Genomic DNA, 72,089 nt, shown 5'->3' with positions numbered 1-72,089 from the left:
CCTGGAGGAAATACTGAACTCTCACAAATTTAAACACAGGGCCTGGAGGAAATACTGAACTCTCACAAATTTAAACACAAGGCCTGGAGGAAATACTGAACTGTCACAAATTTAAACACAAGGCCTGGAGGAAATACTGAACTGTCACAAATTTAAACACAGGGTCTGGAGGAAATACTGAACTGTCACAAATTTAAACACAAGGCCTGGAGGAAATACTGAACTGTCACAAATTTAAACACAAGGCCTGGAGGAAATACTGAACTGTCACAAATTTAAACACAGGGCCTGGAGTAAATACTGAACTGTCACAAATTTAAACACAGGGCCTGGAGGAAATACTGAACTGTCACAAATTTAAACACAGGGCCTGGAGGAAATACTGTACTGTCACAAATTTAAACACAAGGCCTGGAGGAAATACTGAACTGTCACAAATTTAAACACAAGGCCTGGAGGGAATACTGAACTGTCACAAATTTAAACACAAGGCCTGGAGGAAATGCTGAACTGTCACAAATTTAAACACAAGGTCTGGAGGAAATACTGAACTGTCACAAATTTAAACACAGGGTCTGGAGGAAATACTGACTGTCACAAATTTAAACACAGGGCCTGGAGGAAATACTGAACTGTCACAAATTTAAACACAAGGTCTGGAGGAAATACTGAACTGTCACAAATTTAAACACAAGGCCTGGAGGAAATACTGAACTGTCACAAATTTAAACACAAGGCCTGGAGTAAATACTGAACTGTCACAAATTTAAACACAAGGCCTGGAGGAAATACTGAACTGTCACAAATTTAAACACAGGGCCTGGAGTATATACTGAACAGTCACAAATGTAAGCACAGGGCCTGGGGGAAATACTGAACTGTTACAAATTTAAACACAGCGCCTGGAGTATATACTGAACTCTCACAAATTTAAACACAGGGCCTGGAGGAAATACTGAACTGTCACAAATTTAAACACAGGGCCTGGAGGAAATACTGAACTGTCACAAATTTAAACACAGGGCCTGGAGGAAATACTGAACTGTCACAAATTTAAACACAGGGCCTGGAGGAAATACTGAACTGTCACAAATTTAAACACAGGGCCTGGAGGAAATACTGAACTCTCACAAATTTAAACACAGGGCCTGGAGGAAATACTGAACTGTCACAAATTTAAACACAGGGCCTGGAGGAAATACTGAACTCTCTCAAATTTAAACACAGGGCCTGGAGGAAATACTGAACTGTCACAAATTTAAACACAGGGCCTGGAGGAAATACTGTACTGTCACAAATTTAAACACAAGGCCTGGAGGAAATACTGAACTGTCACAAATTTAAACACAAGGCCTGGAGGGAATACTGAACTGTCACAAATTTAAACACAAGGCCTGGAGGAAATGCTGAACTGTCACAAATTTAAACACAAGGTCTGGAGGAAATACTGAACTGTCACAAATTTAAACACAGGGTCTGGAGGAAATACTGACTGTCACAAATTTAAACACAAGGCCTGGAGGAAATACTGAACTGTCACAAATTTAAACACAAGGCCTGGAGTAAATACTGAACTGTCACAAATTTAAACACAAGGCCTGGAGGAAATACTGAACTGTCACAAATTTAAACACAGGGCCTGGAGGAAATACTGAACTGTCACAAATTTAAACACAAGGTCTGGAGGAAATACTGAACTGTCACAAATTTAAACACAAGGCCTGGAGGAAATACTGAACTGTCACAAATTTAAACACAAGGCCTGGAGTAAATACTGAACTGTCACAAATTTAAACACAAGGCCTGGAGGAAATACTGAACTGTCACAAATTTAAACACAGGGCCTGGAGTATATACTGAACAGTCACAAATGTAAGCACAGGGCCTGGGGGAAATACTGAACTGTTACAAATTTAAACACAGCGCCTGGAGTATATACTGAACTCTCACAAATTTAAACACAGGGCCTGGAGGAAATACTGAACTGTCACAAATTTAAACACAGGGCCTGGAGGAAATACTGAACTGTCACAAATTTAAACACAGGGCCTGGAGGAAATACTGAACTGTCACAAATTTAAACACAGGGCCTGGAGGAAATACTGAACTGTCACAAATTTAAACACAGGGCCTGGAGGAAATACTGAACTCTCACAAATTTAAACACAGGGCCTGGAGGAAATACTGAACTGTCACAAATTTAAACACAGGGCCTGGAGGAAATACTGAACTCTCTCAAATTTAAACACAAGGCCTGGAGGAAATACTGAACTGTCACAAACTTAAACACAAGGCCTGGAGGGAATACTGAACTGTCACAAATTTAAACACAGGGCCTGGAGGAAATACTGAACTGTCACAAATTTAAACACAAGGCCTGGAGGAAATACTGAACTGTCACAAATTTAAACACAGGGCCTGGAGGAAATACTGAACTGTCACAAATTTAAACACAAGGCCTGGAGGAAATACTGAGCTGTCACAAATTTAAACACAGGGTCTGGAGGAAATACTGAACTGTCACAAATTTAAACACAAGGCCTGGAGGAAATACTGAACAGTCACAAATTTAAACACAAGGTCTGGAGGAAATACTGAACTGTCACAGCTTTAAACACAGGGCCTGGAGGAAATACTGAACTGTCACAAATTTAAACACAGGGCCTGGAGGAAATACTGAACTGTCACATATTTAAACACAAGGCCTGGAGGAAATACTGAACTGTCACAGCTTTAAACACAGGGTCTGGAGGAAATACTGAACTGTCACAAATTTAAACACAGGGCCCGGAGGAAATACTGAACTGTCACAAATTTAAACACAGGGCCTGGAGGAAATACTGAACTGTCACATATTTAAACACAAGGCCTGGAGGAAATACTGAACTGTCAAAGCTTTAAACACAGGGTCTGGAGGAAAGACTGAACTGTCACAAATTTAAACACAGGGCCCGGAGGAAAGACTGAACTGTCACAAATTTAAACACAAGGCCTGGAGGAAATACTGAACTGTCACAAATTTAAACACAAGGCCTGGAGGAAATACTGAACTGTCACAAATTTAAACACAAGGCCTGGAGGAAATACTGAACTGTCACAGCTTTAAACACAGAGCCTGGAGGAAATACTGAACTGTCACAAATTTAAACACAAGGTCTGGAGGAAATACTGAACTGTCACAAATTTAAACACAAGGCCTGGAGGAAATACTGAACTGTCACAGCTTTAAACACAGGGTCTGGAGGAAATACTGAACTGTCACAGCTTTAAACACAGGGCCTGGAGGAAATACTGAACTGTCACAAATTTAAACACAAGGCCTGGAGGAAATACTGAACTGTCACAAATTTAAACACAAGGCCTGGAGGAAATACTGAACTGTCACAAATTTAAACACAAGGCCTGGAGGAAATACTGAACTGTCACAAATTTAAACACAAGGCCTGGAGGAAATACTGAAATGTCACAAATTTAAACACAGGGCCTGGAGGAAATACTGAACTGTCACAGCTTTAAACACAGGGTCTGGAGGAAATACTGAACTGTCACAAATTTAAACACAAGGCCTGGAGGAAATACTGAACTGTCACAAATTTAAACACAAGGCCTGGAGGAAATACTGAACTGTCACAGCTTTAAACACAGGGTCTGGAGGAAATACTGAACTGTCACAGCTTTAAACACAGGGCCTGGAGGAAATACTGAACTGTCACAAATTTAAACACAAGGCCTGGAGGAAATACTGAACTGTCACAAATTTAAACACAAGGCCTGGAGGAAATACTGAACTGTCACAAATTTAAACACAAGGCCTGGAGGAAATACTGAACTGTCACAGCTTTAAACACAGGGTCTGGAGGAAATACTGAACTGTCACAGCTTTAAACACAGGGCCTGGAGGAAATACTGAACTGTCACAAATTTAAACACAAGGCCAGGAGGAAATACTGAACTGTCACAAATTTAAACACAAGGCCTGGAGGAAATACTGAACTGTCACAAATTTAAACTCAAGGCCTGGAGGAAATACTGAACTGTCACAAATTTAAACACAAGGCCTGGAGGAAATACTGAACTGTCACAAATTTAAACACAAGGCCTGGAGGAAATACTGAACTGTCACAAATTTAAACACAGGGTCTGGAGTAAATACTGAACTGTCACAAATTTAAACACAAGGCCTGGAGGAAATACTGAACTGTCACAAATTTAAACACAAGGCCTGGAGGAAATACTGAACTGTCACAAATTTAAACACAGGGCCTGGAGGAAATACTGAACTGTCACAAATTTAAACACAAGGCCCGGAGGAAATACTGAACTGTCACAAATTTAAACACAAGGCCTGGAGGAAATACTGAACTGTCACAAATTTAAACACAAGGTCTGGAGGAAATACTGAACTGTCACAAATTTAAACACAAGGCCTGGAGGAAATACTGAACTGTCACAAATTTAAACACAAGGCCTGGAGGAAATACTGAACTGTCACAAATTTAAACACAGGGTCTGGAGTAAATACTGAACTGTCACAAATTTAAACACAAGGCCTGGAGGAAATACTGAACTGTCACAAATTTAAACACAAGGCCTGGAGTAAATACTGAACTGTCACAAATTTAAACACAGGGTCTGGAGTAAATACTGAACTGTCACAAATTTAAACACAAGGCCTGGAGGAAATACTGAACTGTCACAAATTTAAACACAAGGCCTGGAGGAAATACTGAACTGTCACAAATTTAAACACAGGGTCTGGAGTAAATACTGAACTGTCACAAATTTAAACACAGGGCCTGGAGGAAATACTGAACTGTCACAAATTTAAACACAGGGTCTGGAGTAAATACTGAACTGTCACAAATTTAAACACAGGGCCTGGAGGAAATACTGAACTGTCACAAATTTAAACACAAGGCCTGGAGGAAATACTGAACTGTCACAAATTTAAACACAAGGCCTGGAGGAAATACTGAACTGTCACAAATTTAAACACAAGGCCTGGAGGAAATACTGAACTGTCACAAATTTAAACACAAGGCCTGGAGGAAATACTGAACTGTCACAAATTTAAACACAGGGTCTGGAGGAAATACTGAACTCTCACAAATTTAAACACAAGGCCTGGAGGAAATACTGAACTGTCACAAATTTAAACACAAGGCCTGGAGGAAATACTGAACTGTCACAAATTTAAACACAGGGCCTGGAGTAAATACTGAACTGTCACAAATTTAAACACAGGGCCTGGAGGAAATACTGAACTGTCACAAATTTAAACACAGGGCCTGGAGGAAATACTGTACTGTCACAAATTTAAACACAAGGCCTGGAGGAAATACTGAACTCTCACAAATTTAAACACAAGGCCTGGAGGAAATACTGAACTGTCACAAATTTAAACACAAGGTCTGGAGGAAATACTGAACTGTCACAAATTTAAACACAGGGTCTGGAGGAAATACTGAACTGTCACAAATTTAAACACAAGGCCTGGAGGAAATACTGAACTGTCACAAATTTAAACACAAGGCCTGGAGTAAATACTGAACTGTCACAAATTTAAACACAAGGCCTGGAGGAAATACTGAACTGTCACAAATTTAAACACAGGGCCTGGAGTATATACTGAACAGTCACAAATGTAAGCACAGGGCCTGTGGGAAATACTGAACTGTCACAAATTTAAACACAAGGCCTGGAGGAAATACTGAACTGTCACAAATTTAAACACAAGGCCTGGAGGAAATACTGAACTGTCACAAATTTAAACACAGGGTCTGGAGGAAATACTGAACTCTCACAAATTTAAACACAGGGCCTGGAGGAAATACTGAACTGTCACAAATTTAAACACAGGGCCTGGAGGAAATACTGAACTGTCACAAATTTAAACACAAGGCCTGGAGGAAATACTGAACTGTCACAAATTTAAACACAAAGCCTGGAGGAAATACTGAACTGTCACAAATTTAAACACAAGGCCTGGAGGAAATACTGAACTGTCACAAATTTAAACACAGGGCCTGGAGGAAATACTGAACTGTCACAAATTTAAACACAGGGCCTGGAGGAAATACTGAACTGTCACAAATTTAAACACAAGGCCTGGAGGAAATACTGAACTGTCACAAATTTAAACACAAGGCCTGTGGGAAATACTGAACTGTCACAAATTTAAACACAAGGCCTGGAGGAAATACTGAACTGTCACAAATTTAAACACAGGGCCTGGAGGAAATACTGAACTGTCACAAATTTAAACACAGGGCCTGGAGGAAATACTGAACTGTCACAAATTTAAACACAGGGCCTGGAGGAAATACTGAACTCTCTCAAATTTAAACACAAGGCCTGGAGGAAATACTGAACTGTCACAAACTTAAACACAAGGCCTGGAGGGAATACTGAACTGTCACAAATTTAAACACAGGGCCTGGAGGAAATACTGAACTGTCACAAATTTAAACACAAGGCCTGGAGGAAATACTGAACTGTCACAAATTTAAACACAAGGCCTGGAGGAAATACTGAACTGTCACAAATTTAAACACAAGGCCTGGAGGAAATACTGAACTGTCACAAATTTAAACACAAGGCCTGGAGGAAATACTGAACTGTCACAAATTTAAACACAGGGCCTGGAGGGAATACTGAACTGTCACAACTTTAAACACAGGGCCTGGAGGAAATACTGAACTGTCACAAATTTAAACACAAGGCCAGGAGGAAATACTGAACTGTCACAAATTTAAACACAAGGCCTGGAGGAAATACTGAACTGTCACAAATTTAAACACAGGGCCTGGAGGAAATACTGAACTGTCACAAATTTAAACACAGGGTCTGGAGGAAATACTGAGCTGTCACAAATTTAAACACAAGGCCTGGAGGAAATACTGAACTGTCACAAATTTAAACACAGGGCCTGGAGGAAATACTGAACTGTCACAAATTTAAACACAGGGCCTGGAGGAAATACTGAACTGTCACAAATTTAAACACAAGGCCTGGAGGAAATACTGAACTGTCACAAATTTAAACACAAGGCCTGTGGGAAATACTGAACTGTCACAAATTTAAACACAGGGCCTGGAGGAAATACTGAACTGTCACAAATTTAAACACAGGGCCTGGAGGAAATACTGAACTGTCACAAATTTAAACACAGGGCCTGGAGGAAATACTGAACTGTCACAAATTTAAACACAGGGCCTGGAGGAAATACTGAACTCTCTCAAATTTAAACACAAGGCCTGGAGGAAATACTGAACTGTCACAAACTTAAACACAAGGCCTGGAGGGAATACTGAACTGTCACAAATTTAAACACAGGGCCTGGAGGAAATACTGAACTGTCACAAATTTAAACACAAGGCCTGGAGGGAATACTGAACTGTCACAAATTTAAACACAAGGCCTGGAGGAAATACTGAACTGTCACAAATTTAAACACAAGGCCTGGAGTAAATACTGAACTGTCATAAATTTAAACACAAGACCTGGAGGAAATACTGAACTGTCACAAATTTAAACACAGGGCCTGGAGGGAATACTGAACTGTCACAACTTTAAACACAGGGCCTGGAGGAAATACTGAACTGTCACAAATTTAAACACAAGGCCTGGAGGAAATACTGAACTGTCACAAATTTAAACACAAGGCCTGGAGGAAATACTGAACTGTCACAAATTTAAACACAGGGCCTGGAGGAAATACTGAACTGTCACAAATTTAAACACAGGGTCTGGAGGAAATACTGAGCTGTCACAAATTTAAACACAAGGCCTGGAGGAAATACTGAACTGTCACAAATTTAAACACAAGGCCTGGAGGAAATACTGAACTGTCACAAATTTAAACACAAGGCCTGGAGGAAATACTGTACTGTCACAAATTTAAACACAAGGCCTGGAGGAAATACTGAACTGTCACAAATTTAAACACAGGGCCTGGAGGAAATGCTGAACTGTCTCAAATTTAAACACAAGGCCTGGAGGAAATACTGAACTGTCACAAATTTAAACACAAGGCCTGGAGGAAATGCTGAACTGTCACAAATTTAAACACAGGGCCTGGAGGAAATACTGAACTGTCACAAATTTAAACACAAGGCCTGGAGGAAATACTGAACTGTCACAAATTTAAACACAGCGCCTGGAGGAAATACTGAACTCTCACAAATTTAAACACAGGGCCTGGAGGAAATACTGAACTGTCACAAATTTAAACACAAGGCCTGGAGGAAATACTGAACTGTCACAAATTTAAACACAAGGCCTGGAGGAAATACTGAACTGTCACAAATTTAAACACAAGGCCTGGAGGAAATACTGAACTGTCACAAATTTAAACACAGGGCCTGGAGGAAATACTGAACTGTCACAAATTTAAACACAGGGTCTGGAGGAAATACTGAGCTGTCACAAATTTAAACACAGGGCCTGGAGGAAATACTGAACTGTCACAAATTTAAACACAGGGTCTGGAGGAAATACTGAGCTGTCACAAATTTAAACACAGGGTCTGGAGGAAATACTGAACTGTCACAAATTTAAACACAAGGCCTGGAGGAAATACTGAACAGTCACAAATTTAAACACAAGGTCTGGAGGAAATACTGAACTGTCACAGCTTTAAACACAGGGCCTGGAGGAAATACTGAACTGTCACAAATTTAAACACAGGGCCTGGAGGAAATACTGAACTGTCACATATTTAAACACAAGGCCTGGAGGAAATACTGAACTGTCACAGCTTTAAACACAGGGCCTGGAGGAAATACTGAACTGTCACAAATTTAAACACAGGGCCCGGAGGAAAGACTGAACTGTCACAAATTTAAACACAAGGCCTGGAGGAAATACTGAACTGTCACAAATTTAAACACAAGGCCTGGAGGAAATACTGAACTGTCACAAATTTAAACATAGGGCCTGGAGGAAATACTGAACTGTCACAAATTTAAACACAAGGCCTGGAGGAAATACTGAACTGTCACAGCTTTAAACACAGAGCCTGGAGGAAATACTGAACTGTCACAAATTTAAACACAGGGCCTGGAGGAAATACTGAACTGTCACAGCTTTAAACACAGGGTCTGGAGGAAATACTGAACTGTCACAAATTTAAACACAAGGTCTGGAGGAAATACTGAACTGTCACAAATTTAAACACAAGGCCTGGAGGAAATACTGAACTGTCACAAATTTAAACACAAGGCCTGGAGGAAATACTGAACTGTCACAAATTTAAACACAAGGCCTGGAGGAAATACTGAACTGTCACAGCTTTAAACACAGAGCCTGGAGGAAATACTGAACTGTCACAAATTTAAACACAGGGTCTGGAGGAAATACTGAACTGTCACAAATTTAAACACAGGGTCTGGAGGAAATACTGAACTGTCACAAATTTAAAAACAAGGCCTGGAGGAAATACTGAACTGTCACAAATTTAAACACAGGGTCTGGAGGAAATACTGAACTGTCACAAATTTAAAAACAAGGCCTGGAGGAAATACTGAACTGTCACAAATTTAAACACAGGGTCTGGAGGAAATACTGAACTGTCACAAATTTAAACACAGGGTCTGGAGGAAATTCTGAACTGTCACAAATTTAAAAACAAGGCCTGGAGGAAATACTGAACTGTCACAAATTTAAACACAGGGCCTGGAGGAAATACTGAACTGTCACAAATTTAAATACAGGGTCTGGAGGAAATACTGAACTGTCACAAATTTAAACACAAGGCCTGGAGGAAATACTGAACTGTCACAAATTTAAACACAGGGTCTGGAGGAAATACTGAACTGTCACAAATTTAAAAACAAGGCCTGGAGGAAATACTGAACTCTCACAAATTTAAACACAAGGCCTGGAGGAAATACTGAACTGTCACAAATTTAAATACAGGGTCTGGAGGAAATACTGAACTGTCACAAATTTAAACACAAGGCCTGGAGGAAATACTGAACTGTCACAAATTTAAACACAAGGCCTAGAGGAAATACTGTACTGTCACAAATTTAAACACAGGTCCTAGAGGAAATACTGAACTGTCACAAATTTAAACACAGGGCCTGGAGGAACTACTGAACTGTCACAAATTTAAACACAAGGCCTGGAGGAAATACTGAACTGTCACAAATTTAAACACAAGGCCTGGAGGAAATACTGAACTGTCACAAATTTAAACACAGGGCCTGGAGGAAATACTGAACTCTCACAAATTTAAACACAGGGCCTGGAGGAAATACTGAACTCTCACAAATTTAAACACAGGGCCTGGAGGAAATACTGAACTGTCACAAATTTAAACACAAGGCCTGGAGTTAATACTGAACTGTCACAAATTTAAACACAGGGCCTGGAGGGAAATACTGAACTGTCACAAATTTAAACACAAGGCCTGGAGGAAATACTGAACTGTCACAAATTTAAACACAGGGCCTGGAGGGAAATACTGAACTCTCACAAATTTAAACACAGGGCCTGGAGGAAATACTGAACTGTCACAAATTTAAACACAAGGCCTGGAGGAAATACTGAACTGTCACAAATTTAAACACAGGGCCTGGAGGGAAATACTGAACTCTCACAACTTTAAACACAGGGTCTGGAGGAAATACTGAACTGTCACAAATTTAAACACAAGGCCTGGAGGGAAATACTGAACTGTCACAAATTTAAACACAAGGCCTGGAGGAAATACTGAACTGTCACAAATTTAAACACAGGGCCTGGAGGGAAATACTGAACTCTCACAAATTTAAACACAGGGCCTGGAGGAAATACTGAACTGTCACAAATTTAAACACAAGGCCTGGAGGAAATACTGAACTGTCACAAATTTAAACACAGGGCCTGGAGGAAATACTGAACTGTCACAAATTTAAACACAAGGTCTGGAGGAAATACTGAACTGTCACAAATTTAAAAACAAGGCCTGGAGGAAATACTGAACTGTCACAAATTTAAACACAGGGTCTGGAGGAAATACTGAACTGTCACAAATTTAAACACAGGGTCTGGAGGAAATACTGAACTGTCACAAATTTAAAAACAAGGCCTGGAGGAAATACTGAACTGTCACAAATTTAAACACAGGGCCTGGAGGAAATACTGAACTGTCACAAATTTAAATACAGGGTCTGGAGGAAATACTGAACTGTCACAAATTTAAACACAAGGCCTGGAGGAAATACTGAACTGTCACAAATTTAAACACAGGGTCTGGAGGAAATACTGAACTGTCACAAATTTAAAAACAAGGCCTGGAGGAAATACTGAACTCTCACAAATTTAAACACAAGGCCTGGAGGAAATACTGAACTGTCACAAATTTAAATACAGGGTCTGGAGGAAATACTGAACTGTCACAAATTTAAACACAAGGCCTGGAGGAAATACTGAACTGTCACAAATTTAAACACAAGGCCGAGAGGAAATACTGTACTGTCACAAATTTAAACACAGGTCCTAGAGGAAATACTGAACTGTCACAAATTTAAACACAAGGCCTAGAGGAAATACTGTACTGTCACAAATTTAAACACAGGTCCTGGAGGAAATACTGAACTGTCACAAATTTAAACACAGGGTCTGGAGGAAATACTGAACTGTCACAAATTTAAACACAGGGTCTGGAGGAAATACTGTACTGTCACAAATTTAAACACAAGGCCTGGAGGAAATACTGAACTGTCACAAATTTAAACACAGGTCCTGGAGGAAATACTGAACTGTCACAAATTTAAACACAGGGTCTGGAGGGAATACTGAACTGTCACAAATTTAAACACAGGGTCTGGAGGAAATACTGTACTGTCACAAATTTAAACACAGGTCCTGGAGGAAATACTGAACTGTCACAAATTTAAACACAAGGCCTAGAGGAAATACTGTACTGTCACAAATTAAAACACAGGTCCTGGAGGAAATACTGAACTGTCACAAATTTAAACACAGGGCCTGGAGGAAATACTGAACTGTCACAAATTTAAACACAGGGTCTGGAGGAAATACTGAACTGTCACAAATTTAAACACAAGGCCCGGAGGAAAGACTGAACTGTCACAACTTTAAACACAAGGCCTGGAGGGAAATACTGAACTGTCACAAATTTAAACACAAGGCCTGGAGGAAATACTGAACTGTCACAAATTTAAACACAGGGCCTGGAGGAAATACTGAACTGTCACAAATTTAAACACAAGGCCTGGAGGAAATACTGAGCTGTCACAAATTTAAACACAAGGCCTGGAGGAAATACTGAACTGTCACAAATTTAAACACAGGGCCTGGAGGAAATACTGAACTGTCACAAATTTAAACACAAGGCCTGGAGTTAATACTGAACTGTCACAAATTTAAACACAGGGCCTGGAGGGAAATACTGAACTGTCACAAATTTAAACACAAGGCCTGGAGGAAATACTGAACTGTCACAAATTTAAACACAAGGCCTGGAGGAAATACTGAACTCTCACAAATTTAAACACAGGGCCTGGAGGAAATACTGAACTGTCACAAATTTAAACACAGGGCCTGCAGGAAATACTGAACTGTCACAAATTTAAACACAAGGCCTGGAGGAAATACTGAACTGTCACAAATTTAAACACAAGGCCTGGAGGAAATACTGAACTGTCACAAATTTAAACACAGGGCCTGGAGGGAAATACTGAACTCTCACAAATTTAAACACAGGGCCTGGAGGAAATACTGAACTCTCACAAATTTAAACACAGGGCCTGGAGGAAATACTGAACTGTCACAAATTTAAACACAAGGCCTGGAGTTAATACTGAACTGTCACAAATTTAAACACAGGGCCTGGAGGGAAATACTGAACTGTCACAAATTTAAACACAAGGCCTGGAGGAAATACTGAACTGTCACAAATTTAAACACAGGGCCTGGAGGGAAATACTGAACTCTCACAAATTTAAACACAGGGCCTGGAGGAAATACTGAACTGTCACAAATTTAAACACAAGGCCTGGAGGAAATACTGAACTGTCACAAATTTAAACACAGGGCCTGGAGGGAAATACTGAACTCTCACAACTTTAAACACAGGGTCTGGAGGAAATACTGAACTGTCACAAATTTAAACACAAGGCCTGGAGGGAAATACTGAACTGTCACAAATTTAAACACAGGTCCTGGAGGGAAATACTGAACTCTCACAAATTTAAACACAGGGCCTGGAGGAAATACTGAACTGTCACAAATTTAAACACAAGGCCTGGAGGAAATACTGAACTGTCACAAATTTAAACACAGGGCCTGGAGGAAATACTGAACTGTCACAAATTTAAACACAAGGTCTGGAGGAAATACTGAACTGTCACAAATTTAAACACAAGGCCTGGAGGAAATACTGAACTGTCACAAATTTAAACACAGGTCCTGGAGGGAAATACTGAACTCTCACAAATTTAAACACAGGGCCTGGAGGAAATACTGAACTGTCACAAATTTAAACACAGGTCCTGGAGGGAAATACTGAACTGTCACAAATTTAAACACAAGGTCTGGAGGAAATACTGAACTGTCACAAATTTAAACACAAGGCCTGGAGGAAATACTGAACTGTCACAAATTTAAACACAGGGCCTGGAGGAAATACTGAACTGTCACAAATTTAAACACAAGGCCTGGAGGGAAATACTGAACTCACACAAATTTAAACACAGGGCCTGGAGGAAATACTGAACTGTCACAAATTAAAACACAGGGCCTGGAGGAAATACTGAACTGTCACAAATTTAAACACAAGGCCTGGAGGAAATACTGAACTGTCACAAATTTAAACACAGGGCCTGGAGGAAATACTGAACTGTCACAAATTTAAACACAAGGCCTGGAGGAAATACTGAACTGTCACAAATTTAAACACAAGGCCTGGAGGAAATACTGAACTGTCACAAATTTAAACACAAGGCCTGGAGGAAATACTGAACTGTCACAGCTTTAAACACAGGGCCTGGAGGAAATACTGAACTGTCACAAATTTAAACACAAGGCCTGGAGGAAATACTGAACTGTCACAGCTTTAAACACAGGGCCTGGAGGAAATACTGAACTGTCACAAATTTAAACACAAGGCCTGGAGGAAATACTGAACTGTCACAAATTTAAACACAGGGTCTGGAGGAAATACTGAACTGTCACAAATTTAAACACAAGGCCTGGAGGAAATACTGAACTGTCACAAATTTAAACACAAGGCCTGGAGGAAATACTGAACTGTCACAGCTTTAAACACAGGGCCTGGAGGAAATACTGAACTGTCACAAATTTAAACACAAGGCCTGGAGGAAATACTGAACTGTCACAAATTTAAACACAGGGCCTGGAGGAAATACTGAACTGTCACAAATTTAAACACAAGGCCTGGAGTAAATACTGAACTGTCACAAATTTAAACACAAGGCCTGGAGGAAATACTGAACTGTCACAAATTTAAACAGAAGGCCTGGAGGAAATACTGAACATTCACAAATTTAAACACAAGGCCTGGATGAAATACTGAACTGTCACAAATTTAAACACAGGGTCTGGAGGAAATACTGAGCTGTCACAAATTTAAACACAGGGTCTGGAGGAAATACTGAACTGTCACAAATTTAAACACAAGGCCTGGAGGAAATACTGAACTGTCACAAATTTAAACACAGGGTCTGGAGGAAATACTGAACAGTCACAAATTTAAACACAAGGCCTGGAGGAAATACTGAACTGTCACAAATTTAAACACAGGGTCTGGAGGAAATACTGAGCTGTCACAAATTTAAACACAGAGCCTGGAGGAAATACTGAACTGTCACAAATTTAAACACAGTGCCTGGAGGAAATACTGAACTGTCACAGCTTTAAACACAGGGTCTGGAGGAAATACTGAACTGTCACAAATTTAAACACAAGGCCTGGAGGAAATACTGAACTGTCACAAATTTAAACACAAGGCCTGGAGGAAATACTGAACTGTCACAGCTTTAAACACAGGGTCTGGAGGAAATACTGAACTGTCACAAATTTAAACACAGGGCCCGGAGGAAAGACTGAACTGTCACAAATTTAAACACAAGGCCTGGAGGAAATACTGAACTGTCACAGCTTTAAACACAGGGTCTGGAGGAAATACTGAACTGTCACAAATTTAAACACAAGGCCTGGAGGAAATACTGAACTGTCACAAATTTAAACACAAGGCCTGGAGGAAATACTGAACTGTCACAGCTTTAAACACAGGGTCTGGAGGAAATACTGAACTGTCACAAATTTAAACACAGGGTCCGGAGGAAATACTGAACTGTCACAAATTTAAACACAAGGCCTAGAGGAAATACTGTACTGTCACAAATTTAAACACAAGGCCCGGAGGAAAGACTGAACTGTCACAACTTTAAACACAAGGCCTGGAGGGAAATACTGAACTGTCACAAATTTAAACACAAGGCCTGGAGGAAATACTGAACTGTCACAAATTTAAACACAGGGCCTGGAGGAAATACTGAACTGTCACAAATTTAAACACAAGGCCTGGAGGGAAATACTGAACTGTCACAAATTTAAACACAGGGCCTGGAGGGAAATACTGAACTGTCACAAATTTAAACACAAGGCCTGGAGGAAATACTGAACTGTCACAAATTTAAACACAAGGCCTGGAGGAAATACTGAACTGTCACAAATTTAAACACAGGGTCTGGAGGGAAATACTGAACTGTGACAAATTTAAACACAAGGCCTGGAGGAAATACTGAACTGTCACAAATTTAAACACAAGGCCTGGAGGAAATACTGAACTGTCACAAATTTAAACACAGGGCCTGGAGGAAATACTGAACTGTCACAAATTTAAGCACAGGGCCTGGAGGAAATACTGAACGGTCACAAATTTAAGCACAGGGCCTGGAGGAAATACTGAACTGTCACAAATTTAAGCACAGGGCCTGGAGGAAATACTGAACGGTCACAAATTTAAACACAAGGCCTGGAGGAAATACTGAACTGTCACAGCTTTAAACACAGGGTCTGGAGGAAATACTGAACTGTCACAAATTTAAACACAGGGCCTGGAGGAAAGACTGAACTGTCACAAATTTAAACACAAGTCCTGGAGGAAATACTGAACTGTCACAAATTTAAACACAGGGTCTGGAGGAAATACTGAACTGTCACAAATTTAAACACAAGGCCTGGAGTAAATACTGAACTGTCACAAATTTAAACATAGGGCCTGGAGGAAATACTGAACTGTCACAAATTTAAACACAAGGCCTGGAGTAAATACTGAACTGTCACAAATTTAAACACAAGGCCTGGAGGAAATACTGAACTGTCACAAATTTAATCATAGGGCCTGGAGGAAATACTGAACTGTCACAAATTTAAACACAAGGCCTGGAGGAAATACTGAACTGTCACAGCTTTAAACACAGGGTCTGGAGGAAATACTGAACTGTCACAAATTTAAACATAGGGCCTGGAGGAAATACTGAACTGTCACAAATTTAAACACAAGGCCTGGAGGAATTACTGAACTGTCACAAATTTAAACACAAGGACTGGAGAAAATACTGAACTGTCACAAATTTAAACACAAGGCCTGGAGGAAATACTGAACTGTCACAAATTTAAACACAAGGCCTGGAGGAAATACTGAACTGTCACAAATTTAATCATAGGGCCTGGAGGAAATACTGAACTGTCACAAATTTAAACACAAGGCCTGGAGGAAATACTGAACTGTCACAGCTTTAAACACAGGGTCTGGAGGAAATACTGAACTGTCACAAATTTAAACACAGGGCCTGGAGGAAATACTGAACTGTCACAAATTTAAACACAAGGCCTGGAGGGAAATACTGAACTGTCACAAATTTAAACACAGGGCCTGGAGGGAAATACTGAACTGTCACAAATTTAAACACAAGGCCTGGAGGAAATACTGAACTGTCACAAATTTAAACACAAGGCCTGGAGGAAATACTGAACTGTCACAAATTTAAGCTCAGGGCCTGGAGGAAATACTGAACTGTCACAAATTTAAGCACAGGGCGTGGAGGAAATACTGAACGGTCACAAATTTAAGCACAGGGCCTGGAGGAAATACTGAACTGTCACAAATTTAAGCACAGGGCCTGGAGGAAATACTGAACGGTCACAAATTTAAACACAAGGCCTGGAGGAAATACTGAACTGTCACAGCTTTAAACACAGGGTCTGGAGGAAATACTGAACTGTCACAAATTTAAACACAGGGCCTGGAGGAAAGACTGAACTGTCACAAATTTAAACACAAGTCCTGGAGGAAATACTGAACTGTCACAAATTTAAACACAGGGTCTGGAGGAAATACTGAACTGTCACAAATTTAAACACAAGGCCTGGAGTAAATACTGAACTGTCACAAATTTAAACATAGGGCCTGGAGGAAATACTGAACTGTCACAAATTTAAACACAAGGCCTGGAGTAAATACTGAACTGTCACAAATTTAAACACAAGGCCTGGAGGAAATACTGAACTGTCACAAATTTAATCATAGGGCCTGGAGGAAATACTGAACTGTCACAAATTTAAACACAAGGCCTGGAGGAAATACTGAACTGTCACAGCTTTAAACACAGGGTCTGGAGGAAATACTGAACTGTCACAAATTTAAACATAGGGCCTGGAGGAAATACTGAACTGTCACAAATTTAAACACAAGGCCTGGAGGAATTACTGAACTGTCACAAATTTAAACACAAGGACTGGAGAAAATACTGAACTGTCACAAATTTAAACACAAGGCCTGGAGGAAATACTGAACTGTCACAAATTTAAACACAAGGCCTGGAGGAAATACTGAACTGTCACAAATTTAATCATAGGGCCTGGAGGAAATACTGAACTGTCACAAATTTAAACACAAGGCCTGGAGGAAATACTGAACTGTCACAGCTTTAAACACAGGGTCTGGAGGAAATACTGAACTGTCACAAATTTAAACACAGGGCCTGGAGGAAATACTGAACTGTCACAAATTTAAACACAAGGCCTGGAGGAAATACTGAACTGTCACAAATTTAAACACAGGGCCCGGAGGAAAGACTGAACTGTCACAAATTAAAACACAAGGCCTAGAGGAAATACTGAACTGTCACAAATTTAAACACAAGGCCTGGAGGAAATACTGAACTGTCACAAATTTAAACACAAGGCCTAGAGGAAATACTGTACTGTCTCAAATTTAAACACAAGGCCCGGAGGAAAGACTGAACTGTCACAACTTTAAACACAAGGCCTGGAGGGAAATACTGAACTGTCACAAATTTAAACACAAGGCCTGGAGGAAATACTGAACTGTCACAAATTTAAACACAAGGCCTGGAGGAAATACTGAACTGTCACAAATTTAAACACAAGGCCTGGAGGGAAATACTGAACTGTCACAAATTTAAACACAGGGCCTGGAGGGAAATACTGAACTGTCACAAATTTAAACACAACGCCTGGAGGAAATACTGAACTGTCACCAATTTAAACACAAGGCCTGGAGGAAATACTGAACTGTCACAAATTTAAGCACAGGGCCTGGAGGAAATACTGAACTGTCACAAATTTAAACACAAGGCCTGGGGGAAATACTGAACTGTCACAAATTTAAACACAGGGCCTGGAGGAAATACTGAACTGTCACAAATTTAAGCACAAGGCCTGGAGGAAATACTGAACTGTCACAAATTTAAACACAAGGCCTGGAGGAAATACTGAAATGTCACAAATTTAAGCACAAGGCCTGGAGGAAATACTGAACTGTCACAAATTTAAACACAGGGCCTGGGGGAAATACTGAACTGTCACAAATTTAAATACGGGGCCTGGAGGAAATACTGAACTGTCACAAATTTAAACACAGGGTCTGGAGGAAATAGAGCAAATACTGAACTGTCACAAATTTAAACACAGGGCCTGGAGGGAATACTGAACTGTCACAAATTTAAACACAAGGCCTGGAGGAAATACTGAACTGTCACAAATTTAAACACAAGGCCTGGAGGAAATACTGAACTGTCACAAATTTAAACACAAGGCCTGGAGGAAATACTGAACTGTCACAAATTTAAACACAAGGCCTGGAGGAAATACTGAACTGTCACAAATTTAAACACAGGGCCTGGAGGAAATACTGAACTGTCACAAATTTAAACACAGGGCCTGGAGGGAATACTGAACTGTCACAAATTTAAACACATGGCCTGGAGGGAATACTGAACTGTCACAAATTTAAACTCAAGGCCTGGAGTAAATACTGAACTGTCACAAATTTAAACACAAGGCCTGGAGCAAATACTGAACTGTCACAAATTTAAACACATGGCCTGGAGTAAATACTGAACTGTCACAAATTTAAGCACAAGGCCTGGAGGAAATACTGAACTGTCACAAATTTAAACACAAGGCCTGGAGTAAATACTGAACTGTCACAAATTTAAACTCAAGGCCTGGAGGAAATACTGAACTGTCACAAATTTAAACACAAGGCCTGGAGGAAATACTGAACTGTCACAAATTTAAACACAAGGCCTGGAGGAAATACTGAACTGTCACAAATTTAAACACAAGGCCTGGAGGAAATACTGAACTCTCACAAATTTAAACACAAGGCCTGGAGGAAATACTGAACTGTCACAAATTTAAACACAAGGCCTGGAGGAAATACTGAACTGTCACAAATTTAAACACAGGGCCTGGAGGAAATACTGAACTGTCACAAATTTAAACACAAGGCCTGGAGGAAATACTGAACTGTCACAAATTTAAACACAAGGCCTGGAGGAAATACTGAACTGTCACAAATTTAAACACAAGGCCTGGAGGAAATACTGAACTGTCACAAATTTAAACACAGGGGCTGGAGGAAATACTGAACTGTCACAAATTTAAACACAAGGTCTGGAGGAAATACTGAACTGTCACAAATTTAAACACAAGGTCTGGAGTAAATACTGAACTGTCACAAATTTAAACTCAAGGCCTGGAGGAAATACTGAACTGTCACAAATTTAAACACAAGGCCTGGAGGAAATACTGAACTGTCACAAATTTAAACACAAGGCCTGGAGTAAATACTGAACTGTCACAAATTTAAACTCAAGGCCTGGAGGAAATACTGAACTGTCACAAATTTAAACACAAGGCCTGGAGGCAATACTGAACTGTCACAAATTTAAACACAGGGCCTGGAGGAATTACTGAACTGTCACAAATTTAAACACAAGGCCTGGAGGAAATACTGAACTGTCACAAATTTAAACACAGGGCCTGTAGGAAATACTGAACTGTCACAAATTTAAACACAGGGCCTGGAGTAAATACTGAACTGTCACAAATTTAAACACAAGGCCTGGAGGGAAATACTGAACTGTCACAAATTTAAACACAAGGCCTGGAGGAAATACTGAACTGTCACAAATTTAAACACAAGGCCTGAAGGAAATACTGAACTGTCACAAATTTAAACACAAGGCCTGGAGTAAATACTGAACTGTCACAAATTTAAACACAAGGCCTGGAGTAAATACTGAACTGTCACAAATTTAAACACAAGGCCTGGAGGAAATACTGAACTGTCACAAATTTAAACACAGGGCCTGGAGGAAATACTGAACTGTCACAAATTTAAACACAAGGCCTGGAGTAAATACTGAACTGTCACAAATTTAAACACAAGGCCTGGAGTAAATACTGAACTGTCACAAATTTAAACACAAGGCCTGGAGTAAATACTGAACTGTCACAAATTTAAACACAAGGCCTGGAGTAAATACTGAACTGTCACAAATTTAAACACAAGGCCTGGAGGAAATACTGAACTGTCACAAATTTAAACACAGGGCCTGGAGTATATACTGAACAGTCACAAATTTAAACACAAGGCCTGGAGGAAATACTGAACTGTCACAAATTTAAACACAAGGCCTGGAGGAAATACTGAACTGTCACAAATTTAAACACAGGGCCTGGAGGAAATGCTGAACTGTCACAAATTTAAACACAAGGCCTGGAGGAAATACTGAACTGTCACAAATTTAAACACAGGGCCTGGAGGAAATGCTGAACTGTCACAAATTTAAACACAAGGCCTGGAGGAAATACTGAACTGTCACAAATTTAAACACAAGGTCTGGAGGAAATACTGAACTGTCACAAATTTAAACACAAGGCCTGGAGGAAATACTGAACTGTCACAAATTTAAACACAAGGCCTGGAGGAAATACTGAACTGTCACAAATTTAAACACAAGGCCTGGAGGAAATACTGAACTGTCACAAATTTAAACACAGGGCCTGGAGGAAATACTGAACTGTCACAAATTTAAACACAAGGCCTGGAGGAAATACTGAACTGTCACAAATTTAAACACAAGGCCTGGAGGAAATACTGAACTGTCACAAATTTAAACACAAGGCCTGGAGGAAATACTGAACTGTCACAAATTTAAACACAAGGCCTGGAGGGAATACTGAACTGTCACAAATTTAAACACAGTGCCTGGAGGAAATACTGAACTGTCACAAATTTAAACACAAGGCCTGGAGGAAATACTGAACTGTCACAAATTTAAACACAGGTTCTGGAGGAAATACTGAACTGTCACAAATTTAAACACAAGGCCTGGAGGAAATACTGAGCTGTCACAAATTTAAACACAAGGCCTGGAGTAAATACTGAACTGTCACAAATTTAAACACAGGGTCTGGAGGAAATACTGAACTGTCACAAATTTAAACACAGGGCCTGGAGGAAATACTGTACTGTCACAAATTTAAACACAAGGCCTGGAGGAAATACTGAACTGTCACAAATTTAAACACAAGGCCTGGAGGAAATACTGAACTGTCACAAATTTAAACACAAGGTCTGGAGGAAATACTGAACTGTCACAAATTTAAACACAGGGTCTGGAGGAAATACTGAACTGTCACAAATTTAAACACAAGGCCTGGAGGAAATACTGAACTGTCACAAATTTAAACACAAGGCCTGGAGTAAATACTGAACTGTCACAAATTTAAACACAAGGCCTGGAGGAAATACTGAACTCTCACAAATTTAAACACAAGGTCTGGAGGAAATACTGAACTGTCACAAATTTAAACACAGGGTGTGGAGGAAATACTGAACTGTCACAAATTTAAACACAAGGCCTGGAGGAAATACTGAACTGTCACAAATTTAAACACAAGGCCTGGAGTAAATACTGAACTGTCACAAATTTAAACACAAGGCCTGGAGGAAATACTGAACTGTCACAAATTTAAACACAAGGCCTGGAGGAAATACTGAACTGTCACAAATTTAAACACAAGGCCTGGAGGGAATACTGAACTGTCACAAATTTAAACACAAGGCCTGGAGTATATACTGAACTGTCACAAATTTAAATACGGGGCCTGGAGGAAATACTGAACTGTCACAAATTTAAACACAGGGCCTGGAGGGAAATACTGAACTGTCACAAATTTAAACACAAGGCCTGGAGGAAATACTGAACTGTCACAAATGTAAGCACAGGGCCTGGGGGAAATACTGAACTGTTACAAATTTAAACACAGCGCCTGGAGTATATACTGAACTGTCACAAATTTAAACACAGGGCCTGGAGGAAATACTGAACTGTTACAAACTTAAACATAAGGCCTGGAGGAAATACTGAACTGTCACAAATGTAAGCACAGGGCCTGGGGGAAATACTGAACTGTTACAAATTTAAAAACAGCGCCTGGAGTATATACTGAACTGTCACAAATTTAAATACGGGGCCTGGAGGAAATACTGAACTGTCACAAATTTAAACACAGGGCCTGGAGGAAATACTGAACTGTCACAAATTTAAACACAAGGCCTGGAGGAAATACTGAACTGTCACAAATTTAAGCACAAGGCCTGGAGGAAATACTGAACTGTCACAAATTTAAACACAGTGCCTGGCGGAACTACTGAACTGTCACAAATTTAAACACAGGGCCTGGAGGAAATACTGAACTCTCACAAATTTAAACACAAGGCCTGGAGGAAATACTGAACTGTCACAAAATTTAAACACAGGGGCTGGAGGAAATACTGAACTGTCACAAATTTAAACACAAGGCCTGGAGGAAATACTGAACTGTCACAAATTTAAACACAGGGCCTGGAGGAAATACTGAACTGTCACAAATTTAAACACAAGGCCTGGAGGAAATACTGTACTGTCACAAATTTAAACACAAGGCCTGGAGGAAATACTGAACTGTCACAAATTTAAACACAGGGCCTGTAGGAAATACTGAACTGTCACAAATTTAAACACAGGGCCTGGGGGAAATACTGAACTGTCACAAATTTAAACACAAGGCCTGGAGGAAATACTGAACTGTCACAAATTTAAACACAAGGCCTGGAGGAAATACTGAACTGTCACAAATTTAAACACAAGGCCTGGAGTAAATACTGAACTGTCACAAATTTAAACACAAGGCCTGGAGTAAATACTGAACTGTCACAAATTTAAACACAAGGCCTGGAGGAAATACTGAACTGTCACAAATTTAAACACAGGGCCTGGAGGAAATACTGAACTGTCACAAATTTAAACACAAGGCCTGGAGTAAATACTGAACTGTCACAAATTTAAACACAAGGCCTGGAGTAAATACTGAACTGTCACAAATTTAAACACAAGGCCTGGAGTAAATACTGAACTGTCACAAATTTAAACACAAGGCCTGGAGGAAATACTGAACTGTCACAAATTTAAACACAAGGCCTGGAGGAAATACTGAACTGTCACAAATTTAAACACAAGGCCTGGAGGAAATACTGAACTGTCACAAATTTAAACACAAGGCCTGGAGTAAATACTGAACTGTCACAAATTTAAACACAAGGCCTGGAGGAAATACTGAACTGTCACAAATTTAAACACAAGGCCTGGAGGAAATACTGAACTGTCACAAATTTAAACACAGGGCCTGGAGTATATACTGAACAGTCACAAATTTAAACACAGGGCCTGGAGGAAATACTGAACTGTCACAAATTTAAACACAGGGCCTGGAGGAAATGCTGAACTGTCACAAATTTAAACACAGGGCCTGGAGGAAATACTGAACTGTCACAAATTTAAACACAAGGCCTGGAGGAAATACTGAACTGTCACAAATTTAAACACAAGGCCTGGAGGAAATACTGAACTGTCACAAATTTAAACACAAGGCCTGGAGGAAATACTGAACTGTCACAAATTTAAACACAAGGCCTGGAGGAAATACTGAACTGTCACAAATTTAAACACAGGGCCTGGAGGAAATACTGAACTGTCACAAATTTAAACACAAGGCCTGGAGGAAATACTGAACTGTCACAAATTTAAACACAGTGCCTGGAGGAAATACTGAACTGTCACAAATTTAAACACAAGGCCTGGAGGAAATACTGAACTGTCACAAACTTAAACACAAGGCCTGGAGGAAATACTGAACTGTCACAAATTTAAACACAAGGCCTGGAGGAAATACTGAACTGTCACAAACTTAAACACAAGGCCTGGAGGAAATACTGAACTGTCACAAATTTAAACACAGTGCCTGGAGGAAATACTGAACTGTCACAAATTTAAACACAAGGCCTGGAGGAAATACTGAACTGTCACAAATTTAAACACAGGGTCTGGAGGAAATACTGAACTGTCACAAATTTAAACACAAGGCCTGGAGGAAATACTGAACTGTCACAAATTTAAACACAAGGCCTGGAGGAAATACTGAACTGTCACAAACTTAAACACAAGGCCTGGAGGAAATACTGAACTGTCACAAATTTAAACACAGTGCCTGGAGGAAATACTGAACTGTCACAAATTTAAACACAAGGCCTGGAGGAAATACTGAACTGTCACAAATTTAAACACAGGGTCTGGAGGAAATACTGAACTGTCACAAATTTAAACACAAGGCCTGGAGGAAATACTGAACTGTCACAAATTTAAACACAAGGCCTGGAGTAAATACTGAACTGTCACAAATTTAAACACAAGGTCTGGAGGAAATACTGAACTGTCACAAATTTAAACACAGGGCCTGGAGGAAATACTGAACTGTTACAAATTTAAACACAAGGCCTGGAGGAAATACTGAACTGTCACAAATGTAAGCACAGGGCCTGGGGGAAATACTGAACTGTTACAAATTTAAACACAAGGCCTGGAGGAAATACTGAACTGTCACAAATTTAAACACAGGGCCTGGAGGAAATACTGAACTGTCACAAATTTAAACACAAGGCCTGGAGGAAATACTGAACTGTCACAAATTTAAACACAGGGCCTGGAGGAAATACTGAACTGTCACAAATTTAAACACAGGGCCTGGAGGAAATACTGTACTGTCACAAATTTAAACACAAGGCCTGGAGGAAATACTGAACTGTCACAAATTTAAACACAGGGCCTGGAGGAAATACTGAACTGTCACAAATTTAAACACAAGGCCAGGAGGAAATACGGAACTGTCACAAATTTAAACACAAGGTCTGGAGGAAATACTGAACTGTCACAAATTTAAACACAGGGTCTGGAGGAAATACTGAACTGTCACAAATTTAAGCACAGGGCCTGGAGGAAATACTGAACTGTCACAAATTTAAACACAAGGCCTGGAGGAAATACTGAACTGTCACAAATTTAAACACAAGGTCTGGAGGAAATACTGAACTGTCACAAATTTAAACACAAGGTCTGGAGGAAATACTGAACTGTCACAAATTTAAACACAAGGCCTGGATTAAATACTGAGCTGTCACAAATTTAAACACAGGGTCTGGAGGAAATACTGAACTGTCACAAATTTAAACACTAGGCCTGGAGGAAATACTGAACTGTCACAAATTTAAACACAAGGCCTGGAGGAAATACTGAACTGTCACAAATTTAAACACAGGGCCTGGAGGAAATACTGAACTGTCACAAATTTAAACACAAGGCCTGGAGGAAATACTGAACTGTCACAAATTTAAACACAAGGCCTGGAGGGAATACTGAACTGTCACAAATTTAAACACAAGGCCTGGAGGGAATACTGAACTGTCACAAATTTAAACACTAGGCCTGGAGGAAATACTGAACTGTCACAAATTTAAACACAAGGCCTGGAGGAAATACTGAACTGTCACAAATTTAAACACAAGGCCTGGAGGGAATACTGAACTGTCACAAATTTAAACACTAGGCCTGGAGGAAATACTGAACTGTCACAAATTTAAACACAAGGCCTGGAGGAAATACTGAACTGTCACAAATTTAAACACAGGGCCTGGAGGAAATACTGAACTGTCACAAATTTAAACACAGGGCCTGGAGTAAATACTGAACTGTCACAAATTTAAACACAAGGCCTGGAGGAAATACTGAACTGTCACAAATTTAAACACAAGGCCTGGAGTATATACTGAACTGTCACAAATTTAAATACGGGGCCTGGAGGAAATACTGAACTGTCACAAATTTAAACACAGGGCCTGGAGGAAATACTGAACTGTCACAAATTTAAACACAGGGTCTGGAGGAAATACTGAACTCTCACAAATTTAAACACAAGGTCTGGAGGAAATACTGTACTCTCACAAATTTAAACACAGGTCCTGGAGTTAATACTGAACTGTCACAAATTTAAACACAAGGCCTGGAGGAAATACTGAACTGTCACAAATTTAAACACAGGGTCTGGAGGAAATACTGAACTGTCACAAATTTAAACACAGGGTCTGGAGGAAATACTGAACTGTCACAAATTTAAACACAGGGTCTGGAGGAAATACTGAACTGTCACAAATTTAAACACAGGGTCTGGAGGAAATACTGAACTGTCACAAATTTAAACACAGGGTCTGGAGGAAATACTGAACTGTCACAAATTTAAACACAGGGTCTGGAGGAAATACTGAACTGTTACAAATTTAAACACAAGGCCTGGAGGAAATACTGAACTGTCACAAATGTAAGCACAGGACCTGGGGGAAATACTGAACTGTTACAAATTTAAACACAGCGCCTGGAGTATATACTGAACTGTCACAAATTTAAATACGGGGCCTGGAGGAAATACTGAACTGTCACAAATTTAAACACAGGGCCTGGAGGAAATACTGAACTCTCACAAATTTAAACACAAGGCCTGGAGGAAATACTGAACTCTCACAAATTTAAACACAAGGCCTGGAGGAAATACTGAACTGTCACAAATTTAAACACAGGGCCTGGAGGAAATACTGTACTGTCACAAATTTAAACACAAGGCCTGGAGGAAATACTGAACTGTCACAAATTTAAACACAAGGTCTGGAGGAAATACTGAACTGTCACAAATTTAAAAACAAGGCCTGGAGTAAATACTGAACTGTCACAAATTTAAACACAAGGCCTGGAGGAAATACTGAACTGTCACAAATTTAAACACAAGGCCTGGAGTATATACTGAACTGTCACAAATTTAAATACGGGGCGTGGAGGAAATACTGAACTGTCACAAATTTAAACACAAGGCCTGGAGTAAATACTGAACTGTCACAAATTTAAACACAAGGCCTGGAGGAAATACTGAACTGTCACAAATTTAAACACAAGGCCTGGAGTATATACTGAACTTTCACAAATTTAAATACGGGGCCTGGAGGAAATACTGAACTGTCACAAATTTAAACACAGGGCCTGGAGGAAATACTGAACTGTCACAAATTTAAACACAAGGCCTGGAGGAAATACTGAACTGTCACAAATTTAAACACAAGGCCTGGAGTAAATACTGAACTGTCACAAATTTAAACACAAGGCCTGGAGGAAATACTGAACTGTCACAAATTTAAACACAAGGCCTGGAGTATATACTGAACTGTCACAAATTTAAATACGGGGCCTGGAGGAAATACTGAACTGTCACAAATTTAAACACAGGGCCTGGAGGAAATACTGAACTGTCACAAATTTAAACACAGGGCCTGGAGGAAATACTGAACTGTTACAAATTTAAACACAAGGCCTGGAGGAAATACTGAACTGTCACAAATGTAAGCACAGGGCCTGGGGGAAATACTGAACTGTTACAAATTTAAACACAGCGCCTGGAGTATATACTGAACTGTCACAAATTTAAATACGGGGCCTGGAGGAAATACTGAACTGTCACAAATTTAAACACAGGGCCTGGAGGAAATACTGAACTGTCACAAATTTAAACACAGGGCCTGGAGGAAATACTGAACTCTCACAAATTTAAACACAAGGCCTGGAGGAAATACTGAACTCTCACAAATTTAAACACAAGGCCTGGAGGAAATACTGAACTGTCACAAATTTAAACACAGTGCCTGGAGGAACTACTGAACTGTCACAAATTTAAACACAGGGCCTGGAGGAAATACTGAACTCTCACAAATTTAAACACAAGGCCTGGAGGAAATAGTGAACTCTCACAAATTTAAACACAAGGCCTGGAGGAAATACTGAACTGTCACAAATTTAAACACAGTGCCTGGAGGAACTACTGAACTGTCACAAATTTAAACACAGGGCCTGGAGGAAATACTGAACTGTCACAAATTTAAACACAAGGCCTGGAGGAAATACTGAACTGTCACAAATTTAAACACAGTGCCTGGAGGAACTACTGAACTGTCACAAATTTAAACACAGGGCCTGGAGGAAATACTGAACTCTCACAAATTTAAACACAGGGCCTGGAGGAAATACTGTACTCTCACAAATTTAAACACAAGGCCTGGAGGAAATACTGAACTGTCACAAATTTAAACACAGGGCCTGGAGTAAATACTGAACTGTCACAAATTTAAACACAGGGCCTGGAGGAAATACTGAACTCTCACAAATTTAAACACAGGGCCTGGAGGAAATACTGAACTGTCACAAATTTAAACACAGGGCCTGGAGGAAATACTGAACTCTCACAAATTTAAACACAGGGCCTGGAGGAAATACTGTACTCTCACAAATTTAAACACAGGGCCTGGAGGAACTACTGAACTGTCACAAATTTAAACACAGGGCCTGGAGGAAATACTGAACTCTCACAAATTTAAACACAGGGCCTGGAGGAACTACTGAACTGTCACAAATTTAAACACAGGGCCTGGAGGAAATACTGAACTGTCACAAATTTAAACACAAGGCCTGGAGGAAATACTGAACTGTCACAAATTTAAACACAGGGCCTGGAGGAAATACTGAACTGTCACAACTTTAAACACAAGGCCTGGAGGAAATACTGAACTGTCACAAATTTAAACACAAGGTCTGGAGGAAATACTGAACTGTCACAAATTTAAACACAAGGTCTGGAGGAAATACTGAACTGTCACAAATTTAAACACAAGGCCTGGAGGAAATACTGAACTGTCACAAATTTAAACACAAGGCCTGGAGGAAATACTGAACTGTCACAACTTTAAACACAAGGCCTGGAGGAAATACTGAACTGTCACAAATTTAAACACAAGGTCTGGAGGAAATACTGAACTGTCACAAATTTAAACACAGGGCCTGGAGGAACTACTGAACTCTCACAAATTTAAACACAGGGCCTGGAGGAACTACTGAACTGTCACAAATTTAAACACAGGGCCTGGAGGAAATACTGAACTGTCACAAATTTAAACACAGAGCCTGGAGGGAATACTGAACTGTCACAAATTTAAACACAAGGCCTGGAGGAAATACTGAACTGTCACAAATTTAAACACAGGGCCTGGAGGAAATACTGAACTCTCACAAATTTAAACACAAGGCCTGGAGGAAATACTGAACTGTCACAAATTTAAACACAAGGCCTGGAGGAAATACTGAACTTTCACAAATTTAAACACAGGGCCTGGAGGAAATACTGAACTGTCACAAATTTAAACACAAGGCCTGGAGGAAATACTGAACTGTCACAAATTTAAACACAGGGCCTGGAGGAAATACTGAACTGTCACAAATTTAAACACAAGGCCTGGAGGAAATACTGAACTGTCACAAATTTAAACACAAGGCCTGGAGGAAATACTGAACTGTCACAAATTTAAACACAAGGCCTGGAGGAAATACTGAACTCTCACAAATTTAAACACAGTGCCTGGAGGAACTACTGAACTGTCACAAATTTAAACACAAGGCCTGGAGGAAATACTGAACTCTCACAAATTTAAACACAGGGCCTGGAGGAAATACTGAACTCTCACAAATTTAAACACAATGCCTGGAGGAAATACTGAACTGTCACAAATTTAAACACAGGGCCTGGAGGAAATACTGAACTCTCACAAATTTAAACACAAGGCCTGGAGGAAATACTGAACTGTCACAAATTTAAACACAGTGCCTGGAGGAACTACTGAACTGTCACAAATTTAAACACAGGGCCTGGAGGAAATACTGAACTGTCACAAATTTAAACACAGGGCCTGGAGGAAATACTGAACTCTCACAAATTTAAACACAGGGCCTGGAGGAAATACTGAACTGTCACAAATTTAAACACAGGGCCTGGAGGAAATACTGAACTCTCACAAATTTAAACACAATGCCTGGAGGAAATACTGAACTGTCACAAATTTAAACACAGGGCCTGGAGGAAATACTGAACTCTCACAAATTTAAACACAATGCCTGGAGGAAATACTGAACTGTCACAAATTTAAACACAAGGCCTGGAGGAAATACTGAACTGTCACAAATTTAAACACAAGGCCTGGAGGAAATACTGAACTCTCACAAATTTAAACACAGGGCCTGGAGGAAATACTGAACTGTCACAAATTTAAACACAGGGCCTGGAGGAAATACTGAACTCTCACAAATTTAAACACAATGCCTGGAGGAAATACTGAACTGTCACAAATTTAAACACAGGGCCTGGAGGAAATACTGAACTCTCACAAATTTAAACACAATGCCTGGAGGAAATACTGAACTCTCACAAATTTAAACACAGGGTCTGGAGGAAATACTGAACTGTCACAAATTTAAACACAGGGGCTGGAGGAACTACTGAACTGTCACAAATTTAAACACAAGGCCTGGAGGAAATACTGAACTCTCACAAATTTAAACACAGTGCCTGGAGGAACTACTGAACTGTCACAAATTTAAACACAAGGCCTGGAGGAAATACTGAACTGTCACAAATTTAAACACAAGGCCTGGAGGAAATACTGAACTGTCACAAATTTAAACACAGGGCTTGGAGGAAATACTGAACTGTCACAAATTTAAACACAAGGTCTGGAGGAAATACTGAACTGTCACAAATTTAAACACAAGGCCTGGAGGAAATACTGAACTGTCACAAATTTAAACACAGGGCCTGGAGGAAATACTGAACTCTCACAAATTTAAACACAATGCCTGGAGGAAATACTGAACTGTCACAAATTTAAACACAGGGCCTGGAGGAAATACTGAACTGTCACAGATTTAAACACAGGGTCTGGAGGAAATACTGAACTGTCACAGCTTTAAACACAGGGCCTGGAGGAAATACTGAACTGTCACAAATTTAAACACAAGGCCTGGAGGAAATACTGAACTGTCACAAATTTAAACACAAGGCCTGGAGGAAATACTGAACTGTCACAAATTTAAACACAGGGCTTGGAGGAAATACTGAACTGTCACAAATTTAAACACAAGGTCTGGAGGAAATACTGAACTGTCACAAATTTAAACACAAGGCCTGGAGGAAATACTGAACAGTCACAAATTTAAACACAGTGCCTGGAGGAACTACTGAACTGTCACAAATTTAAACACAAGGCCTGGAGGAAATACTGAACTGTCACAAATTTAAACACAGGGCCTGGAGGAAATACTGAACTGTCACAAATTTAAACACAGGGCCTGGAGGAAATACTGAACTCTCACAAATTTAAACACAATGCCTGGAGGAAATACTGAACTGTCACAAATTTAAACACAGGGCCTGGAGGAAATACTGAACTGTCACAGCTTTAAACACAGGGTCTGGAGGAAATACTGAACTGTCACAGCTTTAAACACAGGGCCTGGAGGAAATACTGAACTGTCACAAATTTAAACACAGGGCCTGGAGGAAATACTGAACTGTCACAAATTTAAACACAGGGCTTGGAGGAAATACTGAACTGTCACAAATTTAAACACAAGGTCTGGAGGAAATACTGAACTGTCACAAATTTAAACACAAGGCCTGGAGGAAATACTGAACAGTCACAAATTTAAACACAGTGCCTGGAGGAACTACTGAACTGTCACAAATTTAAACACAAGGCCTGGAGGAAATACTGAACTGTCACAAATTTAAACACAGGGCCTGGAGGAAATACTGAACTGTCACAAATTTAAACACAGGGCCTGGAGGAAATACTGAACTCTCACAAATTTAAACACAATGCCTGGAGGAAATACTGAACTGTCACAAATTTAAACACAGGGCCTGGAGGAAATACTGAACTGTCACAGCTTTAAACACAGGGTCTGGAGGAAATACTGAACTGTCACAGCTTTAAACACAGGGCCTGGAGGAAATACTGAACTGTCACAAATTTAAACACAGGGCCTGGAGGAAATACTGAACTGTCACAAATTTAAACACAAGGCCTGGAGGAAATACTGAACTCTCACAAATTTAAACACAGGGCCTGGAGGAAATACTGAACTGTCACAAATTTAAACACAGGGCCTGGAGGAAATACTGAACTGTCACAGCTTTAAACACAGGGTCTGGAGGAAATACTGAACTGTCACAGCTTTAAACACAGGGTCTGGAGGAAATACTGAACTGTCACAGCTTTAAACACAGGGTCTGGAGGAAATACTGAACTGTCACAGCTTTAAACACAGGGTCTGGAGGAAATACTGAACTGTCACAGCTTTAAACACAGGGCCTGGAGGAAATACTGAACTGTCACAAATTTAAACACAGAGCCTGGAGGAACTACTGAACTGTCACAAATTTAAACACAGGGCCTGGAGGAAATACTGAACTGTCACAGCTTTAAACACAGGGTCCGGAGGAAATACTGAACTGTCACAGCTTTAAACACAGGGCCTGGAGGAAATACTGAACTGTCACAAATTTAAACACAAGGCCTGGAGGAAATACTGAACTGTCACAAATTTAAACACAAGGCCTGGAGGAAATACTGAACTGTCACAAATTTAAACACAAGGCCTGGAGGAAAAACTGAACTGTCACAAATTTAAACACAAGGCCTGGAGGAAATACTGAACTGTCACAAATTTAAACACAGGGCCTGGAGGAAATACTGAACTGTCACAAATTTAAACACAAGGCCTGGAGGAAATACTGAACTGTCACAAATTTAAACACAAGGCCTGGAGGAAATACTGAACTGTCACAAATTTAAACACAAGGCCTGGAGGAAATACTGAACTGTCACAAATTTAAACACAAGGCCTGGAGTATATACTGAACAGTCACAAATTTAAACACAAGGCCTGGAGGAAATACTGAACTGTTACAAACTTAAACACAAGGCCTGGAGGAAATACTGAACTGTCACAAATTTAAACACAAGGCCTGGAGGAAATACTGAACTGTTACAAACTTAAACACAAGGCCTGGAGGAAATACTGAACTGTCACAAATTTAAACACAAGGCCTGGAGGAAATACTGAACTGTCACAAATTTAAACACAAGGCCTGGAGGGAATACTGAACTGTCACAAATTTAAACACAGGGCCTGGAGGAAATACTGAACTGTCACAAATTTAAACACAAGGCCTGGAGGAAATACTGAACTGTCACAGCTTTAAACACAGGGTGTGGAGGAAATACTGAACTGTCACAAATTTAAACACAGGGTCCGGAGGAAATACTGAACTGTCACAAATTTAAACACAAGGCCTGGAGGAAATACTGAACTGTCACAAATTTAAACACAAGGCCTGGAGGAAAGACTGAACTGTCACAAATTTAAACACAAGGCCTGGAGGAAATACTGAACTGTCACAAATTTAAACACAAGGCCTGGAGGAAATACTGAACTGTTACAAACTTAAACACAAGGCCTGGAGGAAATACTGAACTGTCACAAATTTAAACACAAGGCCTGGAGGAAATACTGAACTGTCACAAATTTAAACACAAGGCCTGGAGGAAATACTGAACTGTCACAAATTTAAACACAGGGCCTGGAGGAAATACTGAACTGTCACAAATTTAAACAGAAGGTCTGGAGGAAATACTGAACTGTCACAAATTTAAACACAGGTCCTGGGGGAAATACTGAACTGTCACAAATTTAAACACAAGGCCTGGAGGAAATACTGAACTGTCACAAATTTAAACACAGGTCCTGGAGGAAATACTGAACTGTCACTAACTTAAACACAGGTCCTGGGGGAAATACTGAACTGTCACAAATTTAAACACAGGGCCTGGAGGAAATACTGAACTGTCACAAATTTAAACACAGGTCCTGGAGGAAATACTGAACTGTCACAAACTTAAACACAGGTCCTGGGGGAAATACTGAACTGTCACAAATTTAAACACAGGGCCTGGAGGAAATACTGAACTGTCACAAATTTAAACACAGGTCCTGGGGGAAATACTGAACTGTCACAAATTTAAACACAGTGCCTGGAGGAACTACTGAACTGTCACAAATTTAAACACAAGGCCTGGAGGAAATACTGAACTGTCACAAATTTAAACACAAGGCCTGGAGGAAATACTGAACTGTCACAAATTTAAACACAGGGCTTGGAGGAAATACTGAACTGTCACAAATTTAAACACAAGGTCTGGAGGAAATACTGAACTGTCACAAATTTAAACACAAGGCCTGGAGGAAATACTGAACAGTCACAAATTTAAACACAGTGCCTGGAGGAACTACTGAACTGTCACAAATTTAAACACAAGGCCTGGAGGAAATACTGAACTCTCACAAATTTAAACACAGGGCCTGGAGGAAATACTGAACTGTCACAAATTTAAACACAGGGCCTGGAGGAAATACTGAACTCTCACAAATTTAAACACAATGCCTGGAGGAAATACTGAACTGTCACAAATTTAAACACAGGGCCTGGAGGAAATACTGAACTGTCACAAATTTAAACACAGGGTCTGGAGGAAATACTGAACTGTCACAAATTTAAAAACAAGGCCTGGAGGAAATACTGAACTCTCACAAATTTAAACACAAGGCCTGGAGGAAATACTGAACTGTCACAAATTTAAACACAAGGCCTGGAGGAAATACTGAACTGTCACAAATTTAAACACAGGGCCTGGAGGAAATACTGAACTGTCACAAATTTAAACAGAAGGTCTGGAGGAAATACTGAACTGTCACAAATTTAAACACAGGTCCTGGGGGAAATACTGAACTGTCACAAATTTAAACACAAGGCCTGGAGGAAATACTGAACTGTCACAAATTTAAACACAGGTCCTGGAGGAAATACTGAACTGTCACAAACTTAAACACAGGTCCTGGGGGAAATACTGAACTGTCACAAATTTAAACACAGGGCCTGGAGGAAATACTGAACTGTCACAAATTTAAACACAGGTCCTGGAGGAAATACTGAACTGTCACAAACTTAAACACAGGTCCTGGGGGAAATACTGAACTGTCACAAATTTAAACACAGGGCCTGGAGGAAATACTGAACTGTCACAAATTTAAACACAGGTCCTGGGGGAAATACTGAACTGTCACAAATTTAAACACAGGGCCTGGAGGAAATACTGAACTGTCACAAATTTAAATACAGGTCCTGGAGGAAATACTGAACTGTCACAAACTTAAACACAGGTCCTGGGGGAAATACTGAACTGTCACAAATTTAAACACAGGGCCTGGAGGAAATACTGAACTGTCACAAATTTAAACACAAGGCCTGGAGGGAATACTGAACTGTCACAAATTTAAACACAAGGCCTGGAAGAAATACTGAACTGTCACAAATTTAAACACAAGGCTTGGAGGGAAATACTGAACTGTCACAAATTTAAACGCAAGGCCTGGAGGAAATACTGAACTGTCACAAATTTAAACACAGGGCCTCGAGGAAATACTGAACAGTCACAAATTTCAACACAAGGCCTGGAGGAAATACTGAACTGTCACAAATTTAAATACAAGGCCTCGAGGAAATACTGAACTGTCACAAATTTAAACACAGGGCCTGGAGGAAATACAGAACTGTCACAAATTTAAACACAAGGCCTAGAGGAAATACTGAACTGTCACAAATTTAAACACAAGGCCTGGAGGGAAATACTGAACTGTCACAAATTTAAACACAAGGCCTGGAGGAAATACTGAACTGTCACAAATTTAAACACAAGGCCTGGAGGAAATACTGAACTGTCACAAATTTAAACACAGGGCCTGGAGGGAATACTGAACTGTCACAAATTTAAACACAAGGCCTGGAGGAAATACTGAACTGTCACAAATTTAAACACAAGGCCTGGAGGAAATACTGAACTGTCACAAATTTAAACACAAGGCCTGGAGGAAATACTGAACTGTCACAAATTTAAACACAAGGCCTGGAGGAAATACAGAACTGTCACAAATTTAAACACAGGGCCTGGAGGAAATACTGAACTGTCACAAATTTAAACACAAGGCCTGGAGGAAATACTGAACTGTCACAAATTTAAACACAAGGCCTGGAGGAAATACTGAACTGTCACAAATTTAAACACAAGGCCTGGAGGGAATACTGAACTGTCACAAATTTAAACACAGGGCCTGGAGGAAATACTGAACTGTCACAAATTTAAACAGAAGGTCTGGAGGAAATACTGAACTGTCACAAATTTAAACACAGGTCCTGGGGGAAATACTGAACTGTCACAAATTTAAACACAAGGCCTGGAGGAAATACTGAACTGTCACAAATTTAAACACAAGGCCTGGAGGAAATACAGAACTGTCACAAATTTAAACACAGGGCCTGGAGGAAATACTGAACTGTCACAAATTTAAACACAAGGCCTGGAGGAAATACAGAACTGTCACAAATTTAAACACAAGGCCTGGAGGAAATACTGAACTGTCACAAATTTAAACACAAGGCCTGGAGGAAATACTGAACTGTCACAAATTTAAACACAAGGCCTGGAGGAAATACAGAACTGTCACAAATTTAAACACAGGGCCTGGAGGAAATACTGAACTGTCACAAATTTAAACACAAGGCCTGGAGGAAATACTGAACTGTCACAAATTTAAACACAAGGCCTGGAGGAAATACTGAACTGTCACAAATTTAAACACAAGGCCTGGAGGGAATACTGAACTGTCACAAATTTAAACACAGGGCCTGGAGGAAATACTGAACTGTCACAAATTTAAACAGAAGGTCTGGAGGAAATACTGAACTGTCACAAATTTAAACACAGGTCCTGGGGGAAATACTGAACTGTCACAAATTTAAACACAGGGCCTGGAGGAAATACTGAACTGTCACAAATTTAAACACAGGTCCTGGAGGAAATACTGAACTGTCACAAACTTAAACACAGGTCCTGGGGGAAATACTGAACTGTCACAAATTTAAACAGAGGGCCTGGAGGAAATACTGAACTGTCACAAATTTAAACACAGGTCCTGGGGGAAATACTGAACTGTCACAAATTTAAACACAGGGCCTGGAGGAAATACTGAACTGTCACAAATTTAAACACAGGGCCTGGAGGAAATACTGAACTGTCACAAACTTAAACACAGGTCCTGGGGGAAATACTGAACTGTTACAAATTTAAACACAAGGCCTGGAGGAAATACTGAACTGTCACAAATTTAAACACAGGGCCTGGAGGAAATACTGAACTGTCACAAATTTAAACACAAGGCCTGGAGGAAATACTGAACTGTCACAAATTTAAACACAGGGCCTGGAGGAAATACTGAACTGTCACAAATTTAAACACAGGTCCTGGAGGAAATACTGAACTGTCACAAATTTAAACACAAGGCCTAGAGGAAATACTGAACTGTCACAAATTTAAACACAGGGCCTGGAGGAAATACTGAACAGTCACAAATTTAAACACAGGTCCTGGAGGAAATACTGAACTGTCACAAACTTAAACACAAAGCCTGGAGGAAATACTGAACTGTCACAAATTTAAACACAAGGCCTGGAGGGAATACTGAACTGTCACAAATTTAAACACAAGGCCTGGAGGAAATACTGAACTGTCACAAATTTAAACACAAGGCCTGGAGGAAATACTGAACTGTCACAAATTTAAACACAGGGCCTGGAGGAAATACTGAACTGTCACAAATTTAAACACAAGGCCTGAAGGAAATACTGAACTGTCACAAATTTAAACACAGGGCCTGGAGGAAATACTGAACTGTCACAAATTTAAACACAAGGCCTGGAGGGAATACTGAACTGTCACAAATTTAAACACAAGGCCTGGAGGGAATACTGAACTGTCACAAATTTAAACACAAGGCCTGGAGGAAATACTGAACTGTCACAAATTTAAACACAAGGCCTGGAGGAAATACTGAACTGTCACAAATTTAAACACAAGGCCTGGAGGGAATACTGAACTGTCACAAATTTAAACACAAGGCCTGGAAGAAATACTGAACTGTCACAAATTTAAACACAAGGCCTGGAGGAAATACTGAACTGTCACAAATTTAAACACAAGGCCTGGAGGAAATACTGAACTGTCACAAATTTAAACACAAGGCCTGGAGGAAATACTGAGCTGTCACCACTTTAAACACAAGGCCTGGAGGAAATACTGAAATGCCACAAATTTAAACACAGGGCCTGGAGGAAAGACTGAACAGTCACAACTTTAAATACAGGGCCTGGAGGAAATACTGAAATGTCACAACTTTAAACACAAGGCCTGGAGGCAATACTGAACTGTCACAAATTTAAACACAGGGCCTGGAGGAAATACTGAAATGTCACAAATTTAAACACAAGGCCTGGAGGAAATACTGAACTGTCACAACTTTAAACACAGTGCCAGGAGGAAATACTGAACTGCCACAACTTTAAATACAGGGCCTGGAGGAAATACTGAAATGTCACAAATTTAAACACAAGGCCTGGAGGAAATACTGAACTGTCACAAATTTAAACACAGGGTCTGGAGGAAATACTGAAATGTCACAAATTTAAACATAAGGCTTGGAGGAAATACTGAACTGTCACAAATTTAAACACAGGGCCTGGAGGAAATACTGAACTGTTACAAATTTAAACACAAGGCCTGGAGGAAATACTGAACTGTCACAAATTTAAACACAAGGTCTGGAGGGAATACTGAACTGTCACCAATTTAAACACAGGGCCTGGAGGAAATACTGAACTGTCACAAATTTAAACACAAGGCCTGGAGGGAATACTGAACTGTCGCCAATTTAAACACAGGGACTGGAGGAAATACTGAACTGTCACAAATTTAAAGACAAGGCCTGGAGGAAATACTGAACTGTCACAAATTTAAACACAAGGCCAGGAGGAAATACTGAACTGTCACAAATTTAAGCACAGGGCCTGGGGGAAATACTGAATTGGCACAAATTTAAACACTGGGCCTGGAGGAAATACTGAACTGTCACAAATTTAAGCACAAGGCCTGGAGGAAATACTGAACTGTCACAAATTTAAGCACAAGGCCTGGAGGAAATACTGAACTGTCACAAATTTAAATACGGGGCCTGGAGGAAATACTGAACTGTCACAAATTTAAGCACAAGGCCTGGAGGAAATACTGAACTGTCACAAATTTAAGCACTGGGCCTGGAGGAAATACTGAACTGTCACAAATTTAAACACAAGGCCTGGAGGAAATACTGAACTGTCACAAATTTAAACACAAGGCCTGGAGGAAATACTGAACTGTCACAAATTTAAACACAGGGCCTGGAGGAAATACTGAACTGTCACAAATTTAAACACAAGGACTGGAGGAAATACTGAACTGTCACAAATTTAAACACAGGGCCTGGAGGAAATACTGAACTGTCACAAATTTAAACACAGGGCCTGGAGGAAATACTGAACTGTCACAAATTTAAACACAAGGCCTGGAGGAAATACTGAACTGTCACAAATTTAAACACAAGGCCTGGAGGAAATACTGAACTGTCACAAATTTAAACACAGGGCCTGGAGGAAATACTGAACTGTCACAAATTTAAACACAAGGCCTGGAGGAAATACTGAACTGTCACAAATTTAACACAAGGCCTGGAGGAAATACTGAACTGTCACAAATTTAAACACAGGGTCTGGAGGAAATACTGAAATGTCACAAATTTAAACACAAGGCTTGGAGGAAATACTGAACTGTCACAAATTTAAACACAGGGCCTGGAGGAAATACTGAACTGTTACAAATTTAAACACAGGGCCTGGGGGAAATACTGAACTGTCACAAATTTAAACACAGGGTCTGGAGGAAATACTGAACTGTTACAAATTTAAACACAAGGCCTGGAGGAAATACTGAACTGTCACAAATTTAAACACAAGGCCTGGAGGGAATACTGAACTGTCGCCAATTTAAACACAGGGGCTGGAGGAAATACTGAACTGTCACAAATTTAAACACAAGGCCTGGAGGAAATACTGAACTGTCACAACTTTAAACACAAGGCCTGGAGGAAATACTGAACAGTCACAAATTTAAACACAGGGCCTGGAGGAAATACTGAACTGTCACAAATTTAAACACAAGGCTTGGAGGAAATACTGAACTGTCACAAATTTAAACACAGGGCCTGGAGGAAATACTGAACTGTTACAAATTTAAACACAAGGCCTGGAGGAAATACTGAACTGCCACAAATTTAAACACAGGGCCTGGAGGAAAGACTGAACTGTCACAACTTTAAACACAGTGCCAGGAGGAAATACTGAACTGTCACAAATTTAAGCACTAGGCCTGGAGGAAATACTGAACTGTCACAAATTTAAACACAGGGCCTGGAGGAAATACTGATCTGTCACAAATTTAAACACAAGGCCTGCAGGAAATACTGAACTGTCACAAATTTAAACACAAGGCCTGGAGGAAATACTGAACTGTCACAAATATAAACACAGGGCCTGGAGTATATACTGAACAGTCACAAATTTAAACACAGGGCCTGGAGGAAATACTGAACTGTCACAAATTTAAACACAAGGCCTGGAGGAAATACTGAACTGTCACAAATTTAAACACAAGGCCTGGAGGAAATACTGAACTGTCACAAATTTAAACACAAGGCCTGGAGGAAATACTGAACTGTCACAAATTTAAACACAAGGCCTGGAGGGAATACTGAACTGTCACAAATTTAAACACAAGGCCTGGAAGAAATACTGAACTGTCACAAATTTAAACACAAGGCCTGGAGGAAATACTGAACTGTCACAAATTTAAACACAAGGCCTGGAGGAAATACTGAACTGTCACAAATTTAAACACAAGGCCTGGAGGAAATACTGAGCTGTCACCACTTTAAACACAAGGCCTGGAGGAAATACTGAAATGCCACAAATTTAAACACAGGGCCTGGAGGAAAGACTGAACAGTCACAACTTTAAATACAGGGCCTGGAGGAAATACTGAAATGTCACAACTTTAAACACAAGGCCTGGAGGCAATACTGAACTGTCACAAATTTAAACACAGGGCCTGGAGGAAATACTGAAATGTCACAAATTTAAACACAAGGCCTGGAGGAAATACTGAACTGTCACAACTTTAAACACAGTGCCAGGAGGAAATACTGAACTGCCACAACTTTAAATACAGGGCCTGGAGGAAATACTGAAATGTCACAAATTTAAACACAAGGCCTGGAGGAAATACTGAACTGTCACAAATTTAAACACAGGGTCTGGAGGAAATACTGAAATGTCACAAATTTAAACATAAGGCTTGGAGGAAATACTGAACTGTCACAAATTTAAACACAGGGCCTGGAGGAAATACTGAACTGTTACAAATTTAAACACAAGGCCTGGAGGAAATACTGAACTGTCACAAATTTAAACACAAGGTCTGGAGGGAATACTGAACTGTCACAAATTTAAACACAAGGCCTGGAGGGAATACTGAACTGTCGCCAATTTAAACACAGGGCCTGGAGGAAATACTGAACTGTCACAAATTTAAACACAAGGCCTGAAGGAAATACTGAACTGTCACAAATTTAAACACAGGGCCTGGAGGAAATACTGAACTGTCACAAATTTAAACACAAGGCCTGGAGGGAATACTGAACTGTCACAAATTTAAACACAAGGCCTGGAGGGAATACTGAACTGTCACAAATTTAAACACAAGGCCTGGAGGAAATACTGAACTGTCACAAATTTAAACACAAGGCCTGGAGGAAATACTGAACTGTCACAAATTTAAACACAAGGCCTGGAGGGAATACTGAACTGTCACAAATTTAAACACAAGGCCTGGAAGAAATACTGAACTGTCACAAATTTAAACACAAGGCCTGGAGGAAATACTGAACTGTCACAAATTTAAACACAAGGCCTGGAGGAAATACTGAACTGTCACAAATTTAAACACAAGGCCTGGAGGAAATACTGAGCTGTCACCACTTTAAACACAAGGCCTGGAGGAAATACTGAAATGCCACAAATTTAAACACAGGGCCTGGAGGAAAGACTGAACAGTCACAACTTTAAATACAGGGCCTGGAGGAAATACTGAAATGTCACAACTTTAAACACAAGGCCTGGAGGCAATACTGAACTGTCACAAATTTAAACACAGGGCCTGGAGGAAATACTGAAATGTCACAAATTTAAACACAAGGCCTGGAGGAAATACTGAACTGTCACAACTTTAAACACAGTGCCAGGAGGAAATACTGAACTGCCACAACTTTAAATACAGGGCCTGGAGGAAATACTGAAATGTCACAAATTTAAACACAAGGCCTGGAGGAAATACTGAACTGTCACAAATTTAAACACAGGGTCTGGAGGAAATACTGAAATGTCACAAATTTAAACATAAGGCTTGGAGGAAATACTGAACTGTCACAAATTTAAACACAGGGCCTGGAGGAAATACTGAACTGTTACAAATTTAAACACAAGGCCTGGAGGAAATACTGAACTGTCACAAATTTAAACACAAGGTCTGGAGGGAATACTGAACTGTCACCAATTTAAACACAGGGCCTGGAGGAAATACTGAACTGTCACAAATTTAAACACAAGGCCTGGAGGGAATACTGAACTGTCGCCAATTTAAACACAGGGACTGGAGGAAATACTGAACTGTCACAAATTTAAAGACAAGGCCTGGAGGAAATACTGAACTGTCACAAATTTAAACACAAGGCCAGGAGGAAATACTGAACTGTCACAAATTTAAGCACAGGGCCTGGGGGAAATACTGAATTGGCACAAATTTAAACACTGGGCCTGGAGGAAATACTGAACTGTCACAAATTTAAGCACAAGGCCTGGAGGAAATACTGAACTGTCACAAATTTAAGCACAAGGCCTGGAGGAAATACTGAACTGTCACAAATTTAAATACGGGGCCTGGAGGAAATACTGAACTGTCACAAATTTAAGCACAAGGCCTGGAGGAAATACTGAACTGTCACAAATTTAAGCACTGGGCCTGGAGGAAATACTGAACTGTCACAAATTTAAACACAAGGCCTGGAGGAAATACTGAACTGTCACAAATTTAAACACAAGGCCTGGAGGAAATACTGAACTGTCACAAATTTAAACACAGGGCCTGGAGGAAATACTGAACTGTCACAAATTTAAACACAAGGACTGGAGGAAATACTGAACTGTCACAAATTTAAACACAGGGCCTGGAGGAAATACTGAACTGTCACAAATTTAAACACAGGGCCTGGAGGAAATACTGAACTGTCACAAATTTAAACACAAGGCCTGGAGGAAATACTGAACTGTCACAAATTTAAACACAAGGCCTGGAGGAAATACTGAACTGTCACAAATTTAAACACAGGGCCTGGAGGAAATACTGAACTGTCACAAATTTAAACACAAGGCCTGGAGGAAATACTGAACTGTCACAAATTTAACACAAGGCCTGGAGGAAATACTGAACTGTCACAAATTTAAACACAGGGTCTGGAGGAAATACTGAAATGTCACAAATTTAAACACAAGGCTTGGAGGAAATACTGAACTGTCACAAATTTAAACACAGGGCCTGGAGGAAATACTGAACTGTTACAAATTTAAACACAGGGCCTGGGGGAAATACTGAACTGTCACAAATTTAAACACAGGGTCTGGAGGAAATACTGAACTGTTACAAATTTAAACACAAGGCCTGGAGGAAATACTGAACTGTCACAAATTTAAACACAAGGCCTGGAGGGAATACTGAACTGTCGCCAATTTAAACACAGGGGCTGGAGGAAATACTGAACTGTCACAAATTTAAACACAAGGCCTGGAGGAAATACTGAACAGTCACAAATTTAAACACAGGGCCTGGAGGAAATACTGAACTGTCACAAATTTAAACACAAGGCTTGGAGGAAATACTGAACTGTCACAAATTTAAACACAGGGCCTGGAGGAAATACTGAACTGTTACAAATTTAAACACAAGGCCTGGAGGAAATACTGAACTGCCACAAATTTAAACACAGGGCCTGGAGGAAAGACTGAACTGTCACAACTTTAAACACAGTGCCAGGAGGAAATACTGAACTGTCACAAATTTAAGCACTAGGCCTGGAGGAAATACTGAACTGTCACAAATTTAAACACAGGGCCTGGAGGAAATACTGATCTGTCACAAATTTAAACACAAGGCCTGCAGGAAATACTGAACTGTCACAAATTTAAACACAAGGCCTGGAGGAAATACTGAACTGTCACAAATATAAACACAGGGCCTGGAGTATATACTGAACAGTCACAAATTTAAACACAGGGCCTGGAGGAAATACTGAACTGTCACAAATTTAAACACAAGGCCTGGAGGAAATACTGAACTGTCACAAATTTAAACACAAGGCCTGGAGGAAATACTGAACTGTCACAAATTTAAACACAAGGCATGGAGGAAATACTGAACTGTCACAAATTTAAACACAAGGCCTGGAGGGAATACTGAACTGTCGCCAATTTAAACACAGGGGCTGGAGGAAATACTGAACTGTCACAAATTTAAACACAAGGCCTGGAGGAAATACTGAACAGTCACAAATTTAAACACAGGGCCTGGAGGAAATACTGAACTGTCACAAATTTAAACACAAGGCTTGGAGGAAATACTGAACTGTCACAAATTTAAACACAGGGCCTGGAGGAAATACTGAACTGTTACAAATTTAAACACAAGGCCTGGAGGAAATACTGAACTGCCACAAATTTAAACACAGGGCCTGGAGGAAAGACTGAACTGTCACAACTTTAAACACAGTGCCAGGAGGAAATACTGAACTGTCACAAATTTAAGCACTAGGCCTGGAGGAAATACTGAACTGTCACAAATTTAAACACAGGGCCTGGAGGAAATACTGATCTGTCACAAATTTAAACACAAGGCCTGCAGGAAATACTGAACTGTCACAAATTTAAACACAAGGCCTGGAGGAAATACTGAACTGTCACAAATATAAACACAGGGCCTGGAGTATATACTGAACAGTCACAAATTTAAACACAGGGCCTGGAGGAAATACTGAACTGTCACAAATTTAAACACAAGGCCTGGAGGAAATACTGAACTGTCACAAATTTAAACACAAGGCCTGGAGGAAATACTGAACTGTCACAAATTTAAACACAGGGCCTGGAGGAAATACTGAACTGTCACAACTTTAAACACAAGGCCTGGAGGAAATACTGAACTGTCACAAATTTAAACACAAGGCCTGGAGGAAATACTGAACTGTCACAAATTTAAACACAGGGTCTGGAGGAAATACTGAACTGTCACAAATTTAAACACAAGGCCTGGAGGAAATACTGAACTGTCACAAATTTAAACACAGGGCCTGGAGGAAATACTGAACTGTTACAAATTTAAACACAAGGCCTGGAGGAAATACTGAACTGCCACAAATTTAAACACAGGGCCTGGAGGAAATACTGAACTGTCACAAATTTAAGCACTAGGCCTGGAGGAAATACTGAACTGTCACAAATTTAAACACAGGGCCTGGAGGAAATACTGATCTGTCACAAATTTAAACACAAGGCCTGCAGGAAATACTGAACTGTCACAAATTTAAACACAAGGCCTGGAGGAAATACTGAACTGTTACAAATTTAAACACAGGGCCTGGAGGAAATACTGAACTGTTACAAATTTAAACACAAGGCCTGGAGGAAATACTGAACTGCCACAAATTTAAACACAGGGCCTGGAGGAAAGACTGAACTGTCACAACTTTAAACACAGTGCCAGGAGGAAATACTGAACTGTCACAAATTTAAGCACTAGGCCTGGAGGAAATACTGAACTGTCACAAATTTAAGCACAGGGCCTGGAGGAAATACTGATCTGTCACAAATTTAAACACAAGGCCTGCAGGAAATACTGAACTGTCACAAATTTAAACACAAGGCCTGGAGGAAATATTGAACTGTCACAAATTTAAACACAAGGCCTGGAGGAAATACTGAACTGTCACAAATATAAACACAGGGCCTGGAGTATATACTGAACAGTCACAAATTAAAACACAGGGCCTGGAGGAAATACTGAACTGTCACAAATTTAAACACAAGGCCTGGAGGAAATACTGAACTGTCACAAATTTAAACACAGGGTCTGGAGGAAATACTGAACTGTCACAAATTTAAACACAGGGCCTGGAGGAAATACTGAACTGTCACAAATTTAAACACAGGGCCTGGAGGAAATACTGAACTGTCACAAATTTAAACACAAGGCCAGGAGGAAATACTGAACTGTCACAAATTTAAGCACAGGGCCTGGGGGAAATACTGAATTGTCACAAATTTAAACACTGGGCCTGGAGGAAATACTGAACTGTCACAAATTTAAGCACAGGGGCTGGAGGAACTACTGAACTGTCACAAATTTAAATATGGGGCCTGGAGGAAATACTGAACTGTCACAAATTTAAGCACAAGGCCTGGAGGAAATACTGAACTGTCACAAATTTAAGCACTGGGCCTGGAGGAAATACTGAACTGTCACAAATTTAAACACAAGGCCTGGAGGAAATACTGAACTGTCACAAATTTAAACACAAGGCCTGGAGGAAATACTGAACTTTCACAAATTTAAACACAAGGCCTGGAGGAAATACTGAACTGTCACAAATTTAAACACAAGGCCTGGAGGAAATACTGAACTGTCACAAATTTAAACACAAGGCCTGGAGGAAATACTGAACTGTCACAAATTTAAACACAAGGCCTGGAGGAAATACTGAACTGTCACAAATTTAAACACAAGGCCTGGAGGAAATACTGAACTGTCACAAATTTAAATACGGGGCCTGGAGGAAATACTGAACTCTCACAAATTTAAACACAAGGCCTGGAGGAAATACTGAACTGTCACAAATTTAAACACAAGGCCTGGAGGAAATACTGAACTGTCACAACTTTAAACACAGGGTCTGGAGGAAATACTGAACTGTCACAAATTTAAACACAAGGCCTGGAGGAAATACTGAACTGTCACAAATTTAAACACAGGGCCTGGAGGAAATACTGAACTGTCACAAATTTAAACACAAGGCCTGGAGGAAATACTGAACTGTCACAACTTTAAACACAGGGTCTGGAGGAAATACTGAACTGTCACAAATTTAAACACAGGGCCTGGAGGAATTACTGAACTGTCACAAATTTAAACACTGGGCCTGGAGGAAATACTGAACGGTCACAAATTTAAACACAAGGCCTGGAGGAAATACTGAACTGCCACAAATTTAAACACAGTGCCTGGAGAAACTACTGAACTGTCACAAATTTAAAGACAGGGCCTGGGGGAAATACTGAACTCTCACAAATTTAAACACAAGGCCTGGAGGAAATACTGAACTGTCACAAATTTAAACACAGGGCCTGTAGGAAATACTGAAATGTCACAAATTTAAACACAAGGCCTAGAGGAAATACTGTACTGTCACAAATTTAAACACAGGGCCTGGATGAAATACTGAACTGTCACAAATGTAAGCACAGGGCCCGGAGGAAAGACTGAACTGTCACAACTTTAAACGCAGGGTCTGGAGGAAATACTGAACTGTCACAAATTTAAACACAAGGCCTGGGGGAAATACTGAACTGTCACAAATTTAAACACAAGGCCTGGGGGAAATACTGAACTCTCACAAATTTAAACACAAGGCCTGGAGGAAATACTGAACTGTCACAAATTTAAACACAAGGCCTGGAGGAAATACTGAACTGTCACAAATTTAAACACAAGGCCTGGAGGAAATACTGAACTGTCACAAATTTAAACACAAGGCCTGGAGGAAATACTGAACTGTCACAAATTTAAACACAAGGCCTGGAGGAAATACTGAACTGTCACGAATTTAAACACAAGGCCTGGAGGAAATACTGAACGGTCACAAATTTAAACACAAGGCCTGGAGGAAATACTGAACTGTCACAAATTTAAACACAAGGCCTGGAGTAAATACTGAACTGTCACAAATTTAAACTCAAGGCCTGGAGGAAATACTGAACTGTCACAAATTTAAACACAAGGCCTGGAGGAAATACTGAACTGTCACAAATTTAAACACAAGGCCTGGAGGAAATACTGTACTGTCACAAATTTAAATACGGGGCCTGGAGGAAATACTGAACTCTCACAAATTTAAACACAAGGCCTGGAGGAAATACTGAACAGTCACAAATTTAAACACAAGGCCTGGAGGAAATACTGAACTGTCACAACTTTAAACACAGGGTCTGGAGGAAATACTGAACTGTCACAAATTTAAACACAGGGCCTGGAGGAATTACTGAACTGTCACAAATTTAAACACAGGGCCTGGAGGAAATACTGAACGGTCACAAATTTAAACACAAGGCCTGGAGGAAATACTGAACTGTCACAAATTTAAACACAGTGCCTGGAGGAAATACTGAACTGTCACAAATTTAAACACAGGGCCTGGGGGAAATACTGAACTCTCACAAATTTAAACACAAGGCCTGGAGGAAATACTGAACTGTCACAAATTTAAACACAGGGCCTGTCGGAAATACTGAAATGTCACAAATTTAAACACAAGGCCTAGAGGAAATACTGTACTGTCACAAATTTAAACACAGGGCCTGGATGAAATACTGAACTGTCACAAATTTAAGCACAGGGCCCGGAGGAAAGACTGAACTGTCACAACTTTAAACGCAGGGTCTGGAGGAAATACTGAACTGTCACAAATTTAAACACAAGGCCTGGGGGAAATACTGAACTGTCACAAATTTAAACACAAGGCCTGGGGGAAATACTGAACTCTCACAAATTTAAACACAAGGCCTGGAGGAAATACTGAACTGTCACAAATTTAAACACAAGGCCTGGAGGAAATACTGTACAGTCAAAAATTTAAACACAAGGCCTGGAGGGAATACTGAACTGTCACAAATTTAAACACAAGGCCTGGAGGAAATACTGAACTGTCACAAATTTAAACACAAGGCCTGGAGGAAATACTGAACTGTCACAAATTTAAACACAGGGCCTGGAGGGAATACTGAACTGTCACAAATTTAAACACAGGGTCTGGAGGAAATACTGAACTGTCACAAATTTAAACACAAGGCCTGGAGGAAATACTGTACTGTCACAAATTTAAACACAAATCCTGGAGGAAATACTGAACTGTCACAAATTTAAACACAAGGCCTGGAGGAAATACTGAACTGTCACAAATTTAAACACAAGGCCTGGAGGAAATACTGTACTGTCAAAAATTTAAACACAAGGCCTGGAGGAAATACTGAACTGTCACAAATTTAAACACAAGGCCTGGAGGAAATACTGAACTGTCACAAATTTAAACACAAGGCCTGGAGGAAATACTGAACTGTCACAAATTTAAACACAGGGCCTGGAGGAAATACTGTACTGTCAAAAATTTAAACAAAAGGCCTGGAGGGAATACTGAACTGTCACAAATTTAAACACAAGGCCTGGAGGAAATACTGTACTGTCAAAAATTTAAACACAAGGCCTGGAGGTAATACTGAACTGTCACAAATTTAAACACAAGGCCTGGAGTAAATACTGAACTGTCACAAATTTAAACACTGGGCCTGGAGGAAATACTGCACTGTCACAAATTTAAACACAAGGTCTGGAGGAAATACTGAACTGTCACAAATTTAAACACAGGGCTTGGAGGAAATACTGAACTGTCACAAATTTAAACACAAGGCCTGGAGGGAATACTGAACTGTCACAAATTTAAACACAAGGCCTGGAGGGAATACTGAACTGTCACAAATTTAAACACAAGGCCTGGAGGAAATACTGAACTGTCACAAATTTAAACACAAGGCCTGGAGGAAATACTGAACTGTCACAAATTTAAACACAAGGCCTGGAGGGAATACTGAACTGTCACAAATTTAAACACAAGGCCTGGAGGAAATACTGAACTGTCACAAATTTAAACACAAGGCCTGGAGGAAATACTGAACTGTCACAAATTTAAACACAAGGCCTGGAGGAAATACTGAACTGTCACAAATTTAAACACAAGGTCTGGAGGAAATACTGAACTGTCACAAATTTAAACACAGGGCTTGGAGGAAATACTGAACTGTCACAAATTTAAACACAAGGCCTGGAGGGAATACTGAACTGTCACAAATTTAAACACAAGGCCTGGAGGGAATACTGAACTGTCACAAATTTAAACACAAGGCCTGGAGGAAATACTGAACTGTCACAAATTTAAACACAAGGCCTGGAGGAAATACTGAACTGTCACAAATTTAAACACAAGGCCTGGAGGGAATACTGAACTGTCACAAATTTAAACACAAGGCCTGGAGGAAATACTGAACTGTCACAAATTTAAACACAAGGCCTGGAGGAAATACTGAACTGTCACAAATTTAAACACAAGGCCTGGAGGAAATACTGAACTGTTACAAATTTAAACACAAGGCCTGGAGGAAATACTGAACTGTCACAAATTTAAACACAAGGCCTGGAGGAAATACTGAACTGTCACAAATTTAAACACAAGGCCTGGAGGAAATACTGAACTGTCACAAATTTAAACACAAGGCATGGTGGAAATACTGAACTGTCACAAATTTAAACACAAGGCCTGGAGGAAATACTGAACTGTCACAAATTTAAACACAAGGCCTGGGGGAAATACTGAACTGTCACAAATTTAAACACAAGGCCTGGAGGGAATACTGAACTGTCACAAATTTAAACACAAGGCCTGGAGGAAATACTGAACTGTCACAAATTTAAACACAAGGCCTGGAGGAAATACTGAACTGTCACAAATTTAAACACAAGGCCTGGAGGAAATACTGAACTGTCACAAATTTAAACTCAAGGCCTGGAGGAAATACTGAACTGTCACAAATTTAAACACAAGGCCTGGAGGAAATACTGAACTGTCACAAATTTAAACACAAGGCATGGTGGAAATACTGAACTGTCACAAATTTAAACAAAGGGCCTGGAGGAAATACTGTACTGTCACAAATTTAAACACAAGGCCTGGGGGAAATACTGAACTGTCACAAATTTAAACACAAGGCCTGGAGGGAATACTGAACTGTCACAAATTTAAACACAAGGCCTGGAGGAAATACTGAACTGTCACAAATTTAAACACAAGGCCTGGAGGAAATACTGAACTGTCACAAATTTAAACACAAGGCCTGGAGGAAATACTGAACTGTTACAAATTTAAACACAAGGCCTGGAGGAAATACTGAACTGTCACAAATTTAAACACAAGGCCTGGAGGAAATACTGAACTGTCACAAATTTAAACACAAGGCCTGGAGGAAATACTGAACTGTCACAAATTTAAACACAAGGCCTGGAGGAAATACTGAACTGTCACAAATTTAAACACAAGGCCTGGAGGAAATACTGAACTGTCACAAATTTAAACACAAGGCATGGTGGAAATACTGAACTGTCACAAATTTAAACACAAGGCCTGGAGGAAATACTGAACTGTCACAAATTTAAACTCAAGGCCTGGAGGAAATACTGAACTGTCACAAATTTAAACACAAGGCCTGGAGGAAATACTGAACTGTCACAAATTTAAACACAAGGCCTGGAGGAAATACTGAACTGTCACAAATTTAAACACAAGGCATGGTGGAAATACTGAACTGTCACAAATTTAAACACAAGGCCTGGAGGAAATACTGAACTGTCACAAATTTAAACTCAAGGCCTGGAGGAAATACTGAACTGTCACAAATTTAAACACAAGGCCTGGAGGAAATACTGAACTGTCACAAATTTAAACACAAGGCCTGGAGTAAATACTGAACTGTCACAAATTTAAACACAAGGCCTGGAGGAAATACTGAACTGTCACAAATTTAAACACAAGGCCTGGAGTAAATACTGAACTGTCACAAATTTAAACACAAGGCCTGGAGGAAATACTGAACTGTCACAAATTTAAACACAAGGCCTGGAGGGAATACTGAACTGTCACAAATTTAAACACAAGGCCTGGAGTAAATACTGAACTGTCACAAATTTAAACACAAGGCCTGGAGGAAATACTGAACTGTCACAAATTTAAACACAAGGCCTGGAGGAAATACTGAACTGTCACAAATTTAAACACAAGGCCTGGAGTAAATACTGAACTGTCACAAATTTAAACACAAGGCCTGGAGGAAATACTGAACTGTCACAAATTTAAACTCAAGGCCTGGAGGAAATACTGAACGGTCACAAATTTAAACACAAGGCCTGGAGGAAATACTGAACTGTCACAAATTTAAACACAAGGCCTGAAGGAAATACTGAACTGTCACAAATTTAAACTCAAGGCCTGGAGGAAATACTGAACTGTCACAAATTTAAACACAAGGCCTGGAGGAAATACTGAACTGTCACAAATTTAAACACAGGGCCTGGAGGGAATACTGAACTGTCACAAATTTAAACACAGGGCCTGGAGGAAATACTGAACTGTCACAAATTTAAACACAAGGCCTGGAGGAAATACTGAACTGTCACAAATTTAAACACAAGGCCTGGAGTAAATACTGAACTGTCACAAATTTAAACACAATGCCTGGAGTAAATACTGAACTGTCACAAATTTAAACACAGGGTCTGGAGGAAATACTGAACTGTCACAAATTTAAACACAGGGCCTGGAGGAAAGACTGAACTGTCACAAATTTAAACACAAGGCCTGGAGTAAATACTGAACTGTCACAAATTTAAACACAAGGCCTGGAGTAAATACTGAACTGTCACAAATTTAAACACAAGGCCTGGAGTAAATTCTGAACTGTCACAAATTTAAACACAAGGCCTGGAGTAAATACTGAACTGTCACAAATTTAAACACAAGGCCTGGAGGAAATACTGAACTGTCACAAATTTAAACACAAGGCCTGGAGGAAATACTGAACTGTCACAAATTTAAACACAGGGCCTGGAGGAAATACTGAACTGTCACAAATTTAAACACAGGGCCTGGAGTATATACTGAACTGTCACAAATTTAAACACAAGGCCTGGAGGAAATACTGAACTGTCACAAATTTAAACACAGGGCCTGGAGTATATACTGAACAGTCACAAATGTAAGCACAGGGCCTGGGGGAAATACTGAACTGTCACAAATTTAAACACAGCGCCTGGAGTATATACTGAACTGTCACAAATTTAAATACGGGGCCTGGAGGAAATACTGAACTGTCACAAATTTAAACACAAGGCCTGGAGGAAATACTGAACTGTCACAAATTTAAACACAAGGCCTGGAGGAAATACTGAACTCTCACAAATTTAAACACAAGGCCTGGAGGAAATACTGAACTCTCACAAATTTAAACACAAGGCCTGGAGGAAATACTGAACTGTCACAAAATTAAACACATGGCCTGGAGGGAATACTGAACTCTCACAAATTTAAACACAAGGCCTGGAGGAAATACTGAACTCTCACAAATTTAAACACAAGGCCTGGAGGAAATACTGAACTGTCACAAATTTAAACACATGGCCTGGAGGGAATACTGAACTCTCACAAATTTAAACACAAGGCCTGGAGGAAATACTGAACTCTCACAAATTTAAACACAAGGCCTGGAGGAAATACTGAACTGTTACAAATTTAAACACAGCGCCTGGAGTATATACTGAACTGTCACAAATTTAAATACGGGGCCTGGAGGAAATACTGAACTGTCACAAATTTAAACACAAGGCCTGGAGGAAATACTGAACTGTCACAAATTTAAACACAAGGCCTGGAGGAAATACTGAACTCTCACAAATTTAAACACAAGGCCTGGAGGAAATACTGAACTCTCACAAATTTAAACACAAGGCCTGGAGGAAATACTGAACTGTCACAAATTTAAACACATGGCCTGGAGGGAATACTGAACTCTCACAAATTTAAACACAAGGCCTGGAGGAAATACTGAACTCTCACAAATTTAAACACAAGGCCTGGAGGAAATACTGAACTGTCACAAATTTAAACACAAGGCCTGGAGGAAATACTGAACTCTCACAAATTTAAACACAAGGCCTGGAGGAAATACTGAACTTTCACAAATTTAAACACAAGGCCTGGAGGAAATACTGAACTGTCACAAATTTAAACACATGGCCTGGAGGGAATACTGAACTGCCACAAATTTAAAGACAATGCCTGGAGGAAATACTGAACTGCCACAAATTTAAACACAATGCCTGGAGGAAATACTGAACTGCCACAAATTTAAACACAAGGCCTGGAGGAACTACTGAACTGTCACAAATTTAAACACAGGGCCTGGAGGAAATACTGAACTCTCACAAATTTAAACACAGGGCCTGGAGGAAATACTGAACTCTCACAAATTTAAACACAAGGCCTGGAGGAAATACTGAACTGTCACAAATTTAAACACAGTGCCTGGAGGAAATACTGAACTGTCACAAATTTAAACACAAGGCCTGGAGGAAATACTGAACTGTCACAAATTTAAACACAGGGTCTGGAGGAAAGACTGAACTGTCACAACTTTAAACACAGGGTCTGGAGGAAAGACTGAACTGTCACAACTTTAAACACAGGGTCTGGAGGAAAGACTGAACTGTCACAACTTTAAACACAGGGTCTGGAGGAAAGACTGAACTGTCACAACTTTAAACACAGGGTCTGGAGGAAATACTGAACTGTCACAAATTTAAACACAGGGTCTGGAGGAAAGACTGAACTGTCACAACTTTAAACACAGGGTCTGGAGGAAAGACTGAACTCTCACAAATTTAAACACAAGGCCTGGAGGAAATACTGAACTGTCACAAATTTAAACACAGGGCCCGGAGGAAATACTGAACTGTCACAAATTTAAACACAAGGCCTGGAGGAAATACTGAACTGTCACAAATTTAAACACAGGGCCTGGAGGAAATACTGAACTGTCACAAATTTAAACACAAGGCCTGGAGGAAATACTGAACTGTCACAAATTTAAACACAAGGCCTGGAGGAAATACTGAACTGTCACAAATTTAAACACAAGGCCTGGAGGAAATACTGAACTGTCACAAATTTAAACACAAGGCCTGGAGGAAATACTGAACTGTCACAAATTTAAACACAAGGCCTGGAGGAAATACTGAACTGTCACAAATTTAAACACAAGGCCTGGAGGAAATACTGAACTGTCACAAATTTAAACACAGTGCCTGGAGGAAATACTGAACTGTCACAAATTTAAACACAAGGCCTGGAGGAAATACTGAACTGTCACACATTTAAACACAAGGCCTGGAGGAACTACTGAACTGTCACAAATTTAAACACAGGGCCTGGAGGAAATACTGAACTCTCACAAATTTAAACACAAGGCCTGGAGGAAATACTGAACTGTCACAAATTTAAACACAAGGCCTGGAGGAAATACTGAACTGTCACAAATTTAAACACAAGGCCTGGAGGAACTACTGAACTGTCACAAATTTAAACACAGGGCCTGGAGGAAATACTGAACTCTCACAAATTTAAACACAATGCCTGGAGGAAATACTGAACTCTCACAAATTTAAACACAGGGCCTGGAGGAAATACTGAACTCTCACAAATTTAAACACAATGCCTGGAGGAAATACTGAACTCTCACAAATTTAAACACAAGGCCTGGAGGAAATACTGAACTGTCACAAATTTAAACACAGTGCCTGGAGGAAATACTGAACTGTCACAAATTTAAACACAGGGCCTGGGGGAAATACTGAACTGTCACAAATTTAAACACAAGGCCTGGAGGAAATACTGAACTGTCACAAATTTAAACACAGGGTCTGGAGGAAATACTGAACTGTCACAAATTTAAACACAAGGCCTGGAGGAAATACTGAACTGTCACAAATTTAAACACAAGGCCTGGAGGAAATACTGAACTCTCACAAATTTAAACACAGGGCCTGGAGGAAATACTGAACTGTCACAAATTTAAACACAGGGCCTGGAGGAAATACTGAACTCTCACAAATTTAAACACAGGGCCTGGAGGAAATACTGAACTCTCACAAATTTAAACACAAGGCCTGGAGGAAATACTGAACTGTCACAAATTTAAACACAAGGCCTGGAGGAAATACTGAACTCTCACAAATTTAAACACAAGGTCTGGAGGAAATACTGAACTGTCACAAATTTAAACACAGGGCCTGGAGGAAATACAGAACTCTCACAAATTTAAACACAAGGCCTGGAGGAAATACTGAACTGTCACAAATTTAAACACAAGGCCTGGAGGAAATACTGAACTGTCACAAATTTAAACACAGTGCCTGGAGGAACTACTGAACTGTCACAAATTTAAACACAGGGCCTGGAGGAAATACTGAACTCTCACAAATTTAAACACAGGGCCTGGAGAAAATACTGAACTGTCACAAATTTAAACACAGGGCCTGGAGGAAATACTGAACTGTCACAAATTTAAACACAGGGTCTGGAGGAAATACTGAACTCTCACAAATTTAAACACAAGGCCTGGAGGAAATACTGAACTCTCACAAATTTAAACACAATGCCTGGAGGAAATACTGAACTGTCACAAATTTAAACACAGGGCCTGGAGGAAATACTGAACTGTCACAAATTTAAACACAGGGTCTGGAGGAAATACTGAACTCTCACAAATTTAAACACAAGGCCTGGAGGAAATACTGAACTCTCACAAATTTAAACACAATGCCTGGAGGAAATACTGAACTGTCACAAATTTAAACACAGGGCCTGGAGGAACTACTGAACTGTCACAAATTTAAACACAGGGCCTGGAGGAAATACTGAACTCTCACAAATTTAAACACAGGGCCTGGAGGTAATACTGAACTCTCACAAATTTAAACACAGGGCCTGGAGGAAATACTGAACTCTCACAAATTTAAACACAGTGCCTGGAGGAAATACTGAACTGTCACAAATTTAAACACAGGGCCTGGAGGAAATACTGAACTGTCACAAATTTAAACACAAGGCCTGGAGGAAATACTGAACTGTCACAAATTTAAACACAGGGCCTGGAGGAAATACTGAACTCTCACAAATTTAAACACAAGGCCTGGAGGAAATACTGAACTGTCACAAATTTAAACACAGGGCCTGGAGGAAATACTGAACTGTCACAAATTTAAACACAGGGCCTGGAGGAAATACTGAACTGTCACAAATTTGAACACAAGGCCTAGAGGAAATACTGAACTGTCACAAATTTAAACACAGGGTCTGGAGGAAATACTGAACTCTCACAAATTTAAACACAAGGCCTGGAGGAAATACTGAACTGTCACAAATTTAAACACAAGGCCTGGAGGAAATACTGAACTGTCACAAATTTAAACACAGGGCCTGGAGGAAATACTGAACTGTCACAAATTTAAACACAGGGCCTGGAGGAAATACTGAACTGTCACAAATTTAAACACAAGGCCTGGAGGAAATACTGAACTGTCACAAATTTAAACACAAGGCCTGGAGGAAATACTGAACTCTCACAAATTTAAACACAGGGCCTGGAGGAAATACAGAACTCTCACAAATTTAAACACAAGGCCTGGAGGAAATACTGAACTGTCACAAATTTAAACACAAGGCCTGGAGGAAATACTGAACTGTCACAAATTTAAACACAGTGCCTGGAGGAACTACTGAACTGTCACAAATTTAAACACAGGGCCTGGAGGAAATACTGAACTCTCACAAATTTAAACACAGGGCCTGGAGAAAATACTGAACTGTCACAAATTTAAACACAGGGCCTGGAGGAAATACTGAACTGTCACAAATTTAAACACAGGGTCTGGAGGAAATACTGAACTGTCACAAATTTAAACACAAGGCCTGGAGGAAATACTGAACTGTCACAAATTTAAACACAAGGCCTGGAGGAAATACTGTACTCTCACAAATTTAAACACAAGGCCTGGAGGAAATACTGAACTGTCACAAATTTAAACACAGTGCCTGGAGGAAATACTGAAATGTCACATATTTAAACACAGTGCCTGGAGGAACTACTGAACTGTCACAAATTTAAACACAGTGCCTGGAGGAACTACTGAACTGTCACAAATTTAAACACAGGGCCTGGAGGAACTACTGAACTGTCACAAATTTAAACACAGGGCCTGGAGGAAATACTGAACTCTCACAAATTTAAACACAGGGCCTGGAGGTAATACTGAACTCTCACAAATTTAAACACAGGGCCTGGAGGAAATACTGAACTCTCACAAATTTAAACACAGTGCCTGGAGGAAATACTGAACTGTCACAAATTTAAACACAGTGCCTGGAGGAACTACTGAACTGTCACAAATTTAAACACAGGGCCTGGAGGAACTACTGAACTGTCACAAATTTAAACACAGGGCCTGGAGGAAATACTGAACTCTCACAAATTTAAACACAGGGCCTGGAGGTAATACTGAACTCTCACAAATTTAAACACAGGGCCTGGAGGAAATACTGAACTCTCACAAATTTAAACACAGTGCCTGGAGGAAATACTGAACTGTCACAAATTTAAACACAGGGCCTGGAGGAAATACTGAACTGTCACAAATTTAAACACAAGGCCTGGAGGAAATACTGAACTGTCACAAATTTAAACACAGGGCCTGGAGGAAATACTGAACTCTCACAAATTTAAACACAAGGCCTGGAGGAAATACTGAACTGTCACAAATTTAAACACAGGGCCTGGAGGAAATACTGAACTGTCACAAATTTAAACACAGGGCCTGGAGGAAATACTGAACTGTCACAAATTTGAACACAAGGCCTAGAGGAAATACTGAACTGTCACAAATTTAAACACAGGGTCTGGAGGAAATACTGAACTCTCACAAATTTAAACACAGTGCCTGGAGGAAATACTGAACTGTCACAAATTTAAACACAGGGCCTGGAGGAAATACTGAACTGTCACAAATTTAAACACAGGGCCTGGAGGAAATACTGAACTGTCACAAATTTAAACACAAGGCCTGGAGGAAATACTGAACTGTCACAAATTTAAACACAGGGCCTGGAGGAAATACTGAACTGTCACAAATTTAAACACAGGTCCTGGAGGAAATACTGAACTGTCACAAATTTAAACACAGGGCCTGGAGGAAATACTGAACTGTCACAAATTTAAACACAAGGCCTGGAGGAAATACTGAACTGTCACAAATTTAAACACAAGGCCTGGAGGAAATACTGAACTGTCACAAATTTAAACACAAGGCCTGGAGGAAATACTGAACTGTCACAAACTTAAACACAAGGCCTGGAGGAAATACTGAACTGTCACAAATTTAAACACAAGGCCTGGAGGAAATACTGAACTGTCACAAATTTAAACACAAGGCCTGGAGGAAATACTGAACTGTCACAAATTTAAACACAAGGCCTGCAGGAAATACTGAACTGTCACAAATTTAAACACAAGGCCTGGAGGAAATACTGAACTGTCACAAATTTAAACACAAGGTCTGGAGGAAATACTGAACTGTCACAGCTTTAAACACAGGGCCTGGAGGAAATACTGAACTGTCACAAATTTAAACACAAGGCCTGGAGGAAATACTGAACTGTCACAAATTTAAACACAAGGCCTGGAGGAAATACTGAACTGTCACAAATTTAAACACAAGGCCTGGAGGAAATACTGAACTGTCACAAATTTAAACACAAGGCCTGGAGGAAATACTGAACTGTCACAAATTTAAACACAAGGCCTGGAGGAAATACTGAACTGTCACAAATTTAAACACAGGGTCTGGAGGAAATACTGAACTGTCACAAATTTAAACACAAGGCCTGGAGGAAATACTGAACTGTCACAAATTTAAACACAAGGCCTGGAGGAAATACTGAACTGTCACAAATTTAAACACAGGGCCTGGAGTAAATACTGAACTGTCACAAATTTAAACACAGGGCCTGGAGGAAATACTGAACTGTCACAAATTTAAACACAGGGCCTGGAGGAAATACTGTACTGTCACAAATTTAAACACAAGGCCTGGAGGAAATACTGAACTGTCACAAATTTAAACACAAGGCCTGGAGGAAATACTGAACTGTCACAAATTTAAACACAAGGCCTGGAGGAAATACTGAACTGTCACAAATTTAAACACAAGGCCTGGAGGAAATACTGAGCTGTCACAAATTTAAACACAAGGCCTGGAGGAAATGCTGAACTGTCACAAATTTAAACACAAGGTCTGGAGGAAATACTGAACTGTCACAAATTTAAACACAGGGTCTGGAGGAAATACTGACTGTCACAAATTTAAACACAAGGTCTGGAGGAAATACTGAACTGTCACAAATTTAAACACAGGGTCTGGAGGAAATACTGACTGTCACAAATTTAAACACAAGGCCTGGAGGAAATACTGAACTGTCACAAATTTAAACACAAGGCCTGGAGTAAATACTGAACTGTCACAAATTTAAACACAAGGCCTGGAGGAAATACTGAACTGTCACAAATTTAAACACAGGGCCTGGAGGAAATACTGAACTGTCACAAATTTAAACACAAGGTCTGGAGGAAATACTGAACTGTCACAAATTTAAACACAGGGTCTGGAGGAAATACTGACTGTCACAAATTTAAACACAAGGCCTGGAGGAAATACTGAACTGTCACAAATTTAAACACAAGGCCTGGAGGGAATACTGAACTGTCACAAATTTAAACACAAGGCCTGGAGGAAATACTGAACTGTCACAACATTAAACACAGGGCCTGGAGTAAATACTGAACTGTCACAAATTTAAACACAAGGCCTGGAGGAAATACTGAACTGTCACAAATTTAAACACAGGGCCTGGAGTATATACTGAACAGTCACAAATGTAAGCACAGGGCCTGGGGGAAATACTGAACTGTTACAAATTTAAACACAGCGCCTGGAGTATATACTGAACTCTCACAAATTTAAACACAGGGCCTGGAGGAAATACTGAACTGTCACATATTTAAACACAGGGCCTGGAGGAAATACTGAACTGTCACAAATTTAAACACAGGGCCTGGAGGAAATACTGAACTGTCACAAATTTAAACACAGGGCCTGGAGGAAATACTGAACTGTCACAAATTTAAACACAGGGCCTGGAGGAAATACTGAACTCTCACAAATTTAAACACAGGGCCTGGAGGAAATACTGAACTGTCACAAATTTAAACACAGGGCCTGGAGGAAATACTGAACTCTCTCAAATTTAAACACAAGGCCTGGAGGAAATACTGAACTGTCACAAACTTAAACACAAGGCCTGGAGGGAATACTGAACTGTCACAAATTTAAACACAGGGCCTGGAGGAAATACTGAACTGTCACAAATTTAAACACAAGGCCTGGAGGAAATACTGAACTGTCACAAATTTAAACACAGGGCCTGGAGGAAATACTGAACTGTCACAAATTTAAACACATGGCCTGGAGGAAATACTGAACTGTCACAAATTTAAACACAAGGCCTGGAGGAAATACTGAGCTGTCACAAATTTAAACACAGGGTCTGGAGGAAATACTGAACTGTCACAAATTTAAACACAAGGCCTGGAGGAAATACTGAACAGTCACAAATTTAAACACAAGGTCTGGAGGAAATACTGAACTGTCACAGCTTTAAACACAGGGCCTGGAGGAAATACTGAACTGTCACAAATTTAAACACAGGGCCTGGAGGAAATACTGAACTGTCACATATTTAAACACAAGGCCTGGAGGAAATACTGAACTGTCACAGCTTTAAACACAGGGTCTGGAGGAAATACTGAACTGTCACAAATTTAAACACAGGGCCCGGAGGAAATACTGAACTGTCACAAATTTAAACACAGGGCCTGGAGGAAATACTGAACTGTCACATATTTAAACACAAGGCCTGGAGGAAATACTGAACTGTCAAAGCTTTAAACACAGGGCCTGGAGGAAATACTGAACTGTCACAAATTTAAACACAGGGCCCGGAGGAAAGACTGAACTGTCACAAATTTAAACACAAGGCCTGGAGGAAATACTGAACTGTCACAAATTTAAACACAAGGCCTGGAGGAAATACTGAACTGTCACAAATTTAAACACAAGGCCTGGAGGAAATACTGAACTGTCACAAATTTAAACACAAGGCCTGGAGGAAATACTGAACTGTCACAAATTTAAACACAGGGCCTGGAGGGAATACTGAACTGTCACAGCTTTAAACACAGGGCCTGGAGGAAATACTGAACTGTCACAAATTTAAACACAAGGCCTGGAGGAAATACTGAACTGTCACGAATTTAAACACAGGGCCTGGAGGGAATACTGAACTGTCACAAATTTAAACACAAGGCCTGGAGGAAATACTGAACTGTCACAAATTTAAACACAAGGCCTGGAGTAAATACTGAACTGTCACAAATTTAAACACAAGACCTGGAGGAAATACTGAACTGTCACAAATTTAAACACAAGGCCTGGAGGAAATACTGAACAGTCACAAATTTAAACACAAGGCCTGGAGTAAATACTGAACTGTCACAAATTTAAACACAGGGTCTGGAGGAAATACTGAACTGTCACAAATTTAAACACAAGGCCTGGAGGAAATACTGAACTGTCACAAATTTAAACACAGGGCCTGGAGGAAATACTGAACTGTCACAAATTTAAACACAGGGTCTGGAGGAAATACTGAGCTGTCACAAATTTAAACACAAGGCCTGGAGGAAATACTGAACTGTCACAAATTTAAACACAAGGCCTGGAGGAAATACTGAACTGTCACAAATTTAAACACAAGGCCTGGAGGAAATACTGTACTGTCACAAATTTAAACACAAGGCCTGGAGGAAATACTGAACTGTCACAAATTTAAACACAGGGCCTGGAGGAAATGCTGAACTGTCACAAATTTAAACACAAGGCCTGGAGGAAATACTGAACTGTCACAAATTTAAACACAAGGCCTGGAGGAAATACTGAACTGTCACAAATTTAAACACAGGGCCTGGAGGAAATACTGAACTCTCACAAATTTAAACACAAGGCCTGGAGGAAATACTGAACTGTCACAAATTTAAACACAAGGCCTGGAGGAAATACTGAACTGTCACAAATTTAAACACAAGGCCTGGAGGAAATACTGAACTGTCACAAATTTAAACACAGGGCCTGGAGTATATACTGAACAGTCACAAATGTAAGCACAGGGCCTGTGGGAAATACTGAACTGTTACAAATTTAAACACAGCGCCTGGAGGAAATACTGAACTGTCACAAATTTAAACACAGGGCCTGGAGGAAATACTGAACTGTCACAAATTTAAACACAAGGCCTGGAGGAAATACTGAACTGTCACAAATTTAAACACAAGGCCTGGAGGAAATACTGAACTGTCACAAATTTAAACACAAGGCCTGGAGGAAATACTGAACTGTCACAAATTTAAACAGAGGGCCTGGAGGAAATACTGAACTGTCACAAATTTAAACACAGGGTCTGGAGGAAATACTGAGCTGTCACAAATTTAAACACAGGGCCTGGAGGAAATACTGAACTGTCACAAATTTAAACACAGGGTCTGGAGGAAATACTGAGCTGTCACAAATTTAAACACAGGGTCTGGAGGAAATACTGAACTGTCACAAATTTAAACACAAGGCCTGGAGGAAATACTGAACTGTCACAGCTTTAAACACAGGGCCTGGAGGAAATACTGAACTGTCACAAATTTAAACACAGGGCCTGGAGGAAATACTGAACTGTCACATATTTAAACACAAGGCCTGGAGGAAATACTGAACTGTCACAGCTTTAAACACAGGGTCTGGAGGAAATACTGAACTGTCACAAATTTAAACACAGGGCCCGGAGGAAAGACTGAACTGTCACAAATTTAAACACAAGGCCTGGAGGAAATACTGAACTGTCACAAATTTAAACACAAGGCCTGGAGGAAATACTGAACTGTCACAAATTTAAACATAGGGCCTGGAGGAAATACTGAACTGTCACAAATTTAAACACAAGGCCTGGAGGAAATACTGAACTGTCACAGCTTTAAACACAGGGTCTGGAGGAAATACTGAACTGTCACAAATTTAAACACAAGGCCTGGAGGAAATACTGAACTGTCACAAATTTAAACACAAGGCCTGGAGGAAATACTGAACTGTCACAGCTTTAAACACAGAGCCTGGAGGAAATACTGAACTGTCACAAATTTAAACACAAGGCCTGGAGGAAATACTGAACTGTCACAAATTTAAACACAAGGCCTGGAGGAAATACTGAACTGTCACAGCTTTAAACACAGAGCCTGGAGGAAATACTGAACTGTCACAAATTTAAACACAGGGTCTGGAGGAAATACTGAACTGTCACAAATTTAAAAACAAGGCCTGGAGGAAATACTGAACTGTCACAGCTTTAAACACAGTGCCTGGAGGAAATACTGAACTGTCACAAATTTAAACACAGGGTCTGGAGGAAATACTGAACTGTCACAAATTTAAACACAAGGTCTGGAGGAAATACTGAACTGTCACAAATTTAAACACAGGGCCTGGAGGAAATACTGAACTGTCACAACTTTAAACACAAGGCCTGGAGGAAATACTGAACTGTCACAAATTTAAACACAGGGTCTGGAGGAAATACTGAACTGTCACAAATTTAAACACAAGGTCTGGAGGAAATACTGAACTGTCACAAATTTAAACACAGGGCCTGGAGGAAATACTGAACTGTCACAACTTTAAACACAAGGCCTGGAGGAAATACTGAACTGTCACAAATTTAAACACAGGGCCTGGAGGAAATACTGAACTGTCACAAATTTAAATACAGGGTCTGGAGGAAATACTGAACTGTCACAAATTTAAACACAAGGCCTGGAGGAAATACTGAACTGTCACAAATTTAAACACAGGGTCTGGAGGAAATACTGAACTGTCACAAATTTAAAAACAAGGCCTGGAGGAAATGCTGAACTCTCACAAATTTAAACACAAGGCCTGGAGGAAATACTGAACTGTCACAAATTTAAATACAGGGTCTGGAGGAAATACTGAACTGTCACAAATTTAAACACAAGGCCTAGAGGAAAAACTGTACTGTCACAAATTTAAACACAGGTCCTAGAGGAAATACTGAACTGTCACAAATTTAAACACAAGGCCTAGAGGAAATACTGTACTGTCACAAATTTAAACACAGGTCCTGGAGGAAATACTGAACTGTCACAAATTTAAACACAGGGTCTGGAGGAAATACTGAACTGTCACAAATTTAAACACAGGGTCTGGAGGAAATACTGTACTGTCACAAATTTAAACACAAGGCCTGGAGGAAATACTGAACTGTCACAAATTTAAACACAGGTCCTGGAGGAAATACTGAACTGTCACAAATTTAAACACAGGGTCTGGAGGAAATACTGAACTGTCACAAATTTAAACACAAGGCCTGGAGGAAATACTGAACTGTCACAAATTTAAACACAGGGTCTGGAGGAAATACTGTACTGTCACAAATTTAAACACAGGGTCTGGAGGGAATACTGAACTGTCACAAATTTAAACACAAGGCCTGGAGGAAATACTGAACTGTCACAAATTTAAACACAGGGTCTGGAGGAAATACTGTACTGTCACAAATTTAAACACAGGTCCTGGAGGAAATACTGAACTGTCACAAATTTAAACACAGGGTCTGGAGGGAATACTGAACTGTCACAAATTTAAACACAAGGCCTGGAGGAAATACTGAACTGTCACAAATTTAAACACAGGGTCTGGAGGAAATACTGTACTGTCACAAATTTAAACACAGGTCCTGGAGGAAATACTGAACTGTCACAAATTTAAACACAAGGCCTAGAGGAAATACTGTACTGTCACAAATTTAAACACAGGTCCTGGAGGAAATACTGAACTGTCACAAATTTAAACACAGGGCCTGGAGGAAATACTGAACTGTCACAAATTTAAACACAGGGCCTGGAGGAAATACTGAACTGTCACAAATTTAAACACAAGGCCTGGAGGAAATACTGAGCTGTCACAAATTTAAACACAAGGCCTGGAGGAAATACTGAACTGTCACAAATTTAAACACAGGGTCTGGAGGAAATACTGAACTGTCACAAATTTAAACACAATGCCTGGAGGAAATACTGAACTGTCACAAATTTAAACACAGGGCCTGGAGGAAATACTGAACTGTCACAAATTTAAACACAAGGCCTGGAGGAAATACTGAGCTGTCACAAATTTAAACACAAGGCCTGGAGGAAATACTGAACTGTCACAAATTTAAACACAGGGCCTGGAGGAAATACTGAACTGTCACAAATTTAAACACAAGGCCTGGAGGAAATACTGTACTGTCACAAATTTAAACACAAGGCCTGGAGGAAATACTGAACTGTCACAAATTTAAACACAGGTCCTGGAGGAAATACTGAACTGTCACAAATTTAAACACAGGGTCTGGAGGGAATACTGAACTGTCACAAATTTAAACACAGGGTCTGGAGGAAATACTGTACTGTCACAAATTTAAACACAGGTCCTGGAGGAAATACTGAACTGTCACAAATTTAAACACAAGGCCTAGAGGAAATACTGTACTGTCACAAATTTAAACACAGGTCCTGGAGGAAATACTGAACTGTCACAAATTTAAACACAGGGCCTGGAGGAAATACTGAACTGTCACAAATTTAAACACAGGGTCTGGAGGAAATACTGAACTGTCACAAATTTAAACACAAGGCCCGGAGGAAAGACTGAACTGTCACAACTTTAAACACAAGGCCTGGAGGGAAATACTGAACTGTCACAAATTTAAACACAAGGCCTGGAGGAAATACTGAACTGTCACAAATTTAAACACAGGGCCTGGAGGAAATACTGAACTGTCACAAATTTAAACACAAGGCCTGGAGGAAATACTGAGCTGTCACAAATTTAAACACAAGGCCTGGAGGAAATACTGAACTGTCACAAATTTAAACACAGGGCCTGGAGGAAATACTGAACTGTCACAAATTTAAACACAAGGCCTGGAGTTAATACTGAACTGTCACAAATTTAAACACAGGGCCTGGAGGGAAATACTGAACTGTCACAAATTTAAACACAAGGCCTGGAGGAAATACTGAACTGTCACAAATTTAAACACAAGGCCTGGAGGAAATACTAAACTGTCACAAATTTAAACACAAGGCCTGGAGGAAATACTGAACTGTCACAAATTTAAACACAGGGCCTGGAGGAAATACTGAACTGTCACAAATTTAAACACAAGGCCTGGAGGAAATACTGAGCTGTCACAAATTTAAACACAAGGCCTGGAGGAAATACTGAACTGTCACAAATTTAAACACATGGTCTGGAGGAAATACTGAACTGTCACAAATTTAAACACAATGCCTGGAGGAAATACTGAACTGTCACAAATTTAAACACAGGGCCTGGAGGAAATACTGAACTGTCACAAATTTAAACACAAGGCCTGGAGGAAATACTGAGCTGTCACAAATTTAAACACAAGGCCTGGAGGAAATACTGAACTGTCACAAATTTAAACACAGGGCCTGGAGGAAATACTGAACTGTCACAAATTTAAACACAAGGCCTGGAGGAAATACTGTACTGTCACAAATTTAAACACAAGGCCTGGAGGAAATACTGAACTGTCACAAATTTAAACACAGGTCCTGGAGGAAATACTGAACTGCCACAAATTTAAACACAGGGTCTGGAGGGAATACTGAACTGTCACAAATTTAAACACAGGGTCTGGAGGAAATACTGTACTGTCACAAATTTAAACACAGGTCCTGGAGGAAATACTGAACTGTCACAAATTTAAACACAAGGCCTAGAGGAAATACTGTACTGTCACAAATTTAAACACAGGTCCTGGAGGAAATACTGAACTGTCACAAATTTAAACACAGGGCCTGGAGGAAATACTGAACTGTCACAAATTTAAACACAGGGTCTGGAGGAAATACTGAACTGTCACAAATTTAAACACAAGGCCCGGAGGAAAGACTGAACTGTCACAACTTTAAACACAAGGCCTGGAGGGAAATACTGAACTGTCACAAATTTAAACACAAGGCCTGGAGGAAATACTGAACTGTCACAAATTTAAACACAGGGCCTGGAGGAAATACTGAACTGTCACAAATTTAAACACAAGGCCTGGAGGAAATACTGAGCTGTCACAAATTTAAACACAAGGCCTGGAGGAAATACTGAACTGTCACAAATTTAAACACAGGGCCTGGAGGAAATACTGAACTGTCACAAATTTAAACACAAGGCCTGGAGTTAATACTGAACTGTCACAAATTTAAACACAGGGCCTGGAGGGAAATACTGAACTGTCACAAATTTAAACACAAGGCCTGGAGGAAATACTGAACTGTCACAAATTTAAACACAAGGCCTGGAGGAAATACTGAACTCTCACAAATTTAAACACAGGGCCTGGAGGAAATACTGAACTGTCACAAATTTAAACACAGGGCCTGGAGGAAATACTGAACTGTCACAAATTTAAACACAAGGCCTGGAGGAAATACTGAACTGTCACAAATTTAAACACAGGGCCTGGAGGGAAATACTGAACTGTCACAAATTTAAACACAAGGCCTGGAGGAAATACTGAACTGTCACAAATTTAAACACAGGGCCTGGAGGGAAATACTGAACTCTCACAAATTTAAACACAGGGCCTGGAGGAAATACTGAACTGTCACAAATTTAAACACAAGGCCTGGAGGAAATACTGAACTGTCACAAATTTAAACACAAGGCCTGGAGTAAATACTGAACTGTCACAAATTTAAACACAGGTCCTGGGGGAAATACTGAGCTGTCACAACTTCAAACACAGGTCCTGGGGGAAATACTGAGCTGTCACAACATTAAAGACTGGTCCAGGAGGAAATATTGAGCTGTCACAACTTTAAACACAGGTCCTGGGGGAAATACTGAGCTGACACAACTTTAAAGACAGTTACTGGGGGAAATACAGAGCTGTCACAACTTTAAAGACAGGTCCTGGGGAAAATACTGAGCTGTCACAACTTTAAAGACAGGTCCTGGGGGAAATACTGAGCTGTCACAACTTTAAACACAGGTCCTGGGGGAAATACTGAGCTGTCACAACTTCAAACACAGGTCCTGGGGGAAATACTGAGCTGTCACAACATTAAAGACTGGTCCAGGAGGAAATATTGAGCTGTCACAACTTTAAACACAGGTCCTGGGGGAAATACTGAGCTGACACAACTTTAAAGACAGGTCGTGGGGAAAATACTGAGCTGTCACAACTATAAATACAGGTCCTGGGGGAAATACTGAACTGTCACAACTTTAAAAACAGGTCCTGGGTAAAATACTGAGCTGTCTCTACTTTAAACACAGGTCCTGGGGGAAATACTGAGCTGTCACAACTTTAAACACAGGTCCTGGGGAAAATACTGAGCTGTCACAACTATAAATACAGGTCCTGGGGGAAATACTGAACTGTCACAACTTTAAAAACAGGTCCTGGGGCAAATACTGAGCTGTCACAACTTAAAGACAGGTCCTGGGTAAAATACTGAGCTGTCTCTACTTTAAACACAGGTCCTGGGGGAAATACTGAGCTGTCACAACTTTAAACACAGGTCCTGGGGGAAATACTGAGCTGTCACAACTTTAAACACAGGTCCTGGGGGAAATACTGAGCTGTCACAACTTTAAAGACAGGTCCTGGGTAAAATACTGAGCTGTCACAACTTTAAACACAGGTCCTGGGGGAAATACTGAGCTGTCTCAACTTTAAACACAGGGCCTGGGTAAAATACTGAACTGTCAAAACTGTAAACACAGGTCCTGGTGGAAATACTGAGCTGCCACAACTTTAAAGACAGGTCCTGGTGGAAATACTGAGCTGTCACAACTTTAAACACAGGTCCTGGGGGAACTACTGAGCTGTCACAACTTTAAAGACAGGTCCTGGTGGAAATACTGAGCTGTCACAACTTTAAACATAGGTCCTGGGTGAAATACTGAGCTGTCACAAGTTTAAACACAGGTCCTGGGGGAAATACTGAGCTGTCACTACTTTAAAGACAGGTCCTGGTGGAAATACTGAGCTGTCACAACTTTAAACACAGATCCACGGGGAAATACTGAGCTGTCACAACTTTAAAGACAGGTCCTGGGGGAAATACTGAGCTGTCACAACTTTAAACACAGGTCCTGGGGAAAATACTGAGCTGTCACAACTTTAAAGAATGGTCCTGGAGGAAATATTGAACTGTCACAACTTTAAACACAGGTCCTGGGTGAAATACTGAGCTGTCACAACTTTAAACACAGGTCCTGGGGAAAATACTGAGCTGTCACAACCTTTAAGACAGGTGCTGGTGGAAATACTGAGCTGTCACAACTTTAAAGAATGGTCCTGGAAGAAATATTGAACTGTCACAACTTTAAAGACAGGGCCTGCGGGAAACACTGAACTGTCACAACTTTAAAGACAGGTCCTGGGGGAAATACTGAGCTGTCACAACTTTAAACACAGGTCCTGGGGCAAATACTGATCTGTCACAACTTATAGACAGGTCCTGGGTAAAATACTGAGCTGTCTCTACTTTAAAGACAGGTCCTGGGGGAAATACTGAGCTGTCACAACTTTAAACACAGGTCCTGGGGGAAATACTGAGCTGTCACAACTTTAAACACAGGTCCTGGGTAAAATACTGAGCTGTCTCAACTTTAAACACAGGGCCAGGGTAAAATAAAGAACTGTCAAAACGGTAAACACAGGTCCTGGGGGAAAGACTGAGCTGTCACAAAATTAAACACAGGTCCTGGGGGAAAGACCGAGCTTTCACAACTTTAAACACTGGTCCTGGGGGAAATACTGAGCTGTCACAACTTTAAACACAGGTCCTGGGGGAAATACTGAGCTGTCACAACTTAAAGACAGGTCCTGGGTAAAATACTGAGCTTTCTCAACCTTAAACACTGGTCCTGGGGAAAGACTGAGCTGTCACAACTTTAAAGACAGGTCCTGCGGGAAATACTGAGCTGTCACAACTTAAAGACAGGTCCTGGGTAAAATACTGAGCTTTCTCAACTTTAAACACAGGGCCTGGGGAAATACTGATCTCTCACAACTTTAAACACAGGTCCTGGGGGAAATACTGAGCTGTCACAACTTAAAGACAGGTCTTGTGTAAAATACTGAGCTTTCTCAACTTTAAACACTGGTCCTGGGGAAAGACTGAGCTGT

This window comes from Heterodontus francisci, unplaced genomic scaffold (genome assembly GCF_036365525.1).
Source record: "Heterodontus francisci isolate sHetFra1 unplaced genomic scaffold, sHetFra1.hap1 HAP1_SCAFFOLD_85, whole genome shotgun sequence".
Taxonomy (NCBI): domain Eukaryota; kingdom Metazoa; phylum Chordata; class Chondrichthyes; order Heterodontiformes; family Heterodontidae; genus Heterodontus; species Heterodontus francisci.
This window is presented reverse-complemented; position numbering follows the sequence as displayed.